The sequence below is a fragment of the Hibiscus syriacus genome, unplaced genomic scaffold, assembly GCF_006381635.1.
Source record: "Hibiscus syriacus cultivar Baekdansim isolate YM2019G1 unplaced genomic scaffold, ASM638163v2 tig00011824_pilon, whole genome shotgun sequence".
In the NCBI taxonomy this organism is placed as follows: domain Eukaryota; kingdom Viridiplantae; phylum Streptophyta; class Magnoliopsida; order Malvales; family Malvaceae; genus Hibiscus; species Hibiscus syriacus.
In genome coordinates this window covers 473,734-545,822 of record NW_024062258.1, presented here as the reverse complement: position 1 = coordinate 545,822, position 72,089 = coordinate 473,734, and the positions used below count along the sequence as shown (strand labels likewise).

The 72,089-nt window shown below is 33.2% G+C and overlaps 1 protein-coding gene, 1 long non-coding RNA gene and 2 pseudogenes across 2 annotated transcripts; 3 read left to right on the top strand and 1 right to left on the bottom strand.

The window, feature by feature from the left end:
* The window catches only part of LOC120204996, a 2,185-nt pseudogene extending 33 nt beyond the window's left edge, over nt 1-2,152 (bottom strand).
* A 22,126-nt stretch (nt 2,153-24,278) lies between these two features.
* Nucleotides 24,279-28,184, top strand: LOC120205004 (annotated as a pseudogene).
* A 19,646-nt stretch (nt 28,185-47,830) lies between these two features.
* On the top strand, nt 47,831-51,517 carry LOC120204995 (DExH-box ATP-dependent RNA helicase DExH17-like). The gene is made up of 8 exons (XM_039204963.1): nt 47,831-47,837; nt 48,340-48,371; nt 49,569-49,806; nt 50,525-50,737; nt 50,819-50,975; nt 51,078-51,129; nt 51,263-51,334; nt 51,449-51,517. Exons 1-8 carry the CDS (start codon nt 47,831-47,833, stop codon nt 51,515-51,517), a joined length of 840 nt encoding a protein of 279 aa, XP_039060894.1.
* A 202-nt stretch (nt 51,518-51,719) lies between these two features.
* LOC120204989 lies at nt 51,720-52,843 on the top strand. Its single transcript, XR_005523991.1, has 3 exons — nt 51,720-51,769; nt 51,961-51,978; nt 52,467-52,843. It is a non-coding gene; the product is annotated as an uncharacterized LOC120204989 (long non-coding RNA).
* Nucleotides 52,844-72,089: the final 19,246 nt, after the last annotated feature.

The following is a 72,089-nucleotide window of genomic DNA, read 5'->3' as shown; positions in this document are numbered from 1 at the left end:
GCAGCGGCCAACCTTTTCTTGAATTCATCTTTCCTATCTCTCCATTCCTTCTGAAATAATCGACGACAAGTATTGATAAAAAAACACAGGAAAACATCACGGTGCATGACTTTGATTCCTTGGTTTTACAATCTCAACAACAGTATTCTAATGTCAAACAACTTCAGATTCATTAGTATTCGCATGATTCTACGGTAAAGCAATATGCTGATCACCATAGATGATATCACAGAGTAACAGAATGACATAGGATTTAAATAGGTAAAGAAAACTATGTTAAAGCACTAAAAATCCAAGTGCCATTTTAATCAATGATAAACCGAGCTTGATAAAATAAGCATTTTAAAGGGCGTTTCATAACACTAGAGTCCTTAGTAGGGTGGACACCCTGTTATGGCATCGAACATTCGGAAGTAACATCACATGCAACCACAGAAATTAATCAATCATACTGAAGGGAGAAATGCAACTAGGAAGCTGAATAAAAATCAACCAAACCAAAAAGCCAAACTAAAACAAGAAAGGAATAAATTAATAAAAAAATTCAACAATCACTTACAGCAGCTTCAACATTTGCAGGAGATTCGTCATTAGGGCTGGAAAGCATTGATATTATACTCAATACAATACTTTCAACCTGCCACATTGTAAGGATCTAAATTTGTTAATGCACTATCATAGTGTCAAGATAAAAGGAGGGAAAGGAAAACAGTAAGGAGCAGGGTGTCCATATATTAAAGTAATTTAAGTTTGAGCAATTTGAAATCAATACTATAGCACTATGAATGTTATTAGCAGTTGAACAGGAAAAATAATAATAAAGTAAAAAAAAACTAAAAAGAAAATTCATGTAAAACAGAAACTTCACAAACATACTGTATGGACCGGCATCCAGCGCTCACTTGCAAGCCATAGCCATTTGGATCATCACCAGGAGGATGAAGAATAGAAATGCAAACACGCCCATCAGGATAAACTGCAAAGACACTAAAGATCGTATTAATTCTTGCATTAGACAAAGGCATAATATTATGAACAGACAAAGGTATACCATTAGGATGCCAAATCTCTGTTGTAAATTTCACTGTTGGAGGACTGTTTGGATAATTAGGCGGAAAGCTCATGATGGCATTGAAAAATCCTCCTTCACTGAAATTAGAATATTTATGTTCAAGAACATTAATGAATTAATATCATAAAGTTACAAGGTGTGCCATAAAGAACTCAATTCCATATCAAGATTACTTGAAGACAAAGTATTAAAAGAAAATAAGCAGTGGGAAAGTAAGACACATTAGAAAGGAACTTATTCTAGCGGTAAACACATATCATTCTTGAGAAGCGTTTGCAATTAAACAAATTCCAAACGCAGAAGAACGAAAATTTTTGCCCCTCATAACCAACAACCTCCATAGAGAAGCTAAGAACCTACCATTTATCATTCTCCATTGAACCAGGTCTTAATGATATACAGAAGCTTTCAGCAGCCCTTACCAATAGTCATTCCATATAAAAAGTGAAAATGAACAATTTGTTTCGTTGCTATTTCCGTGTGCAATCAATTCAAAAATCTAACTGAATGGCGATTGGCAACACAATCACTAGGTAAACTCAAAACCATATATTCCAAACCTTACAGCCACCTATAGCTCAAGCAAGATGATCAAATTTAGATCCCATAATTCCATTCGGATTCAATAGAAGACACTTAAATCAACTATGGCAATTAAAATCCAGCCAAGCAAATCTAATTTCAAAACCCTATCCCTATCAATAATTAATCTCCTTATCCAAAGTTACACACAAAATCCAAATCAAAGAATCCATAAGAAACAACTAATTTCAACAAAAGAAAAAGAAACTTTACCAGCAAAAAAAGAAAAAGGAAAAGAAACTCACTAAAGAGTATCAGGTGGTCCAATAATTGTAACACTCCATTCAAAGATATTGTTCTCATCAACCAATCCGGCAGAGAACCCATCAACCGGATTCTTACAAAGATCTAGCCAAAACACAAAAATCAGAACCCGTTTCAAAATTCACCCAAACCTCAAAAAGCAAATAGTATTAAGAATCATTAAATTTAAAATCGATCAAAGAAAAGGAGTACCTTGAGCTGTTTTTGAAGGAGGAGGCTGGCTTGAGATGCCATATAAACAATAGAGGGTTCTAGAGAGAGAGCTGAGAAAGCCCTGCGATTTGAAGAATAAGAAGAAGAAGAAGAAATTGGAGGAAATTAAAAGCCAACACTTCGTTGCTATTTATAGATGTGTTAAAAATCGATTTTCTTTGTGCTTCTCCTTTTGTGTCCAATAAATATTTAGAAAAAAATATCTAAATTTACTTTATTGAGATTAAAATTTAGGGTAAATTTGTATTTAGTACCTAAACTATTAATTATAGTCCGTTTTAGTATCTAAACTTTCATTTTGTTTTAAATCATATCTAAAGTTTATTTTTTGTTTTATTTTAGTACCCGCCGTTGAAAACCTTAGTTTTGTTTCATTTTAGTACCCATTCAAAATTTAATGTTGAGTTTTATAAAAATTGAAAGTTTAGGTACTAAAACGGACTAAAACGAATAGTTTAGGTAAACGAGTTAAGTTTTTAACGATAGAGTACAAAAATGGAATGAAAACTAAACGTTAGATATGTTTTTAAAAAACTGAAAGTTTAGTTACTAAAAACGGATTAAAATTGACAGTTTAGGTACTAAATACGTAGTTTACCCAAAAAATTTAAGGATGATTTAGTTGTATGTTTTTTTTATAGAAGTCGCTAATTTTATTGAAAAATAAATATCTCGAATTACAATAGAGATTTATAGTCATAATTGTAAAAATTAAGCATAATCAAGACATTTTTCTAAAATTATTAACATAAATTAGCAACTTAAGATCACATAAGGACCATACAATGAAAGATTATAAAAGCTAACCCAAACTCGAACATGATAGATACAAACAGATTTGATCGCAGTAGCAAACGAACCACAAAAGGAGATCAAACTATTAAAAGATCACTGACAAAACTGTAAATCAGAATCGAATGACGTGAAAAAAACTATCCCACAAATACATCAAGTATCCAAATCAAATCCAAGGGGTCCAATGTAGGGAAGATCAACATGATAATAGATAATCACCATCTTGATCAGTCGTGACGATGTCGAATCAACCCTTAAAAAGTACAAATGAAAACAACACCTAACGACAAAAAACACCAAAATATAGAGAAAAAAAGTGCCATAAAGACATATAAAATGTGTCATAAAGCCAAACTTATTGAAATTTTAAAATAAAAAAAATGTATTTTAAAAATAATAAAATGACAATATCGAAAATCAACGTCAAAGTTAGTGTGGTCGATAAACAAAGACATTTTGTTGTATTATTTTCAATGATTGGAGTTCAAATAATGTTTTAAATGTGTATGAGTTTATCTAGGTTAAAATAAAATAAATATTATTATGAGATTATATTAAAATATTTTAAAAATTACTATTATTAACAACAAAAATATTATTAAAAATATATATTATATAATTGAAATAAAACATTATTCAAACATCAATTTTGTACAACTATTTTTTAAACTATTTTTTAAATAGAGTTATCATAGATAATTTTTGAATAAATATGTTCAATTACCTATAAAATTATAATTTATAAAAAATTTAAAACCTTTTTAGGAATAATTTTAAAGCTTTGCATTTTAACTTAAAAAAATATATTTCAAAATCGACTATATGTTAGAAAAATTAAAACACTAATAACACTTAAAATCACCACTTTTTTTTTATACATAATTATCACATTTATTAATTTCTCATTTTATCTCGATAATTTTGTTATTTGTTGACTACACAAATAATTTTAAAAAGTCAAAAATTTCATAAAATATTATATAAAAAGATTGAAAGAATAAAATTACTATAAAAGGTTGAGATATTTTAAATGAAATAATTTCACTAAGATGTCTCTACCAATGTAAGTGTCTAATGAATGTTTAATAGTATAATAAGGATAATTAGTGCATAGAACTCACTAATAAGTCATGTGACCCCTATGAGTAGAATTATTGGTCTTTTGAGAGTTCAAGGTGTGTTTAACGAAGAGAACGAACCACTTCATCTGAATCAACCTTTTATAGTACATGATGAATCTTATAGTCTCAATGTTTTCTCATAAGAGAAATTATTGATATTTGGTCTATGGTCACTCATAATTGTGTGTAATTGTATACATGATAGACTATTCAGATAGTTGTGAATGTATGCTTAGTGAGACCAAACGACTATACTTACATCTATATGATGAATTAATAACTTGATGCTTGACCAGACAACCATACTTAAGTCTATATGACGAAATATTACTTTATGCTTAGAGAGATCAAGTGCCACCATTTTTGTTACTACTTGATAGCTTATGTGACACCAAGTACCATCATATCATATTACTTGATTGTTTAGTGATCTATGAGGTTATTACTGATTATTGATATTATTGATTGTTGTCTGATGCTAGGTGAAAAGAGATAATTTAGCGTTGTTGACATTATATCATGATTAAGTCATAAGAATAAGGACTAGGGTATACATGAGATTATTATTATCAAATGATTTTTAATTATTGATCATAAGCATGATATAATATTGGATGATAAAACATACATTTACTCATTATTCATTATTTATACTATTAGCACACCGTTGAGTTAATCGATTGACGGAATCGGCCAAGAGGGGGTGAATTGGCAATAAAAATTTTGGTGGAAGCTTTTGCAGAAAATTGAAAGAAATTGCATAGCGATTTAGAGTGGTTCGACTTTATCAACCAAAGTCTACGTCCACTACCTTAGCTATCCACACTAAGGATTTTCCAACAAATTCACTAATTTGTTCTTCTTTTGAGGCCAAAGAGATAACCTTACAACACCCTCAAGATATACCCCAATTCTTGAGAACACTCTTTTCTCAAAGAGAAATACAAATTTGCAAACTTACAAGAAAAACCTCACAAGGCAAATATGTTTGCACAATTCTAGAATAAAGAAAGAACACTCAAGAATAAATACAATTGAGCACAATAAGTGTTCTTGAAAGCAAAATGAATATTGAATGAAAAATAGGCTTGAAATGCTCAAACTTGAGGTTTGATGCTTTCTCTTCGATTCTCTCTTGATTCTAATTGCTTGATGTTTTTGTTATTGATCAATGGCTTCTAAGCTTGCTTAAATACACCTTGAATCACTTCTGAACGTTGGGGATGATTAGAGAAGATAATATAGCCGTTTTAGTGTGAAACAATTAATAAATAGCTTGGAGCGTGGGGGGAATCGGTACCCCCTATGGGGAATCGGTTCCCTAAGTGTAAAATTCAAATATTTCGACCGTTATACAAGGGGGGAATCGGTACCCCCTGGGGGGGAATCGGTTCCCTCCGAGCATACTAGAATTCTCGGAGCCAAACCATTCAGGGGGAATCGGTACCCCCATTGGGGGGAATATGTTCCCTCTGAGCAATTTGGAATTTTGGCTTTGAAATGGTTCGAAATACTTTGTAAAATTATTTGAGATTGTTTTAAGATTAAAACTTAATTTTACACTTGAGTAAGGATTAAAATGATCTTTGAAAGATTTGGAGTAATGCTTTGATATTCGAATAGTTATATCGAATATACTTAGAAAATCATTTGGAAAAATCTTAAAATTCATTTAACTTAATTTGTTATATCGAAATATCAAAATGTTTTCAACAATCTCCCCCTTTTTGATAGAACAAACATTTTAGTAATTTTAAGATTTTGAAATCAGTTTTGAAATTACACCCCCTTACTTAACCTCTTGCTCCCATTTATCATTTAAAACACATTTAACTTCTTCCCCTTTTTGTTAAATCAAAAACTTTTAAAGAATTTAAACAAGGTTTTGAAATCATTTAGCCAATTGATTATATATAATATAAGCTGCTAAGATCACAAGTAAGAGAAACGTTAGCCATTAGTTTCATAATCAATATTCATAATTAATGTGACATGGTAAAATTGGTCATATATCTAACATGAAGTAAATGATGCAATAATGAATAATTTAATCACACCAAATAGATATTTCTCACCATTCATAAATCCAAACAAATTCAAAATGAATCATCCACAATTCAACATTCCAAAATATTCAAATGTTAAAACATAAGTTTGGAGTTCAAAGCAAAACATAGAATCACATATCAGGATCAGGAGGAGGAAAACGAGCTCGCATAGCGGCCATTTCGTGAGTGAGGTCATTAATACGCGCGTTGGTTGCCTCATTGTTTGCACGCATCTCCCGAAGAATTTCTAATTGTTGAGCCCCCATTGTGGATAAGTGGGACTCTATATAGTAAAGCGCGAATCCATGGTAGCGTATCGGAAATCGAATGTCTCCATAAAGGATTGAAAATATGGAGGCATTTGATGCGTTTGTTGTGCTTGCTCCTCGGGCTGCTCAGGCTCATCTTCGGTTTCATTGATGTCTCGCATTAATTGCTCAAGCTTGAGATCTTCGTCAGCTTTGAGTGGAGCTTGTGAAGACTAGCTCCCAGAGTATTTTGCACAAGATCAAACCCATTCACCGTTTCCTTATCCTTAATCCATCCCGCTCTCGTTAAGGAAAGAAGGTTAATTTGTTTCTTAAGGGGAAAACGACATCTAGACCGACTCTAAGCCCAGCTTTGGAAACAGATACTCAAAATGAAACCGTAAACAAGAGATGAACAGAGTTTCTTGTTAGAAACAAGATTTACGGTTTCAACAATTTCAGCAAAATAATCTAAGGTAGGTTAATTTTAATATTGTTTTCGAAACAATGTAACCACCAAATATCTAAGGCTCTAAGAGTAGAATAATGACCTCCGTATGGTCGAAACCACCAAGAAATCATTAGATGAAGAAAACGTTCATGTAGGTCTAAGACACTCGTACTATCTCTCTTCTTTTATAACGAGATCCTAAAACTTGTTTTTTCATTTGAAATACCATCGTTATCTAATTCGAATGTATTGGCTATGTAAGCCAAGTGAATATATAAGAATTGTCCTAGGAGGTAGGAACGAATTCCTATGGTTTCGGTTTCAGTTTGGTTTTTAACACAAACGACATTAGAATAGAAAATATGCAGAAGTTGATGGTAAACAATGGGTTCAAGGTCAAAGAGTTTATCAAATTTCCACTCTTGTAAAAGAGGAAGATATTTAAAATTAATAGCTAACATAGCTTTATGAGAATACGTTCTTCACGGATTTTTGCAAGAGTCGAAATATTGATAATACCAAAAACGATGATTTCTAGGACCAGGATGATTGAAACACAAATTTTGGATAGTCAAATTGGGATTAATGGGATTAGGATTAGGAATTGTATTTTGAGGATTTGGAAGTGGATTTGGTTGACGGTGTGAGCGACTAGATGATGACCTATCACGTTTAGGATTGGACATGGTTTAGGAAATCGAAATAGAATGGATAACCTGCAATTTAAAACACATGTATGCAATTCAATCAATCCCAAAACTTAATTGAGTCCTCAATATTTCAAGGTTCTCTAAATCAATCCTAATGGGCAAAGTTTTTGAAAACTTTTGAAAAATACGGTTTTGAGAAACAATATATGTATAGTTTTCATAACAACAACATAATTTAATCAAAACACAATAATTTGAAAATTAACAATTTTTTTTAATTTCGAAAATTTTAAAAAAAAAATAGAAAATTCTTGTGTTTTTGATGAAATTAGTTGTAATATCTAGTTTCTAATCACTAAAAAATCAATGCCCGATCTAAAGTTCATCCTAGAACTAATTAAAACTAGTCCTATGTTCAAAATCAATTAAATAGTGAGTTTAGAAAATTTTACCTTGAATGATGATTGAGAGATTTGATGTTGTTTGCACGATTTTAATGAAGATTGCAAGTTTAGGAGATGATATTTGAAGTGAATTCTGATTAAAATCGATGATTTGAGGCAAGAATGGAGATAGGAAGAGAGTTTGGCGGCAAGGAAGAAATATTTTTGAGGATTTTGAAGGGTTATACCCATGTATAACCAGAACCCTAGGGGGTATCGATTCCCCTGTGGGGGGAATCAGTTCCCTCATGGGGGGATCGATTCCCTCTGCACCAAAATGCTAAAATCCGATTTTAAATACCCAAAATGCTAAATTAATTTCCTCTAGTGGTATTGGCAACTCATATATTGAAAATTAATCATGTTCAAACAATTAAATTAATCTTTAAACAATATTTGAACATAAAATTAATTTTTCATCAAGAATCATAAACTCCCCCTAACTAATAGCAATGAATGCAATCAAAAATTGCTATTATAAGCATTTTTCATTTATTCTTAAAAATGTTAAAATTATTTTTAAACACTAAGTGAAGATAGGTTGGTCAAACCTAATTCTCTCCTAAGTGTCCAAAATCTTTCCTTGTCTAAGGGTTTTGTAAAGATATCTGCTAATTGGTGCAAAGTATCAACAAATTCTAGAACTACATCTTCCTTAGTGACATGTTCTCTAATGAAGTGATGTCTTATTTCAATGTGCTTAGTTCTAGAGTGTTGGATGGGATTTTTAGTGAGACAAATAGCACTAGTATTGTCACACTTGATAGGAATGGTTCCTACTTCAATTCCATAATCAAAAAGTTGTTGTTTCATCCATAAAACTTGTGCACAACAGCTACTAGCTGAAATGTATTCGGCTTCAGTGGTAGATAATGCAACACAATTTTGTTTCTTTGAAAACCAAGAAATTAGCATATTTCCAAGGAATTGGCAAGTACCGGAGGTGTTTTTCCTATCTAATTTGCATCCTCCATAATCCGCATCAAAAAAAAGCATGCAAGCTAAAGCTAGAGTCTCTAGGATACCAAAGTCCTAAACTAGGAGTGTCCTTAAGGTATCTAAAGATTCTCTTAACAGCTAGTAAATGTGATTCCTTAGGACATGATTCAAATCTAGTACATAAGGAAACACTAAACATAATGTCCGGGTCTACTTGCAGTTAGATAAAGTAGAGATCCAATCATTGACCTATATAATTTAACATCTACACATTTACCTTCTTCATCTAAGTCAAGCTTTGTTGAAGAGCTCATTGGAGTGTCATGCGGTTTGCCATTTTCCAGTCCAAACTTCTTGAGCATATCTTTGACGTACTTAGCTTGATTGATGAATATGCCATCTTTTCTTTGCTTGATTTGGAGTCCCAAGAAAAATGAGAGCTCCCCCATCATGCTCATCTCAAACTCACTTTGCATTAGCTTAGAAAATTCTTGGCAAAGAACATCATTAGTATAACCAAATATTATATCATCAACATAAATTTGAACTACTAATAAATCTTTACCTTTATGCTTCAAAAACAATGTAGTGTCAACCTTCCCTTTTGAAAAACCTTTTTCAATTAAAAAATTTGACAATCTTTCATATCAAGCTCTAGGAGCTTGCTTTAAACCATAAAGAGCTTTTGTCAATTTTAAAACATGATCCGGAAAATTTGAATCTTCAAAACCTGGAGGTTGTTCCACATACACTTCTTCTTTTATAAAACCATTTAAAAATGCACTTTTAACATCCATTTGATATAATTTAAATTTATTGAAACATGCAAATGCTAATAACATTCTAATTGCTTCCATCCTAGCTACGGGAGCGTATGTTTCATCATAGTCTATGCCTTCTTCTTGAGTATAGCCTTGAGCAACAAGTCTAGCCTTGTTTCTCACTATATTACCACTCTCATCATGCTTATTCCTAAATACTCATCTAGTACCTACAGTAGATTTATTACTAGGCCTTTCAACTAATGTCCATACTTTTACTTCTCTCAAATTGATTTAATTCTTCTTGCATAGCCATAATCCAATGTTCATCATTTAATGCTTCTTTAATATTCTTAGGCTTTATGCATGAGATAAATGCAACATAATTACAAATATTTCTAAGAGAAGATCAAGTTGTTACCCCTTTGGATGGATCACCTATAATTTCACCATCCTTGACATAGTTGTACTCTCTTGGATAAGATACTTCCCTTTCTTTAATATTAGGATTCTCAAGAGGATCATGAGTTTCCTCATTTTTCATTTCTTCCTTTGATGATGGTTCTCCAACGTCATGTCTAACGTCATTTGTATTTATAACACCTACATCATCATTCACACAAGAATCCTTCCTCGGAAGGGGATTATCATCGAAAACAACATTTATAGACTCTTCTACAACTAAAGTTCTTTTATTAAATACACGATAAGCTTTAGAATTTAAGGAATAACCCAAAAAAATTCCTTCATCACTTTTAGCATCAAATTTGCCAAGGTTTTCTTTACCGTTGTTTAAAACAAAACATTTACATCCAAAATGATGAAAATAACTAATGTTAGGCTTTTTATTTTTAAAAATTTCATTTGGAGTTTTCTTTAAAATTGGCCTAATCATTACTCGATTTACAACATAACAAGCGGTATTTGTGGCTTCCGCCCAAAAATATTTTGGCAAATTATTTTCACAAAGCATGGTTCTAGCCATTTCTTCTAAAGTTCGATTTTTTCTCTCAACAACTCCATTTTGTTGAGGGGTTCTAGATGCTGAAAAATTATGGCTAATACTGTTAGAGTTACAAAATTCAGTAAATCCAAGATTTTCAAATTCAGTTCCATGATCACTCCTAACACTAGTTATAGAGTAACCTTTTTCATTTTGGATTACTTTTGAAAATGTGATGAATTGTTCTAATGCTTCATCTTTAGTACTTAAAAATAGAACCCAAGTATATCTATAATAGTCATCTACCAAGACAAATGCATATTGTTTTCCACCCAAGCTAGTAGTTCTAGTTGGCCCAAAAAGATCTAAATGGATCAATTGTAAAACTCTACTAGTTGATGCATCATTAATGGATTTAAAAGAAACTCGCTTTTGTTTTCCTTTAGCACAAGCATCACAAATTTTATCATTATCAAATTTAAGCTTAGGCAACCCTCTTACTAGATCTCCTTGAATTAACCGTTGCAAAACACTCATACTAGCATGTCCTAGTCTCCTATGCCATAACCAACTATCATGCTCATCCTTAGCAACTAGGCATAAATTAGTCATATCAAAAGAATCTAAATTGCATCATGTATATGTTTCCTATTCTATGACCAACAAGCATAATCCGATTAGATGCAATGTCAATGACTTTACAACCATTAATTTCAAATAAGACATTGAATCCTTTATCGCATAATTGACTAATACTCAATAAATTATGCTTTAATCCATTCACATATAAAACATTTTTAATTTGTATGGAAGAGGTATTACCTATTGTACCAATACCTTCAATGTGGCCTTTTGAATTATCTCCAAAAGTCACTTCTCCTCCATTTTTGGCGTTAAGCTCAATGAACCGGCTTTTGTCTCCGGTCATGTGTCTTGAGCATCCACTATCAAGGTACCATGAATTTGAATTTGTTTCCCGTGCCTTGTAGCAATGCTCCTTTCCCTATAAACATAGATTAATTTTTTATTTTTGGTACCCAAATTCTTTTGGGTCCATATTCATTAGTTTCCAAAATCCTAGTCCCCTTAGGTATCCATTTGTGTAGGATATCTTTATCTTAAGTAGTAATGAGTTCTTTAGGAACCCACATACTTCTAACGATTTTTCCATTAGAGGTTCTTTGGGGACCTCTATGATTGTAGTTTCTAAAACTGTTTCTAACAAAGTTGGATTTTGAATTTCCACCATTTTCAAAATGTTTTGTTCCAACTTTATCAAAAGAAATTTTAAGATCATCAATTTTCTTTTGATGATCATCATTGATCTTTGAAAGTAAATTTTGCAAATCTAAATTTTTCTTTTCAAACTCTTCTAGTTTGATTTGCAAATCTTTGATTTTACTTTCAAGATCATTGTTGGTTTTGGATATGAGTTTGTTTTCATTTTTCAATTTTGAAACATCATTTTTATATTTTAAAAATAATTTCTCATAATCCAAAGCCAACCCATTATATTCCTCTAATAACTCATCATATGATAAATCATCAAAATCGGATGAGTTAGAGGTTACCTTAGAATATTCCCCGAATGCAATCAAGCACAAGTTACCTACTTCTTGTTCCTCTTCATCGGAACTTTCTTCATCGCTCTATGTAGCCACATGAGCCTTGTACTTATTCTTTGATTGACCATTTTTCTTCAATTGTGGGCAATCATATCTGACATGCCCCGGCTTTTTGCATTCATAGCAAATGATTGGGTCCTTCTCTTTCGGTTCATTTTTGAGGACTTCATTTCGTTTGAATTTTCTTCCTCGATAAGGTCTCATCATTTTTCTGAACCGTTTGGCAAACAATGCCATTTCCTCGTCATCGTCATCGTCATTCGAATCACTCTCATCTTTTATGGATTTGAGAGCAACTCCAATGTTTTTCTTCTTCTCCTTCTCCTTTGGTGTCTCATCAATCTTGTTGAGGTCCACCTCATCTTCGAGCATCATTTCATGAGTGAGGAGTGACCCAATTAGCTCTTCAAGAGTTAAGGACGTTAAGTCCTTAGACTCAATGATTGCCGTCTTCTTTGATTACCACGATTTTGGGAGGGAGTAGACTAACTTCCTCACAAGCTTTTCATTTGAAATGATCTCTCCATATGATTTGAGACCATTAATAATCGTTGAAAATCTATCCGTCATAGCTTTGATATCTTCATTTGGTTTCATCCTGAAATTTTTATAGCTATGTGTTAGAATACTAATTTTAGATTTCTTTACCTCATCGGTACCTTCATGAGTGACTTGAAGTTTGTCCCATATTTCTTTGGCGGTTGTACACAATGAAACTCTTCCGTATTCATCTGGTCCAAGAGCACAAAAAATGATATGGATGGCTTTGGAATTGAGCTGGAACATTCTTGTCTCTCATTCACTCCACAACCTTGGATGAGTGAGAGGTTTGATGTATCCTTCTTCTACGGCATTCCATGCACCCATGTCACTTGCTTTAATGAATTACATCATTCTATTCTTCAAATAGGCATAGTTAGCTCCATTGAAGAAAGGAGGCTTGTTGACGGGCATCGAATCGAGACCGGAGTCGAAGTTTGAAGCGGAGGCCATTGATGACTTTGATTATCGATATAACTCTTCCCGAAACGACTCAAGAGGCGATTAAACCTTCAAATGAGTTAGGCTCTGATGTCAATTGTTGAGTTAATCGATTGACGGAATCGACCAAGAGGGGGTGAATTGGCAATAAAAATTTTGGTGGAAGCTTTTGCAGAAAATTGAAAGAAATTACACATCGATTTAGAGTGGTTCGACTTTATCAACCAAAGTCTACATCCACTACCTTAGCTATCCACACTAAGGATTTTTCAACAAATTCACTACTTTGTTCTTTCTTTTGAGGCCAAAGAGATAACCTTACAACACCCTCAAGAATATACCCCAATTCTTGAGAACACTCTTTTCTCAAAGAGAAATACAAATTTGCAAACTTACAAGAAAAAACCTCACAAGGCAAATATGTTTGTACAATTCTAGAATAAAGAAAGAACACTCAAGAATAAATACAATTGAGCACAATAAGTGTTCTTGAAAGCAAAATGAACATGGAATGAAAAATAGGCTAGAAATGCTCAAACTTGAGGTTTGATGCTTTCTCTTTGATTCTCTCTTGATTCTAATTGCTTGATGTTTCTTGTTATTGATCAATGGCTTCTAAGCTTGCTTAAATACACCTTGAATCACTTTTGAACGTTGGGGATGATTAGAGAAGATAATATAGCCGTTTTAGTGTGAAAACAATTAATAAAACAGCTTGGAGCGTGGGGGGAATCGGTTCCCTAAGTGTAAAATTCAAATATTTCGACCGTTATACAAGGGGGAATCGGTACCCCTGGGGGGGAATCGGTTCCCTCGAGCATACCGGAATTCTCAGAGCCAACCATTCAGGGGGGAATCGGTTCCCTCTGAGCAATCTAGAATTTTTGGCTTTGAAATGGTTCGAAATACTTTGTAAAATTATTTTGAGATTGTTTTAAGATTAAAACTTAATTTCACACTTGAGTAAGGATTAAAAATGATCTTTGAAAGATTTGGAGTAATGTTTTGATATTCGAATAGTTATATAGAATATACTTAGAAAATCATTTGGAAAAATTTTAAAATTCATTTAACTTAATTTGTTATATCGAAATATCAAAATGTTTGCAACATATGGAAATTGTATCGAATAAGCAATGGAAAATTTGTTAGGAATTTATTTTCCAAAGTATGCCTATGTTAGTAAGATTCTAACATTTGGTTTCAATTTGTATATGTTTGGTAAGGATTTTCATCTAGAGATTGAGTGCTTGAAATCAATATCAAATATTATTAAAGCTAAGGAGAAGCTTATGGATGAAATAAGAAATTCCAAGGAATGTTGCAAGCTAAGGAGACCAGTTGAGTGCAAATTTAATTTGTACTTATGTTGTCGAACAAACATTGGCTTGCGATGAGCCAGTGACGGAGTTACTATGGTAACGAGTGACTCCCAAAATTTTTTGTGATTTGTGATGCATGCATATATATGCATTTGGTGAGCTAATAAAATTAGTGAACAAGTTGAAAATGCAAATTGGTGAAATTTGCTTAGAATTTATGTTCTGGACAATAAGTTTAAAAAATTGCCATAAATTTTTATAAAATGATTAGAGTATGATTTTTATACCTTTGATTATTATACCAATATAGTTTTTTTTAGAACAAACGGAAACTTATTTTGAGGTATATACAAAAATTTGTGAATTTTTAACAAATGATAGATCAGAAAACGGGGTAGCAGATTCTGCTTAAAATGGATTCTGTCTGTCAACTTTGAAAATTTACCATAAATTGTAAAAATTGATCTAGGAGTACCCTAAATGAATAGATTCATATTTGATTCTAGTTTCCATTGGTATAAATGGAATAATTTTAAAGGTTTATATTAATACAAAATCAAATTTATTTAAAGGTAGCGCAAACTAACAGAATATGAAATTATGAAAAAAATTTAGATTTAACCGAATTAGAAGCAAATGATCAAGTTAAAGCTTAGTGAGGCTTATATTTTGAATTGTATATAAATTCAAAGTGAGTTCAATTCATACATAACATTATACATGGTTGTTTTATACATCATTGGGTAGGACATGCGATAAGTCTATCTTGTTTATATTGGCATGATATTTATGTCATATATCATATATTTGACATATTATAAATATGTCAAAGATTGAATATAAAATGAATTGATCATTGATCGTTACATATGATGTTTATCATGAACATATATGATATTTAACATGAATGATATTTCAGGTATGAAGTGCCCAACGTTAAATTATGATAATATACTTTGTCGTGGATAGATAAAATAAAATAGACTGTATGCCCAAGTAAGTCATTGAAGGACAAGGTGTAATTGGCATGCCATAGAGTCTAGCAGCTGCATAATCGGATAAGAATTAATGTGTAAGGACATTTAGTGTAGCACTACTATGTGTAAGGGACCTAAGTACATATGGTGGGCACGACCTTATGTGTATTATGGTGGGCATGACATTATGTGTATTAGCACTTCGGTGCATATTTGACTCGAATACCCAGGGTCTTTATAGATTTACGTTTGGGATATGGTTTATTGGCTAATAAATGATAAATAGACAAATAAGCTTACAATCTTATGGGATAAATTGCAAGTATATTGGTAAGAAACTTTATATCCAGTTATATCATGTTAATTTATTTTAACATGGTTAAAATACAAGTAAAGTGATCACTTTGCATTGAATATTATTACTCATTTATATTTAGATGTTGCATTACTTTGAATATTTATATGATTGCCTCGCTAAGTATACACTTAGCGTGTGATGATTTTCACGCGTAGGAAAAAGGAAGAAAAGAAGTAAGGAGCTGAGCTTGAAATCAATCACCAAGAAAATATTTACAGGTAACAATGATGACATCCTACTATGTTCAAAAAGTTATAGCTGGCATGTATACAAGAATGAAATGTTTGCAATTTCTTAATATAGTTAGTATTAAATATAATTAATAGTATGAAAAAAATATTATGATACCAAACTATGCTTAAATAAAATTAATTTGGGCATTAATCAAAGGTGGTGGACAATCGTATTTATTTTATGAAACATAATAGAACTATTTATCACTTATTGAAACTGGTTTTGAATTGTAACCAACAATATTATATTACGATTTTTCTCTGAATAATTATTTTATAATAATTGTCCATGCTATGAAACTTGAGATGTTTGAATGGAACAAAATTTTACTCAGTTCATTTAAAGAAATGTTTTTGAATTTCTGATGTGACATTTATAACTCGTATTGGTTCGCGTATATGAGTTATGGGTGTTACAGAGCTTTAGGAAACTTAGTAATATAGAACTACCAGATGAATGCAATGGGCCATCAGGTATAAGTAAAGCATGAATTTTCTTTAAAATACAGACATCTTCAGGTTCTACCGACGAGTTCAGATTTCATTAATCATTTCTTCAAGTAACAGTTAGGAAACAAAAAATCTGAAGGAAATATTCAGAGAGAGAAAGACTCATGAGATTGAGATGAAGATTCTAGTGTGTTACTTCCAAACCAAAATAAATGTAATCATAGTTTAAAAACAATAGTAGTTTATTTCAGTAAAACATGTTTTAAAATCACTGTAATACCCTCCACCCGAATACTCCATATGCAGTCCCCCATAACTGCATCCATAAGGACTTACCCTAAGCACACAGTAAATGAGCCACCCTAAGGGAGTACATTGGGGCCTATAGGCCTACCCAAGGGTTTCATTAGGTCCGTAAGGATTTACCAGCTTGATCAGAGCTGAACTTTCGTACTTCAGACTCCCACCCATATAGTATCTAGTAGAATTCAGATTGAACAATAACTTTAATATCAAAATCATTAACGTTGTAAAAATGAAAATGCAGTTATTTAAATCACATAAATGTCCTCCACCTGTATACCAAAATACAGTTCCCATACTAAGGAAGTGCATTGGGGCCTTAAAGACTACCTGAAGGTCACCTTAGGTCAGGAAGGAATTACCGGCTTGATCAGAGCTGAACCTTCATACTCTAACCTACCTAGATAGTGTCTTAATAAAACAATTTAAGTAGTAATCAGTAGTTCCATGATCCATACTTCAGGTATATTTCATTTTTTATAGAAAAACAAGAAACAAATAAATTATTATATCAATCAATAAAAACAATCGTAAATCAACTAGATATAAATTTATAATTTCAATACAAATAAAACGTCATATAGAATATAGGGAACAGACTAGAAGATTCAATTATTTTTCTGAGGTAATTGATTGTTATCTAGAAGAAAATATGTATAACTTATGCAAATTGGATAGAATTCATAATTGAGGTCCCTATAAAAAGGGTTCGTTCATTAGCAGATATAATCAACATTCAGAAATTGATATTTCAAAAATCATTTAAGATTCGAGTGTATTAAAAAGGTACTCAGGAACCTTTACATCAGAATTATTGAAGATATAAATATAACATGAGTGTTTCCATTATTCAAGCAAATATGGGTATTTCAGACATTTTAATTTATGATGGATTCTTAGTAAATTAATCCAATAAGGGTAAAATGGTAGTTTGCATTATTCTTAAATTATATCGAATTATCATGATTTTGAGTCAAATCGTACTAACTGGTATCTACCTTGTAAAACTTGTCAATAATTCGAACTGATATACTTCACGAATAATCACTTCTTAATATTGATTACACTAGTTGAACTGGTCACTTTCAAAATCACCACTGAACGGAACTAGAGGAGACGATCAGGTATTCGATGGTATTATATATTTATGTGATGTATCAATATCAAGAATACTCAGCATACTTGAGTTATGCTCTATAACCTTTAGGGATGATACAACATAAGTTTATTGGTGTTTCTAGAATTTATCCAAAGGTATTCACTTATTCCAAGTCTTTGGATATTTAGGTCTCTTCAAAACTTGAGGTTACTTCAGTCATCTTAGAGTTCAAGGTATTCTAATCTTTTTGGGGTTTAAGGGTATTTCAGTCATTTAAATATCAGAGGTTATTTTAGTTATTTTGCATCTCGATGACATTTCGATAATTCTTTTCAATCTAAAAATATGCACTTTTTCTGGTAATTGGTCAAGTATGTCATTTATGGGTTATTTTTCACCTTCAGGGGCAATCTTGGTCTTTAAAGAAATTAATAAGAATTTTGAATCTTAAGGTTAATTTATTTACTAGCTAATCCCTGAACTTAGAATTATTTCCGATCGATTTACCGATTTCTTTTGCGGGCCTTTGGGTCTTATACAGTGTTCTGCCTTTATTCTATATTCAGTTTGAGTCCAATGATAATTAAATACACCTAATTGACCAATCATTTTCATTCATGCATTTACCAATTATCAATGAGTTCCAAAAGCATACAAAAGGTATTAGAGTATTACCTTGATTTACTAGCCATATGAGTTAACCAATTAAACTCCATTTGATCATCCTCGAACTTTAATTCCACATCCCATAATGTCTCAAATACATGGAAAAACCCAATTACATCAAATCTATGACTTAATTGTGAAAATCAGAACGAATTGGAAGATCGAACGCTAAAACAATAACTTATCGGCTTCGAAATTGGCAAAATAGACCTCAAAAACGGGCTCAGAACATCAAGTATTTTTTTCAAAAATAGTAAACTACGCTACTAGAACTTCATTATCCCCAAATTCAATCTTACTAACTTTGATTTCGAGCTTTCAATTCTTCTCATAAACCAATACCACCTCTATTAAGAAATCGAATCCAATTAATTCCCCTCGCCATAAAAATAACTTGTTATAATCTAATTTAATAGTTCGAGGATCCAATTGGTAAAAATGAAAACTTGTGGAGCCACTATAATATTAAATTACTAAAATTAGGGACCAAATTGATCTTATTAAAACCACTAAGCCATAATCATAACAATTTGAAAACTAGAAGACAAGGTTAAGCTTCTATCAAACTTAGATGATTTACCTTATAATTATTCCTTTCTCACTTCATCAACAATTTCCAAAGCCATGTGTACTATGCTATTCCTTCATTTCATGCTTCATTTCTACGCAAATTCCATCATTTCTCATTTCATTATTTTTCAAGATGTGCTCTGAAGGTGAACAAAGAACCTTCATCGATGATAGTCGAACGTCGATGACCATCGTGTTGATCGTCATCTTCGGTAACAGTTCAAGGCATAAAATACATCGCTCAAACCGCCTCATGCTACTCGTCACAAATCCGACCTCCGATCATCCAAAAAATCATCGATCGTTGTAGATTTAGTGAAACCATTCAATTTTATTGAAGTAAAACACGTCGATCTGCCTCCGATGATCGTCCGATGGTGCCAAAACTGATTTATATTGTTCCTCAAGACCATTCTAACCTTTCCACCGCACATATCTTCCCACCAGCACCTAAATCATCAGAAATCGAGGGATTTACCCCGAAAACCTTTTTATTTCTCTCATTGTTTTATCTTCTGCAGTTGGGTTGTTGTTTCGATCATCATTTTTTTGTTTGGTTGCAAGTGACGACGTGGTGCACGAACAAAGTTGCATCTCCGGCTGATCGACATTGTCGAAGTGTTGTTTAAGTTATTACTATAGAGGAGAAGATTATTGATGATGCCACTGATTCGTTTGATTCACCATGGTTGTCGTTGATTCCTAATCGTTGATGGGTTCGATTCTTCTTAGAGTTAGGTGAACGAGATTAAAAATCGATCGTGTCCGATTTACTGTTCCAACTCTGAAAATATTGATGGGTCGGGTTAAAGCTTGTAACAGGTCAAATAAGCAAATCATAGGGTAACCAAATTTTTTCTCTTGTTCTTTGATATAAAACTAAACTTTGCATCAAAATATCTTATCAACTTGTGGTTCTAAACTTTTTGTTTTGAATAAATTAATAAAATTCACATCAAATAGAAGGTGAATTTTTGCCATGGATTTTAGAATCTCTTAACCTAAAGAATGGCAAATTTTTGCTTAAATCCCTTAATCTTTCCAAAATTTCCAATGAACCCACATTTAAATAGACATTTAATTTAAACTCCATATTTATATTAATAGAAAAACTAACCTCGTACTAGGATATGACACATTCAATCACTAAAATTAAAATAAAATTTAAATTAATTTATTTAAAAAATAATACCATAAATATAATAAAAAGTTTAATTAAAATTGATAAATAAAAATTAAACAACTTTAACTTAAATTTAAGTCGAAATTTTTTAATAAAAATCATTAATCTAACTCGAAGAAAAATGTATCAAAGAGTTACTCAAACTTTAGTGATAGATCCTTTAGTGCTTTTACCCTTTTTACTTTCCTCCATTTTTGGAAAGAGAAAATAACCTCAGTGACCAAAAATGCCTTATAATATACGATTTTAACCAACTTTTTTTGGATTTACCAAAATGACCAACTAAATCGCAATGCGATCGATAATTCGCAACGCGATCTCCGGTATCGCAAATCAGTTTCCAGATTCGCAACGCGATTCTGACTATCGCATTGCGATTTCCCAAATTCGCGTTGCGATTTTCCTAATTCGCAATGCGAATACTTAAATCACAATGAGATTACGTAAATCGCAATGCGAATTAGGAAAATCGCAATGCGATTACGTAAATCGCAATGCAAATTAGGAAAATCGCAATGCGATTACGTAAATCACATTGCGATTACGTATTCGCATTGCAATTTACGTAATCGCATTGCGATTTTCATAATTTGCATTGCGATTTACGTAACCGCATTGCGATTTACGTAACCGCATTGCGATTTATGTAACCGCATTGCGATTTACGTAACCGCATTGCGATTTACGTAACCGCATTGCGATTTTCCTAAATCGCAACGAGATTTTGACTATCGCAATACTGAATTTCAAATTCGCAACTCGATTTCTGAATTCGCAACAGGTTTTAATTTCGCAACACAAATGTTTTGGGTATATAAATACGCAGCAGCAGCAACTCATAACCTAAATCCCAAAATCGTAACTCATTCCATCTCCATCTATCACTCTCTCCGGCGATATCCGTTCCTATATCCAACGACATCCTTCCCCATCCGGCAACAAGTTTTAGTTTCGTAGCTCGTTTGTTTAGTAAATTAATTTACAATAATGAAATCATCTAATGTTGATCATGTTTGGATAGATTTGTGTTTTGGAGGGTCATGGGAGAATGTTCATGGTGTTTTACAATATATGCATTTAACCATGAATCTTCAACTAAAACTGTCATTAAAAAAGTTAACTTATGAAACTCTAATGTTACGTGTTGCAAATAAATTAAATTTAGAGCCCCTAAGTGGATTTAGGCTATCTTATCAAAAAAATGGTAAAGTTTATTTGTTAACCGACAATGAAGATATTGAACAATTCATTGCTTACATTAGTGTTTCAAGTGATGATGTTACATTGTATGTTGTTGAACCTAGAAGTAGTGAAGTTGGGTCAGTAGCGGGTAGTAATCAACTAAGTTTTTCAACCCCAGTTTATGGTGCTCAAAATTTAATGGTTCCACCACAATTTCATCACCAAGCAAATATTGTTTCACCATATTTCCAATACCAAACACAATCTCAAAACCCACAACCTTTCCCTAATCCAAATCCCAATCAACTTTCAGCACCAAATTCTGGTTTTCGTATTGACCAGTGGCATCATTCGTGCCATCAAAAAAACGCTGACTAGCTTGCCACCAATCAGTGGCAAGCTCAGCCTCCGTGGGTGTCAGTCTCATTAATGGAGTGTTAGCCTCCTAAAAATATAAAAACTTAAACAAAGTTAAACGTCTACTATTAATAACTTGTTTATATATGATAGTATTTGTGTTAACTTACATTATTTATTGTCGCATATGGTATTAAGTCTTCCCAATCCAACATACGTTTCCTCTTCCAGGAAATAGTCCTAGGAATATCATTTGAGGTTTTTAATGCATATGTCCGCATGCTGGGGAAAACCTCGAATATCCAAATCTACAAACAATATAATAACAAACATTAGTAATTGTTAAATAATTAATTATAATTTTGAAAATATTATATAGAAATTCTTACCTTAAAGGCCCAAACAAAGCCTGACAAAGTGTATTTCGACCCATCGCCCCGCAAACTTTTGCGGTCATCAAAGGCAGACGACAACTTAGTCCATGTAGCTTTTCATATATACGAACCCCACGGAAACAGATTCCATGCATTTAGGTCCTCTACCAATAATATTAGCTCCTGAGGAATAGGTTGTCTGGCCTCTCTGCCTAAAAAGCCGGCATACAAAAGTAGTAGAAGGCATACTCGGACAACATCGACGTCATTCATCCGAGTAAAACCATCTTTCTTATTAAACAATTTCTTCAGGTCGTCGACGTGTAAGTTCGGCTTCTCTATTGACTCATCAGGAAAAACCCTGGATAACCATGATGGGCGGGTGATATGACGAGTGTACCAGCCTACATCATCGTGTCCGAATCGTAGACCAATGATTAAGCAGAACTCCTTCCGCCCAAAACAAGTATACGCCGGTGGAAAATGAAACCATATCTCTTCCTCACCACGTTGTATAATGTCGGGTAGATCGCTAGTCATGGTCTGAAGCCACAAATGGGTCAAATTAGCATCTCCACCCGGATGATGTACTCTCAGCCATGGCCCGAAGCAGGTTTCCTCAAACAATTTTCTTTGTGCAGGTGAAAGCTTCGAAGCAATTGTAGTGGCTAGGCTAACTTTATTCCTTAATGTCAATGAAGCCAAAAAAAATTCTACAAAAACAATAAACATACCAAGTTAGATATACTAAAAACTACACTGTGAAGATATACCAAAAACAATAAACATAAATAGTAGTTTATTCTTGAAACTAAAATTTGCAACACTGTTTTGTCTTTTGGTTGAAATGAAAATCGCAACGAGAGAATGAAAATCGCAACGCGGAAATGACTATCGCAACGCGAAATGAAAATCGCAACGAGAGAATCGCAACGCGAAATGAAAATCGCAATGCGATTTTGGTTTCGCGTTGCGATTCTCTCATTGCGATTTTCATTTCGCGTTGCGATAGTCATTTCCGCGTTGCGATTTTTATTCTCGAAACTATTCTTCTTCTGCATTACTTCAACCAAAAGACAAAACAAAGACAAATACTAACTTCACAGGGTTAAATACTAAACAGTTTAGTAGTATTGGCAGCAATCGAATGAATTTAATAAGAAATCTAAATGAAATGGTTAATCTATTATTAAAATTATCAGTAAACTTATCATCAATTTCAATATGAAAAACCTAAAATAATGCAAAAATTTCAAAATAAAAATAATTAAAAAAACTAACCCTCGGATGTTGATTTTCCATTTCTGAATGATTGTGAGGGATTTCTGACCGTGAATGGTTGTGAGGAATTTCGCCGGCGATGGAGACGGAAATCTTCGGAGATGGGGACGGATTTCGCCGTAGAGAGTTAGAGATGGAGATGGACTGAGTGTTGTGATTTTAGGTTTGAGGTTATGAGTTGCGATTACTGTGGACGGTTCAGTTTCCGATATATTTAGAAAAAATTCGTGTTTGAAATTTGAAAAAAAAATATGCGTTAATACGAATGGCGCTATGTAAATCGCATTGCGATAGTCAGATTCGCATTGCGATTTACGTATTCGCATTGCGATTTTCCTAATTCGCATTGCGATTTACTTAATCGCGTTGCGATTTACGTATTCACATTGCGAATTATGAAAATCACAATTCGCATTGCGATTTAGTTAATCGCGTTGCGATTTACGTATTCGCATTGCGATCTACGTATTCGCATTGCGAATTAGGAAAATCGTAACGCGAATTTGGGAAATCGCAATGCGATAGTCAGAATCGCGTTGCGAATCTGGAAACTGATTTGCGATACCGGAGATCGCATTACGAATTATCGATCGCATTGTGATTTAGTTGGTCATTTTGATAAATCCAAAAAAAATTGATTAAAATTATATATTATAAGACATTTTTTGTCACTAGATTATTTCCTCTTTTGGAAAATCATTGCCAATCCTGAAACCCAAACCTTAATAACACAATTCCGATTTAAAAGTCAAGAAAAAGGGGGAGGGGGGGGGGGCGTCGCATTTCTTGATTTCCCAGATCAAAAGATACAGCGGCTGGGAAATGAATTGGATTTTCAGTTTCATCAAAGCGATTCTCAATTTTCGCAGTGGAAAGGGCGGCAAAGAAGAAGAAAATGTCAATTCCTCCATCATCACCGTGGACCCATCTTCACGAAATCGGCGAAGACTAAATCCTAATCCCCGGCCTCCCAAACGACGTTGCCGCCCTCATCCTTTCCTTCCTCCCGTACTACAACCACTGCCGCCTCAAGCCCACCTGCAAGCCCTGGTACGTCTTCCTCTCCCTCCGCCGTCACAACCGCCGCTCCCACCTCCTCTGCATCTTCCCGGAAGATCCCCACATTTCTTCCCCTTTCCTCTTCGACCCCGAACACCTCGCCTGGTGTTCCTTATCCCCCATGCCTTGCAACCCTCACGAGTACGGCCTCTGCAATTTCACTTCCATCTCTCTGGGCCCCCACATCTACGTCCTCGGCGGCTCCCTCCTTGACACCCTCTCTTTCTCTCTGGACCGCCCTTCTCCTTCTTCCTCGACTTTCCGTTATAACTTCGTTACTTCCTCCTGGGATCGCCTCGCGCCCATGATTTCCCCGCGCGGGAGCTTCGCTTGCGCTGCGATTCTCGGCTCCGATCAAATCATCGTCGCTGGGGGTGGGTCCAGGCACACCATGTTTAGGGCTGCTGGGAGTAGGATATGTTCGGTGGAGAGGTACGACGTGGAAAAAGATTAATGGGAATCATTGGACGGGTTGCCTCGGTTTCGAGCTGGTTGTGTGGGGTTTACAGTTAGTGGAGATGGCGAAGAGACGGAGTTTTGGGTGATGGGTGGGTATGGAGATTCGAGAACCGTCTCGGGTGTGTTCCCGGTCGACGAGTACTATAAGGATGCTTTGGTGATGGAGCTGAAGGAAAATGGTGATGGGAAGTGGAGGGAACTTGGGGATATGTGGGAAACAGGGGAGACGCCGAGGTTCAGCAAAATTGTTGTGGTTGAGGATGAAGAAGGGTGTTATCCTCCTGCTATTTTCATGCTTGATGATTATGATATTCTCAGGTAATTGTGCTCTTCTTTTTGTTTAATAACCACATTTATGTTAGTGTCATTGAATTCATTGCCTTTTTGGAAAAATTAGCTGTGTAATTCTGGCGTTGCAAATTTGTGTTTCTTTGAGAATATTAGATATAGGTTGTGGTTGGTTTACAGAATGTAAGATTATCGGTAGAAATAAAAGATTATGAGAGATTATAATTACTAGGAATGTTATATTTTGTGTTTAGTTGGTTTAGCAGAAATGTAAGATTACTGGTAAAATTTTATTTTAACGTCTGAACTTCACATAAAATTTTAATTATAGATTTTTTTAAAATTTAAAATAGTTTAAAGATAAACTTGTAATTTAACCTTTCTAGAATTTTTATTATTCAATGACAGAAACAAGATATTTTCGAATGAAAAAAAATTTAAAGACATTTTAGTCCAAAACGCCGGTAATTTAACAATATTTAAGAGAAATGGTAATAACATTTCCGGTAATATACTCAAAAAAATCTAATATTAATAATAAAATATTACTGAGAATAAGATTATCGAGCTAATCAAACGGGGAATGTGAATTCTATTTCCATGGTAATCACACATTTCCCGAATCAAACACGCCTATAATGTTAGAGGGTTACCGAGTACTTCAATGAGTTGACGGTTTTGCTAGGATCGAAGTTTAATGGATTATAAATCTACCATTAATAGGTTCAACCTAATCAGTTCAAAGATTGTGTATTTTTCTATCGTTAGACTAAGGCAGATAATAATTAGTCGAATATTTTAGAGTTTCCTGTTTGATTTTAAATTAGAATATAACGGGGTTTTGAAATTCTTCTAATCTTCTAATGACTACAAACTATAGTTTACAATTGTGATGCTTTTGCCATTATTTAGCAATAGTATCATGCAAAAATGAAGAAGAATAAAACTCTCTTGCCAACTTGACAGTTTATGATATGAATCACAGATTTTATCAATGTTATTAAAATTGACCGGCTGGTTCGACCGGTTGAACCGTGAACCGGTGGTCTGTCCGGGCCGGTTAACTCCCAAACCGGATGAGCACAAAACCAGTAAAGAACCGGAAGAACCGACTAAAAACCTGTAAAACCGGGGTGAATCGGCTGAAAACCGGCAAAATCGATTTGAATCGTCGGTTCACTTTTTTTCTTTAAACAAAAATTAAACCAAACGACGTCGTTTGTTCAACGAGCCGAGTCAAATTCGAGTATTGCTAGCTCGACTCGAACTTGAAAACTTTAAAAGTAAGCTCAACTTGACTCAAAAACTCACGAGCTAAAAATTATCAAGTTCAACTCGAACTCAAAATATTATATTAAAACTTGAAATCGAAAAGGCTCGAACTCAAAAAAAAAAATTAGAAGTTCGATTGAAGCCTAAAATTTGAGCTCAATTGAAGCGAAAGAATAGTTCGCTTTGTTCTCACCAAAAGTCTCCATGATTTTGAATGTCAAATTACCTATATTATTTATAGAAGTAAGTTGGGATTCTCTTTTATGTTTCTTAGCCATGTGAGATTGTTTTGTTCTCATATTTTCTTTTTAAACTTTTGGGATGCTCTTCTATGTTTCTTAGTCATGTGGGATTGTTTTTTTTTAAACAATTAAAGCAAATGACATCATTTGTTATGATTTTTTTAAGTCCCAATTTTATTTTTTTGATTATAGTTATATAGTTATATTTATTATTTAATATGTTTTACCTTAAATATTATGTTGTAGTTGATTTGAATCATTTTGTTTCACTTGATTTTATAGTTTTTAATTTATATATGTTATGACTTGTAATATTTTTATACCTTTTAATATTGTAAACTTAAAAAAGTGTTACATATATATTAATATTGCTTTGAATATTATGTAAAATTAAAAAAATATATTATTTTATATAAAATTCGGTTCCACCGCGGTCGAACCCGGTTAAACCAGTAAACCAATGAACCAGTACCTTCACCGGTTCAATGTCCGGTCCGGTTTTAAAAACATTGGATTTTATCTATGTATTTCTCGTTTATCGCTTGCCAAGTCTTGGTTACTTCAAAGAATGAGCTTACATTTCAGCATTTCTAGGACTCCGATTCAGATAGTTGTCTTATCTCTTGTTAGACCCATTTTGCCTAATTACTCCGACACTTGGATATGTGGATATGACCTCTAAGGATCCGTCAAATATATGTAAAAACTTAGACAAGTCTTACCATACCTGTGTTCGAGTAATGTAGGTTAATTCTCCTTTGGCTCATTCGCTCTTTTTAATTGGTTCCATTTTCTTATATGCTTGTATTAAACTGCTTGACTGTCTCTACTATGACTATCAACAAAAATGCATTTTCTCTAGAGACATTCTCTGCCTTTTTAGTTCCCCTTAAGGATTTAATGCGAGAATTAGAAGTTATTTGCGTTTTTATTTATTCCAAATTCTTATTCTAGCCTCTAGATCTTAGGTATGATGGCACGCTCATCATCTCTTTATGTATCTGCACAACATGGATTTAAATCGTTGGCAAAAGGAGTGCAGTGTACCAAGGAGAGCTGCTTGTAAGACTTCATTTGGTTTTATTGTTCTAAATGGGGAGTTACATGTACTGACAATTGTAAATGGAATTAATTCAACTGAAACTCGACGGTCAAGACAGCAGAAGAGGGCAGGGATATTGTTCATGCAGATATATCATCCTAGGAAGAAGACCTGGAGATTCCTCGTCACGAAGCTGCCATTCCGACAGCCTTTGGATTTAAGTACCACGGTTATGTGCCCGATTCGACTGTAGATGTAAGAACATCTTCCTGCTCGTTGCGGTTAGTCGTGCGTAATTAATCTGGCCATTCATATATATATTATTTCTGTTGATATTTCTGGTTCTCTATTTGTGTTACAGCTTGTATGACTTCTCTAAACAGATGTAAATTGCCTGGTGGATAAAAGAAACAATAGCTTGCGCAATTGAACCACTAACAATCCTGCTCTTGCATCTTATACATGTATTTTTATATTACCAAGTATTATGTATTCAATATTTTCTATTGTAGTATAAAGTTAAGGGTAAATTACACTCAAGTCCAATTAATTATGGGTGAATTCCATTTTAGCCACCGATCTATCAATTTCATCAATCAAACCACTTCAATTATTTAAGTGTTATCAATCAAGTCATTAGCTGTTAAGATTTAATGTAGGAGCTGATAGGACTGTTAAAAAGTTAGTATATCTATTTAGTTCCCATTACTTACACATTTTGTCAATTTAATAATAATTTTAATTCAAATAATAAAATTGAACCTCCAATTTAGCATAAAATTAATTAAGCTCTCGAACTAAATAAAAAATTCAATTAAACCTATTTCTCATATTAAACATATATTGGGACTACTGATTAATTTGGTTGGTCAAGTGACAACATTAATATATATGTACGTCCATTGAAAAAAATGTTTTTGAAATCAGACACTTCTTTGCACAATTACGTTTTTACAAAATTTTTGAAAACTATTTTTGTAGACATACCTTTTTAATTTAACAATAATGAATGAACTGATCCTATACTTATCTCTAATTATCCTCCCTAAAATCTAAAAGTATCTTCCTCATACATAGATTGATTAACTTGAATTGGGTACTAAGGGTAACTCCTCCCAAATCAGTTTACTTCATTCACAATCATCACGATTCGAACATCTAACCTTACTTATGGGATCTAGTGTCTCATCAAATTAGACTAACTAGTCCTTAGTAGACTTTAATGTTATTATTTTTTTATTAATCTTTTAATGTTATTATAGATTGTAGATTTAAATTTAATTTAAATAAATGAGATTCCTATTTAATCATTTGTCATAACGCAAACAATTATATAAAATTAATCGGGTTTATTTTGATTTTTTAAACTATACAATTAAAAAATTCGACAATAATATATATATATATATATATATATATATATATTAAAATAATATATAAAACTAAATCAAAATCAAAATTTGAATTTAAACATATGATTATATTATATATATATAACCAAAATTCACATTATATTTTATATTGAATTAAGGACGTGGCCATGATTTATTAATATTATTATCTAAAAATAAAACAATTATTTAATTTAAATTCTTTGCAAACCGCTGCGAAGGCGGGGAATATTTCTATAATCAAGTCAGTTCCTGCATATTGCTGGGCAATGCATCGCTGCTTCAGCTGCCGCCATAATCTCATATAAGTCAATCTGTCAAATGGAATAGTTTAAAGTTTGAAATCAAATCAATTTGTATGTTTTGAGTTATATTTTCTTTCTCCTCTCTTCGTTGATTAAATTTCCCTCTACTTGCAGAAACTGAATAACCCTCTTTCTCCCAAGGTAAACATTTTTGTTTTCTATCTGATTCCGATTTTTATGAAGTTATCAAGGCGCGAAACATTTTTATTTCCATTGTGTTTGGTATGATAAGGTCCAATAATAGCTGTCCTAAGTACCTTTAACAATAACTACCGACAATAGGTTATTCTTCTAGCTTTCTTTCAAGTTCTTTCCTCGATCCTTTAGAATTTTTCCATTTTTTTTTTGTTTTGTTTTGTTTGGAATCCGGTACCTGATGCAGAGCGCAGGGATCCACACCAATTAAATCGAAAATCTCAAGAAAAACGTTAGTATAAGCTTTTATTTTTTTTATTTTTTTCTTGCCTCAGATTACTAATAACAGAGTTTGCGAATGGATTCATATTCGTTGAAATCCGTGTTCCATTTACCAGAACCTTTCCGTTCAACTTTTAATTTCAGGTAAATTTACTATAACTTCAAATTTTCGCACGTTAAGGTTTTGACTATAACATTTTATGGATTTTGCTTGACGATGAAGGAATTTAGCACCCTACGTTGTTGAGATTCATATGGGATAATTGTTTCAACTAATTGCAGTATCATTCATTATGTTTACAATCATGATAAAGATGAGTTTACGATTTCAAGTTAAATCTCTTCCATGTAATTGATTATAAGCATAATTCGATATCAATTTTATCTATTTCCCTGAATGGCTGATGCAAATCCATAACTCCATATGGTGGTTTTTGTTGTGTTTCTGCAGGTACTTTAATTCACTGCAAAGTGAATGCTTCCCTGTTTGTTTCCTCTCCGATGTAAACATGGTTATTTCAGCTCCTACTGGAAGTGGGAAAATGGTACTATTTGAGCTCCTTCTGTAATACTCGTTCTAAATGGCTCCAAACAGTGAATTACTCATTTGTTGCACTGTAATACTCGTTCTAAATGGCTCTGTTGAGACATAAGTGATAACCGTCGTTTTGCTATCAAAATAATTTTAGCTTCTTAAATAAAAAGGAAAATGTAGTATAGATAAGCAGTGTCGATCCACAGGGACTATGGTTTTTTTGATTTAATAAAACTGATTATGAAAAGATAGGATTACAGGTAAAGTATAAAAGGTATAATAAAATAAATAATTATAAAAAAAGGAAAAATAATAAAATAATAAATATTAATAGTAATAAATATAAAAGGGGATTTTTAAAAGTTGTTTTTAAAATAAAAGATAAGAATTAAATAAAAGAAAATAATTAAATAAGCAAATTAAAGAGATTGAGATAAAGAGAAACTTATCGTGAAAGCAGCCTCAGACTTCGGCTTTGCCTCAAATTCCTTGGATCATCGAAATATATTTTTACTTCAATATTCATGTCGGCTTACAAGGACAATTCTTCGCTACCAACTCGGATTGTGTCGTTTCAACAACAACTGATTCCGATCTCAGTTTCCTCTTAGCAAACAATTTTGCCAAGTGTATTATCGGGAAGTAGAATATACTTCAATAAGCAAATCCTTCTTCAAATGTTAACCATAACAATATCCGAACCATTGTCGAAATCGTTTTGATTTGAAAAGTAAGCTCATAAAACAAAGAGAAAACTCCGAAGCCATTTAAATACCTTACAATTCTCACGTTTGGAATTGAGCATTCGCTTCGGTTTTTGGCTTGAGAGAAAATTAGCTAAGCATAACCAAAGTCATGCTTAGCCTAATTGAAAAGTATGCAAAAAATAGAGAGAAAGCTAGAGAGAAAAAGAAGATTTTATTCTCAGATGAGAGAGATATGTTTCTAGGCTTACCCTGAGAGAGTATTTATAGCCTTCAAATTCCTAAAAACAAGCTAAAACATCTTAAATCCTAATTAAACACTTAAAACTATTTAAACTAAAATACTTAAACAAATAATATTTAAAATAATATTCTAAATCATAATTAAAATACTAAAACATATTTAAACTAAAATACCTAAAACAAAGATAAAATATAAAAATAATATCCTAAAACTTAATTAAAATACTAAAACCTATTTAAACTAAAATACAAAGATAAAATATAATGTTTAAAATATTATCCTAAACTTAAGTTTAATTCAAATCCGAATTTCAGCCAATTTCCAGAATCTGGCGTCCTACACAGAAAATGAATCAAAACGAACAATTAAGCCACAAAAACCAATGATTAAGGAGTAATTTAAAAGAAAAATATTAACAAAATTAAGCACTTATCAAATTACTCCTCACTTATTCAATGCTTGTCCTCAAGCATTTATCAATCAATACATCCAAATCACAAGTTGTCATCTTCAATTTCAATTTATTCCTCAAACTTCCAATCGAACTAAGTCATGATATTTTTCGAATTCAAGTAACAATCAAGCAAAGGTACAACCAAGAAAATTTAAAGTAAGCAAGATATCTCAATTAATTGCCAACTTCAATGAAACATGACTCAATACCTCACAAAGATTTACACATATCCGCTCAAAGTGTTTGGGGTAAATGAAATTACTCAAACCAAAACTAACCAAAATATTACCATAGGCTTGGAATCCAATCAAGTCTCCACTACGAAAAATGAACATAATGCAATAATCAAAGGGTCTTTAAACTAGGTGTAACGGGGCTTAGGTTAGGGTAGGGAAAGGACGAAAAGAAAGGTTTTAAATACCGAAACAAGAGATCAAAATAATTAAGAACAATCCACGAATTAACATGAAGCGCAATGAAGAACAAAACAAGGAAAAAGAATAGATGAAAGACAATTGAAGCGATCGATTCTTCCTTTCTCTTTTTTTGTTTTTTTTCGAACAAAGGGTCTTTTTTTTCTTCTTCGTTTTTTTTTCTGTTCGAAACAGTGAACAACTTGTTTTTTTCGGTTTTTTTTGAAGCATTGAATTTTTTTTTCGCGGAACAACAATGATACAATATTTCAAGTCTCGGTAAGGGTGTGAAAAGAGAGGAAAAAATAAAAAGAAAGGCTTCGGGTTTAATTATGAGGTATAAAACAAAGAAAGGGAAATAGACTCAAATGTGGTTCACTAGTTATAAACGGGTAGGCTTTTTGGGAAGAGTGGGTTTATCCTAGGTGCCCCTATCACATTAAAACATTATATTCAACATGTAGTCTCGATATGTATTGTGATTACAAGTTCTAGAATATCCTAATTAGTTCGGCACACACAAGTCAAACAATGAGCAAGAAAGAAAATGTATGCTCATTAGGCTCAAATCTCTCAAGAAACGTTTATATGCATTGAGTCAAGTTCATCTCTATCAACAAAAGCATGAAATATCAATACTCATCAAAAACTTCACTAGCTATATCAATCACCAATCATGCAAATTAAATTCGATCAAAAACATGGTCATAATCCAAAAGGAATCAAGAGTATAAAGCGAAATTCAAGACTAGCAACTAACGATCGCAACATATCAACATCAGAATAACTCAATTTCAAACAATTAAACAAGTCAAGGTGTTGAAACATTTTAATATTTCGATATAACAAATTAAGTTAAATGGATTTTAAGATTTTCCAAATGATTTTCTAAGTATATTCGATATAACTATTCGAATATCAAAACATTACTCCAAATATTTCAAAAATCATTTTTAATCCTTACTTAAGTGTAAAATTAAGTTTTAATCATAAAACAATTTCAAAATAATTTTACAAAGTATTTCGAACCAATTCAAAGTCAAAAATTCCAGATTGCTCAGAGGGAACCGATTCCCCCCCATAGGAGGAACCGATTCCCCCTGAATGGTTTGGCTCCGAGATTTCCAGAATGCTCGGAGGGAACCGATTCCCCCCAAGGGGGTACCGATTCCCCCCTGTTCAACGGTCGAAATATTTGAATTTTACACTTAGGGAACCGATTCCCTATGAGAGGGAACCGATTCCCCCACGCTCCAAGCTGTTTTATTAAATGTTTTCACACTAAAACGGCTATAATATCTTCTCTAATTATCCCCAACGTTCAGAAGTGATCCAAGGTGTATTTAAGAAAGCTTAGAATCCATTGATCAATAACAAGAAATATCAAGAAACTAGAATCAAGAGAGAATCAAAGAGAAAGCATCAAACCTCAAGTTTGAGCATTTCAAGCCTATTTTCATTCAATATTCATTTTGCTTTCAAGAACACTTTTTGTGCTCAATTGTATTCATCTTTGAGTGTTCTTTTCTTTGTTCTAGAATTGTGCAAACATCTTACCTTGTGAGGTTTTCTTGTAAGTTTGCAAATTTGTAATCTTCTCTTTGAGAAAAGAGTGTTCTCAAGAGTTGGGGTATACTATTGAGGGAATTGTAAGGTTATCTCTTTGGCCTCAAAAGAAAGAACAAATTAGTGAATTTGTTGGAAAATCCTTAGTGTGGATAGCTAAGGTAGTGGACGTAGACTTTGTTTGAGAAAGTCGAACCACTGTAAATCGCTGTGCAATTACTTTCAATTTTCTGCAAAAGCTTCCACAAAATTTTTATTGCCAATTCACCCCCCTCTTGGCCAATTTCGTCATTCGATTAACTCAACAATTGGCATCAGAGCCTAACTCATTTGAAGGTTTTATCACCTCTTGAGTCGATTCGGGAAGAGTTATATCGATTATTAAAGTCATCAATGGCCTCCGCTTCAAACTTCGACTCCGGTCTCGATTCGATGCCCGTCAACAAGCCTCCTTTCTTCAATGGAGCTAACTACTCCTATTGGAAGAATAGAATGATTTACTTCATTCAAGCAAGTGACATGGGAGCATGGAATGCCGTAGAAGAAGGATACATTAAGCCTATCACTCATCCAAGGTTGTGGAGTGAAGGAGATACAAAAATGTTCCAGCTCAACTCCAAAGTCATCCATATTATCTTTTGTGCTCTTGGACCAGATGAATACGGAAGAGTTTCATCGTGTACAACCGCCAAAGAAATATGGGACAAGCTTCAAGTCACACATGAAGGTACCGATGAGGTAAAGAAATCAAAAATTAGTATTCTAACGCATAGCTATGAAAATTTCAGGATGAAACCAAATGAAGACATCAAAGCTATGACGGATAGATTTTCAACGATTGTCAATGGTCTCAAATCATATGGAGAGATCATCTCAAATGAAAAGCTTGTGAGGAAGTTAGTCTACTCCCTCCCAAAATCATGGCAATCAAAGAAGACGACAATCATCGAGTCTAAGGACCTATCGTCCTTAACTCTTGAAGAACTTATCGGTTCACTCCTCACTCATGAGATGATGCTTGAAGATGAGGTGGACCTTGATAAAGTTGAAGAGACACCAAAGGAGAAGGAGAAGAAGAAAAACATTGGAGTTGCTCTCAAATCCACAAAAGATGAGAGTGATTCTAATGATGATGATGATGATGAGGAAATGGCATTGTTTGCCAAACGGTTCAGAAAAATGATGAGACCTTACCAAGGAAGAAAATTCAAACGAAACGAAGGCCTCAAAAATGAACCAAAAGAGAAGGACCCAATCATTTGCTATGAATGCAAAAAGCCGGGGCATGTCAAATATGATTGCCCACAATTGAAGAAAAAGGGTCAATCAAAGAATAAGCACAAGGCTCATGTGGCTACATGGAGCGATGAAGAAGGTTCCGATGAAGAGGAACAAGAAGTAGCAAACTTGTGCTTGATGGCATTCGGGGAAGATTCTAAGGTAACCTCTAACTCATCCGATTTTGATGATTTATCTTATGATGAGTTATTTGAGGAGTACAATGGGTTGGCTTCGGATTATGAGAAATTGTTTTTAAAATATAAAAATGATGTTTCAAAATTGAAAAATGAAAACAAACTCATATCCAAAACCAACAACGATCTTGAAAGTAAAATCAAAAATTTGCAAATCAAACTAGAAGAGTTTGAAAAGAAAAATTTAGATTTGCAAAATTTACTTTCAAAGATCAATGATGATCATCAAAAGAAAATTGATGATCTTAAAACTTCTTTTGATAAAGTTGGAACAAAACATTTTGAAAAAGGTGGAAATTCAAAATCCAACTTTGTTAGAAAAAGTTTTAGAAACTACAATCATAGAGGTCCCCAAAGAACCTCTAATGGAAAAATCATTAGAAGCGTGTGGGTTCCTAAAGAACTCATTACTACTAAAGATAAAAATATCCTACACAAATGGATACCTAAGGGGACTAGGATTTTGGAAACTAATGAATATGGACCCAAAAGAATTTGGGTACCAAAAATCAAAAATTAATCTATGTTTGTAGGGAAAGGAGCATTGCTACAAGGCACGGGAAACAAATTCAAACTCATGGTACCTTGATAGTGGATGCTCAAGACATATGACCGGAGACAAAAGCCGGTTCATTGAGCTTAACGCCAAAAATGGAGGAGAAGTGACTTTTGGAGACAATTCAAAAGGTTACATTGAAGGTATTGGTACAATAGGTAATACCTCTTCCATACAAATTAAGAATGTTTTATATGTGAATGGATTAAAGCATAATCTATTGAGTATTAGTCAATTATGCGATAAAGGATTCAATGTCTTATTTGAAATTAATGGTTGTAAAGTCATTGACATTGCATCTAATCGGATTATGCTTGTTGGTCATAGAATAGGAAACATTTACATGGTGCATTTAGATTCTATTGATATGACTAATTTATGCCTAGTTGCTAAGGATGAGCATGATAGTTGGTTATGGCATAGGAGACTAGGTCATGCTAGTATGAGTGTTTTGCAACGGTTAATTCAAGGAGACTTAGTAAGAGGGTTGCCCAAGCTTAAATTTGATAATGATAAAATCTGTGATGCTTGTGCTAAAGGAAAACAAAAACGAGTTTCTTTTAAATCTATTAATGATGTATCAACTAGTAGAGTATTACAATTGATCCATTTAGATCTTTTTGGGCCAACTAGAACTACTAGCTTGGGAGGAAAACAATATGCATTTGTCTTGGTAGATGACTATTCTAGATACACTTGGGTTCTATTCTTAAGTACTAAAGATGAAGCATTAGAAAATTTCATCACATTTTCAAAAATAATCCAAAATGAAAAAGGTTACTCTATCACTAGTGTTAGAAGTGATCATGGAACTGAATTTGAAAATCTTGGATTTATTGAGTTTTGTAATTCTAATGGTATTAGCCACAATTTTTCAGCACCTAGAACCCCTCAACAAAATGGAGTTGTTGAGAGGAAAAATCGAACTTTAGAAGAAATGGCTAGAACCATGCTTTGTGAAAATAATTTGCCAAAATATTTTTGGGCGGAAGCCACAAATACCGCTTGTTATGTTGTAAATCGAGTAATGATTAGGCCAATTTTAAAGAAAACTCCATATGAAATTCTCAAAAATAAAAAGCCTAACATTAGCTATTTTCATCCTTTTGGATGTAAATGTTTTGTTTTAAACAACGGTAAAGAAAATCTTGGTAAATTTGATGCTAAAAGTGATGAAGGAATTTTTCTGGGTTATTCCTTAAATTCTAAAGCTTATCGTGTATTTAATAAAAGAACTTTAGTTGTAGAAGAGTCTATACATGTTTTTTCGATGATAATCCCCTTCCGAGGAAGGATTCTTCTGTTAATGATGATGTAGGTATTGTACAAGCAAATGACGTTAGACATGACGTTGGAGAATCATCATCAAAGGAAGAAACAAAAGATGAGGAAACTCATGATCCCCTCGAGAATCCAACCATTGAAGAAAGGGAAGTATCTTTTCCAAGAGAGTACAACTATGTCAAGGATGGTGAAATTATAGGTGATCCATCAAAAGGGGTAACTACTCGATCTTCTCTTAGAAATATCTGTAATTATGTTGCATTTATTTCATGCATAGAGCCTAAGAACATCAAAGAAGCATTAAAAGATGAACATTGGATTATGGCTATGCAAGAAGAATTAAATCAATTTGAGAGAAGTAAAGTATGGACATTAGTTGAAAGGCCTAGTAATAAATCTACTGTAGGTACTAGATGGGTTTTTAGAAATAAACTTGATGAAAGTGGTAATATAGTGAGGAACAAGGCTAGACTTGTTGCTCAAGGCTATACTCAAGAAGAAGGCATAGACTATGATGAAACATACGCTCCCGTAGCTAGGATGGAAGCAATTAGAATGTTATTAGCATTTGCATGTTTCAATGAATTTAAATTATATCAAATGGATGTTAAAAGTGCATTTTTAAATGGTTTTATAAAAGAAGAAGTGTACGTGGAACAACCTCCAGGTTTTGAAGATTCAAATTTTTCGGATCATGTTTTAAAATTGACAAAAGCTCTTTATGGTTTAAAACAAGCTCCTAGAGCTTGGTATGAAAGATTGTCAAATTTTTTAATTGAAAAAGGTTTTTTAAAAGGAAAGGTTGACACTACATTGTTTTTAAAGAGAAAAGGTAAAGATTTATTAGTAGTTCAAATTTATGTTGATGATATAATATTTGGTTCTACTAATGATGTTCTTTGTCAAGAATTTTCTAAGCTAATGCAAAGTGAGTTTGAGATGAGCATGATGGGGGAGCTCTCATTTTTCTTGGGACTCCAAATCAAGCAAAGAAAAGATGGCATCTTCATTAATCAAGCTAAGTACGTCAAAGATATGCTCAAGAAGTTTGGACTGGAAAATGGGAAACCTCATAAAACTCCAATGAGCTCTTCAACAAAGCTTGACTTAGATGAAGGAGGTAAATGTGTAGATGTTAAATTATATAGGTCAATGATTGGCTCTTTGCTTTATCTAACTGCAAGTAGACCGGACATTATGTTTAGTGTTTGCTTATGTGCTAGATTTCAATCATGTCCTAAGGAATCACATTTACTAGCTGTTAAGAGAATCTTTAGATACCTTAAGGACACTCCTAGTTTAGGACTTTGGTATCCTAGAGACTCTAGCTTTAGCTTGCATGCTTTTTCTGATGCGGATTATGGAGGATGCAAATTAGATAGGAAAAACACCTCCGGTACTTGCCAATTCCTTGGAAATATGCTAATTTCTTGGTTTTCAAAGAAACAAAATTGTGTTGCATTATCTACCACTGAAGCCGAATACATTTCAGCTAGTAGCTGTTGTGCACAAGTTTTATGGATGAAACAACAACTTTTTGATTATGGAATTGAAGTAGGAACCATTCCTATCAAGTGTGACAATACTAGTGCTATTTGTCTCACTAAAAATCCCATTCAATTGTTTGAACATAATTAATGTTTGATATATGAGTTGCCAATACCACTAGAAAAGATTAATTTAGCATTTTGTGCTTAAAAAATCGGATTTTAGCATTTTGGTGCAGAGGGAATCGATCCCCCCCCTGAGGGAACCGATTCCCCCTTTGAAGGGGAACCGATTCCCCCCCACAGGGGAATCGATACCCCCTGGGGTTCTGTTAAAATCAACAGAACACCCCCAAAATCCCAAACCCTCATTTTCTTCTCTCTTCCGCCGTTTTTCACCTCCTACCCCCTCAAATCTCCATTTTTGTCTCAAATCGACGATATTAATCGGAATTTACTTCAAATATCATCTTCTAAACCTGTTGAAATCATTAAAGTCGTGCAAACAACATCTAAATCCCCTCAATCTTCATCTTTCAAGGTAATTTTTCTAAACTCTCTATTTCATTATTTTGAACATAGGATTAGTTGTAATTAGTTCTAGGTTGAAATAGTGATCGGGCATTGCTTATTTAGGGATTAGAAACTAGATGTTACAACTAATTTCATCAAAAACACAAGAATTTTTCAAAATTTTTAAATTTTTGAAATAATAAAAAAAATGTTATTTTTCAAATTATTGTGTTTTGATTAAATTATGTTGTTGTTATGAAAAACTATACATATATTGTTTCTCAAAACCATATTTTTCAAAAGTTTTTCAAAAACTTTGCCCATTAGGATTGATTTAGAGAATCTTGAAATATTGAGGACTCATTTGAGTTTTGGGATTAATTGAATTGCATACATTTGTTTTAAAATTGCAGGTTATTCTATCTATTCCGATTTCCTTCACCATGTCAAATCCTAAACGTCCTAGGTCTTCATCTAGTCGTTCTAGTCGTCAACCAAATCCACCTCCAAATCCTCCTTCTATTCCAATTTCTAATCCCAATCCCACTGATCCTAACTTGACTATTCAAAATTCGTGTTTTAATCATCCCGGGTCTAGAAATCACCGATTTTGGTATTATCAATATTTCGATTCTTACAAAATCCGGGAAGAACGTATTCCTTCTCGTCAAGCTATGTTAGCTATCGATTTTAAATATCTTCCCATTTTACAAGAATGGAAATTTGATAAACTATTTGATCTTGAACCCATCGTTTACCATCAACTTGTTCGTATATTCTACTCTAATGCCGTATGTGTTAAAAACCAAGCTGAAACCGAAACCATAGGAATTCGTTCCTACCTCCTAGGACAATTCTTATATATTGACCCGACATATATAGCCAATACATTTGGATTAGATAATGATGGTATTTCGAATGAAAAACAAATTTTAGGTTCTCGTTATAAAAGAAGAGATAGTGCGAGTGTCTTAGACCTACATGAGCGTTTTCTTCATCTAATGATTTCTTGGTGGTTTCGACCATCCGGAGGTCGTTATTCTACTCTTAGAGCTTTGATCTTTGGTGGTTACATTGTTTCGAAAACCGTATTAAAATTAACCTACCTCAGATTATTTTTGCTGAAATTGTTGAAACCGTAAATCTTGTTCCTAACAAGAAACACTGTTCATCTCTAGTTTACGGTTGCTTTTTGAGTAATCTGTCCAAAGCTGGGCTTAGAGTCGGTCTAGATGCCGTTTTTCCTCTTAAGAAACAAATAAATCTTCTTTCCTTATCGAGAGCGGGATGGGTAAAGGACAAAGAAACCGGTGAATGGGTTCGATCTTCTACTCCGGGAGCTAGTTCTTCACAAGCTCCACCCGAAGCTGACGAAGATCCCGAGCTTGAGCAATTAATGCAAGATATCGATGAAGCCGAAGATGAGCCTGATCAGCCCGAGGAGCAAGCACAACAAACGCATCAAATGCCTCCATATTTTCAATCCTTTATGGAGACATTCGATTTCCGATACGCTACCATGGACTCGCGCTTTTCCTCTATAGAGTCTCATTTATCCACAATGGGAGCTCAACAATTAGAGATTCTTCGGGAGATGCGTGCAAACAATGAATCAACCAACGCTCGTATCAATGAACTCACACACGAGATGGCCGCTATGCGAGCCCGTTTTCCTCCTACCGATCCGGATGCTTGATTTTATGTTTAGCTTTAAAACTTTGAACAAAATGAATATTGTTTCAACATTTTGAATTGTTTGATTTTGTGGATTGTTGGATTTTGGATTTATGAATGGTGTGAACTTATATGTTTGGTGTTTTATTCATTTTTGCATCATTTACATTATCATTAGCAATATGACCAATTTTGCCATATCACATTATTTATGAATATTGATTTATGAAACTAATGGCTAACCTCTCTTTTGATTGTGATCTTAGCAGCTTAAGCTTATAATTAATAAATCAATTGGCTAAATGATTTTCAAAACCTTGTTTTACAATGTCTTTTTGATTTAACAAAAAGGGGGAGAAGAATAAGTGTTAAATGTTTTACATGATAAATTGAAGAAGTGTTAAAGTAAGGGGGAGTAATTTCAAAACTTGATTTCAAAAATCTTAAAATTACTAAAATGTTTTGTTATATCAAAAAGGGGGAGATTGTTGAAACATTTTAATATTTCGATATAACAAATTAAGTTAAATGGATTTTAAGATTTTCCAAATGATTTTCTAAGTATATTCGATATAACTATTCGAATATCAAAACATTACTCCAAATATTTCAAAAATCATTTTTAATCCTTACTTAAGTGTAAAATTAAGTTTTAATCATAAAACAATTTCAAAATAATTTTACAAAGTATTTCGAACCAATTCAAAGTCAAAAATTCCAGATTGCTCAAAGGGAACCGATTCCCCCCCATAGGAGGAACCGATTCCCCCTGAATGGTTTGGCTCCGAGATTTCCAGAATGCTCGGAGGGAACCGATTCCCCCCAAGGGGGTACCGATTCCCCCTGTTCAACGGTCGAAATATTTGAATTTTACACTTAGGGAACCGATTCCCTATGAGAGGGAACCGATTCCCCCCACGCTCCAAGCTGTTTTATTAAATATTTTCACACTAAAACGGCTATAATATCTTCTCTAATTATCCCCAACGTTCAGAAGTGGTCCAAGGTGTATTTAAGCAAGCTTAGAAGCCATTGATCAATAACAAGAAATATCAAGCAACTAGAATCAAGAGAGAATCAAAGAGAAAGCATCAAACCTCAAGTTTGAGCATTTCAAGCCTATTTTCATTCAATATTCATTTTTCTTTCAAGAACACTTTTTGTGCTCAATTGTATTCATCTTTGAGTGTTCTTTTCTTTGTTCTTGAATTGTGCAAACATCTTACCTTGTGAGGTTTTCTTGTAAGTTTGCAAATTTGTAATCTTCTCTTTGAGAAAAGAGTGTTCTCAAGAGTTGGGGTATACTCTTGAGGGAATTGTAAGGTTATCTCTTTGGCCTCAAAAGAAAGAACAAATTAGTGAATTTGTTGGAAAATCCTTAGTGTGGATAGCTAAGGTAGTGGACGTAGACTTTGTTTGAGAAAGTCGAACCACTGTAAATCGCTGTGCAATTACTTTCAATTTTCTGCAAAAGCTTCCACAAAATTTTTATTGCCAATTCACCCCCCTCTTGGCCAATTTCGTCATTCGATTAACTCAACACAAGGGAAAATTTGACACATATTTATCCTTCCCCCCTTACTTAATCCGTTTTGTCCCAAAACGTATATCAAATTTAAAAACAAAGATAGGGAAAAAGAATACTCCCCAATCTAGTGGTGACCGCAGCCACGTCGAAACGAGCTGTTTTAGAGTAGAATGTTCGATACTGCACTGTTTTGTTCGAACTTTTCCTCACAGTTCGAACCAAATCTGTTTTTTTTTCTGCACTGCATTGTTCGAAGCTCCTGTGTATTTTTCTGCACTGTTCGAAAGAAATCAGTTTTTTCTGCACTATTATGTTCGTATTTTCTGCACAGTTCGAACCAAGTCAGTTTTTCTGCACTGGTTTTTTCGTTAAATATTCGATCGGAATTCGGATCTGTTCAGAGAAAAATAGAATAAAATTAATTAAAATAAAATAAAATAAATAGAATGAAAATAAAGTTTGCTAAAAAATAAAACGAAAATAAAATGAAATTAAATAAAAAATAGAACGAAATGGGTTGTCTCCCATCAAGTGCTTTTATTTAACGTCGTTAGCTCGACGACCTGATTTTTCAAAGTGTGGGTTCCTCTAAATTGATTTCTTCTAGTAGACCAACCAGAATATTTTCATAGTACGACTTTAGACTTTGACCGTTAACTTTAAATCGAACTCCTGAGTTATCTTCAACTTCAACAGCACCGTGAGGAAATACTTGTGTTACTGTAAACGGTCCGAGCCATTTTGATTTGAGATTTCCTACAAAAAGTTTAAATTTAGAGTTAAATAATAAAACCTTTTGACCAACAGAAAAAGTTTTAAAAGAAATTCTACTATCATGAAATTCTTTATTTTCTTTAAATATCCGAGCATTATCATAGGCATTTCTTCGGATTTCCTCAAGTTCTTCAATGTGTAATTTTTGAGCTTCACCAATTGCATCCATGTCCATGTTACATTGTTTAACGACCCAATAAGCACGATGTTCTAACTCAACTGTTAAATGACATGGTTTATCGAAAACAAGTTGGTATGGTGACATCCCAATGGGACCTTTATAAGCAGTTCGATATGCCCAAAGTGCATCGGTTAATTTTAAACTCCAATCCTTTCTGTCTGGTTTAACAATTTTCTCAAGAATTGTTTTAATTTCCAAATTTGATACTTATTTCTGTCCATTTGTTTGCGGATGGTAAGCGGTAGAAATTCTTTGAGTTACTCCAAATTTCTTCATTAGCGACTTGATGACTCGGTTTATGAAATGTGTTCCTATGTCGCTTATTATAGCCTGTGGTGTGCCAAACCTGGAAAATATATTTTTCAAAAAATTAATTGTAGTTTTAGCATCATTATTTCGAGTGGTCTTAGCTTCCACCCATTTAGAAACATAATCTACAGCTAAAATAATACAAGTATTTCCAAATGACGAAGTAAAATGGCCCATATAATTGATTCCCCAAAAATAAAAAATTTCACAAACTTGTATAGAATTAAGTGACATTTCATTCCTACGGCTTAAATTACCTGTACGTTCTTTCACAAGTTTTACAAAACATATAAGAGTCCTGAAAGATGTTAGGCTAACAGAAACCGCATTCAAGAATTTTATGGGTTGTACGTTTTGGCCCAAAATGACCATCACAAGAGTAATAATGACAAAATTGTAAAATTGAATTTACCTCGCTTTCGGTAATACATCGTCGAATTATCTGATCCGAGCAGTGCTTCCATAAATAACGATCGTCCCAAATATAGTATCGAGATTCCCGCTTAATTCGATTGATTTCAGCTCTCGGTAAATCTAGTGGTAACTTACATGTGGCTAAATAATTAACCATGTCCGCAAACTATAGGGTTATGCTTTACGCCACCATCAGTTTTTCTTCAGGAAAATCTTCTCTAAGTGGTGGTTCGGATGTAGAAAGGGGAATTTGACTCAAGTGATCTGCTACCAGACTTTTCAAATCCTTTTTTATCTTTAATTTCCAAGTTAAACTCTTGTAAAAGAAAGATCCATCGGATAAGCCTCGATTTTGCCTCCTTTTTGCTCACCAAATACCTTATAGCTGTATGATTAGAAAAAACAGTAATTTTAGTGCCAAGCAAATAGGATCTAAATTTTTCTAAAGCAAAAATTATAGCAAAAAATTCTTTTTCCGTAGTCGAATAATTTTTTTGAGCGAGTCCAAAGTTCGGGATGCATAGGCTATGACATGTGGCTCTTTCCCTATTTTTTGGCCAAGAACGACTCCAACGCTAGTATCTGATGCGCCACACATAAGTTCAAAGGGATGATTCCAATCTGGCGGCTGAACAATTGGAGCTGAAATAAGTTTTTCCTTTAATGAATCGAAAGACTCTTTGCATTTTGAATTAAAGTCAAAGTCTTGATCCTTTTGAAGTAGATTGCATAATGGTTGTGCTATCTTTGAAAAGTCCTTAATAAAAATGAATTTCCCTTACAGTTGTGGGGTAAGGAAGTGAGCGTATAACATCTATTTTAGCTTTATCAACCGCAATCCTTTTTGAGGAAACAATATGACCTAAAATTAACCCTTTATCAACCATAAAATGACATTTTTCATAGTTTAAAACAAGGTTATATTCTAAGCATCTTTTAAGCACATTAGTTAAATTATCAAGACATTCATTAAAAGAATTACCAAAAACCGTGAAGTCATCCATAAAGACTTCGATGCCCTTCTCCACATAGTCGGAAAATATACTTAACATGCATCTTTGAAAAGTGGCCGGTGCGTTACAAAGACCAAAGGGCATTCTTCTATATGCAAATGTACCGAAGGGACAAGTAAAAGTCGTTTTTTCTTGATCCTCTGGCGCCACTGGGATTTGAAAAAAACCTGAAAAACCATCAAGGCAACAATAATGAGTTTTCCCAGCTAATCTTTCAATCATTTGATCTATAAAAGGAAGAGGAAAATGATCTTTTCGAGTAAGAGAGTTCAACTTCCTGTAATAAATACAAACTCGTCATCCATTTTGAATTCTTGTGGGCACTAACTCCCCTTCTTGATTTTCGACCACTGTGACTCCCGTTTTCTTGGGAACCACATGAATTAGACTTACCCAATTACTATATGATATCGGATAGATTACGTCAGCATCGAGGAGTTTCTAAATTTCTTTCTTTACTACTTCCATCATCGGTGGATTTAATCGACATTATCCTTCTCGTGATGACTTTGCTATTTCTTTGACTTTGATCTTGTGCATGCAAGTCGAGGGACTTAATCCTTTAATGTCGGAAATGGTCCATCTTATGGCTTCTTTGTGAGAGCGCAACACTGCTACCAAAGCTTCATCTTTTCTTTTGGATAATTTACTTGAGATGATCATAGAAAAAGTTTCATTTTCACTCAAAAAGGCATATTTCAAATGCTCGGGTAATTGTTTCAATTCTACCTCAGGTGCTTGCAAAACAGAAGGTAATATTTTAGTTTTAGAGGAAGATAAAGATAAATTAGAATTGATTAAATTAATATTTTCAAACTCCTTTTCTTCCTCTTCGTGGCAAAGTCAGGATCCTTAAAAAATCATAAGAAAAATTAGATTCAATATATTCATTAATTAAAGGATCTATAATATCAACATAATTAATTCTTTCAACATGATCAGGGTATTTCATTTCTTTGTAAACATCAAATTCAACGATCAAATTCCATTGTCAGTATACCACTTCTGACATCAATCTTTGTATGTTCGGTGCTTAGGAAGGGTCGGCCTAAAAGTACCTCGGAATAAGTATCTGACCTGTCATGTTCCATGTCAATGACATAGAAATCTTCAGGAAAAAATAATACATCAATCTTTACTAAGACGTTTTCCATTACTCTCACTGGATAGATAACAAATCGATCATCCAACTGTATGGTTATTCATGTTTCCTTCAAAGGTTCGTTAGCAATCATTTTATATATAGAAAATGGCATAACATTAATTGAAGCTCCTAAGTCACACATTGCACGTTTAATTTTAAAATCACCTATTTTGCAAGGTATAGCGAACACACCTTAATCCTTCATCTTTGGTGGGAGCTTTCGTTGAAAAATTACAGATACATGTTCTCCCAAATTTACCTTTTCGTGCCCCATTAATTTTCTCTTTGTAGTGCAAAGTTCATTTAAAACTCGAGCATACCTTATTACTTGTCGAATTACTTCAAGAAGAGGTATGTTGACTTGAACTTTTTGGAACACCTCTAAGATATCCTTTTTCTTTAGCTCTTTTATCACGCTTCATCAATCTTGATGGAAAGAGTGGTGGTGTGATTTCATGAGAAGAAAGAGAATGATGGGTGTTAGAGGTACCTTGTATTTCTGAAGGTGGCGTGTTCTCTTGTTCTTTCTAATGTGCGACTTTTTCTGCTGGAACTTCAGGTGAGATACTTTTCCACTTCGGAGTGTAATGGCACTAATATTCTTTCTCAGATTTAACTCCATTTGTGAAGGTAGTCTTCCTTGTGATTCCAATTTTCCCAGAGTTTGAGCTAGTCAGCTTACTTGGTTATCTAACTCTTGAAGATGTATTTCAGTTCGGCTTTGGAATTTTTCCTGGGATGCAATGAACTTTTATTGTGAAATTGCTAACTTTCCTATGAGTTCCTCCAATGATGGTCTTTGATTTGCCGCATAGCTGAAGTTTGGGTGGTCTCGCCATCCTGGATTATAAGTATTGTTGTATGGGTTGTATTGTCTTTGTGGAGGACCTGGAAAGTTCCCTACTGCATTGATTCCTGCATTGCCTCCTTCTTGTATCAGCGGGGAACAATCCGTCGGATGGTCTAGCTTTGTGCGTATCCCACATGCTCTTGTTGCTCCAGATTTTCCTGTAACAAGTGAATTAACTACTTCAGTTAATTTATCTAACTTATTTTCAAGGGAAAATATACTTATCTCGTGAACCCCTTGGCTGGGTTCACTTGAAAACTGTTTAGAGTTTGATGCCATGGTTGAATTCAATTCCCTTGCTGTTGTTGGGGTCATGATGACTAATGCTCCTCCACTGGCGACATCCACTATTTTCATCTCCATTGGTAAAAGGCCTTCATAAAAGTATTGAAGTAACGTTTGCTCACTTAATTCGTGTTACGGACAACGTGCTCAAAGTTTTTTAAATCGTTCCCAATAGTCATAAAGACTTTCTTCGGTCTTTTGTTGAATGTAAAGAATATTCCTTCGTAATTCACTTGCTTTAGCCGCTGGAAAGAACTTGTCAAGAAAAATTCGATTCATGTCAGCCATGAATTAATTGAATTTGGAGGTAAATAAAATAACCAATCTTTAGCCAAATCGGCTAAAGAGAAAGGGAAAGCTCTCAATTTAATTTGATCCTCAGTAATTCCCTGTGGTTTCATGCTAGTGCAAACCATGTTGAATTCCAACAAGTGTTTGTGCGGATCTTCAGTGGGAAAGTCATGGAAGGTGAGAAGAAGATGAATGAGTACTGTCTATAATTGAAACGGAGTCACACCACTAGGAAAATTAATGCATAATGGCGTTTGAGTGACATGAGCTGTGGCTAGCTCTCGGATCGTTTGTTCTTCTTTTGCCATCGGAATGTTGTATGCGTCTACTTCAAAGTCTGTCTTCGTATTTGATTGTGCTTCTGAACTCTGCTCTTGTTCTTCTTGTCTTTTTCTTTTCTCGAAGTATTTGTGTGTGGATTCTTCGTGCTCGTGCTTCGATCTCCAGATCTAGATCTACTAATTCACCTGGGTTTTTTCTGATCATAAATAAAAAACTAGAAAAATAAATCAATACTTGCCATTAGTCCCTGGCAACGACGCTAATTTGATAACCGTTGTTTTGCTATCAAAATAATTTCGACTTCTTAAGTATAAAGGAAAAGGTAGTATAGAGAAGCAGGGTCGATCCACAGGGACTATGGTTTTTGTGATTTAATAAAACTGTTTCTTGATTTTAGGAAATGATAGGATTCCAAGTAAAGTAGAAAAGGTATAATAAAATAAATAATTATAAAAAGGAAAAATAGTAAAATAATAAATAGTAATAGTAATAAATATAAAAGGGAGTTTTTAAAAGTTATTTTTAAAATAAAAGATAAGAATTAAATAAAAGAAAATAATTAAATAAACAAATTAAAAATATTGAGATAAAGAGAAACTTATTGTGAAAGCAGCCTCAGACTTCAGCTTTGCCTCAAATTCCTTGGATCATCGAAACATATTTTTACTTCAATATTCATGTCGGCTTACAAGGACAATTCTTCGCTAACTCGGATTGTGTCGTTTCAACAACAACTGATTCCGATCTCAGTTTCCTCTTAGCAAACAATTTTTCCAAGTATGTTCACGGGAAGTTGAATATACTTCAATAAGCAAATCCTTCTTCAAACGTTAACTATAACAATATCCAGACCAATGTCGAAATCGTTTTAATTTGAAAAGTAAACTCAGAAAACAAAGAGAAAAATCTGAAGCAATTTAAGTACCTCACAATTCTCACGTTTGGAATTGAGCCTTTGCTTCAATCTTCGGCTTGAGAGAAAATTAGCTAAGCATGACCAAAGTCATACATAGCATAATTGAAAAGTATGCAAAAAATAGAGAGAAAGCTAGAGAGAAAAAGAAGATTTTATTCTCAGATGAGAGATATATGTTTCTAGGCTTACCCTGAGAGGGTCTTTATAGCCTTCATATTACTAAAAACAAGTTAAAACATCTTAAATACTAATTAAAACACTTAAAACTATTTAAACTAAAATACCTAAAAAAATAATATTTAAAATAATATTCTAAATCCTAATTAAAATACTAAAACATATTTAAACTAAAATACCTAAAACAAAGATAAAATATAAAAATAATATCCTAAAACTTAATTAAAATACTAAAACCTATTTAAATTAAAATACAAATATAAAATATAATTTTTAAAATATTATCCTAAACTTGAGTTTAATTCAAATCTGAATTCCAGCCAATTTTGATTCCCAAAATAAAAAAAATTGCAGAATTCTGTCCTTTTTATGCAATTTCCAGAATCTAACGTCTTATACAGAAAATGTATCAAAACGAATAATTAAGACACAAAAAATCAATGATTAAGGAGTAATTTAAAAGCAAAATATTAACTAAATTAAGCTTATCAATAAGTTACATGATTTAATGATTTCATTTTTCTTTTAAATAGAAATTTGATGTTGTAACTCGTTATCGCATAAAGGATGGAGGCTTGAGTTTTTTCAGTGACATAGCACTTCTACTTATTGATGAAGTTCACCTGCTGCATGATCTTCGTGGGGCAGCTTTGGAAGCAATAGTTAGCAGAATAAAAATGCTTGCTCGCAAACCAGAAATGAAATCAAGTGCTGGGGCTTCTGTTCGGTTTTTAGCTGTGTCAGCCACTATTCCAAATATGGAGGACCTTGGTAAATTTTTTCTCTTATATGTATGAAAGAGTTAGTCTAGTTTAATTTGAAACTTGTCTTCAGAAGATGGAAAGTAATTTATGTTTTTTATAACATTCACATCGCATGCCAACAAGCACAGTTGAATGGCTCGAGGTCCCTGTCCAAGAATCAGGAGGTGATTTATTCATGGGTTTGCTGCATTATCTTCTCTTAGTTTTCTGTAGAGTTATATTTCCTTTATCTTCCTAATGTTTAACAGGTTAGGAGAAGAAATGAGACCTGTAAAGTTGACCACTAAAGTTTTCGGTACACGTTTTCTTTTTAGATGTTTCATCTTCAAAATTGTCTTTCCGAAGTTATTTCCCTCCGGTGTATTTCTTCCATAAAAGAAATACCTTCCTTGAAGGATATGCCTCGGCAAAAAATGACTTCCTATTTGAGAAGGCAAGTAATTGTATTTGATTATTAAGTCACACGCCTTTTTACTAGAATGATTTATAAGAACATATATCATTAGGCAAAAGTTTGCTTCATCTAACATTTGTTTTTTGGATAAGATAAATTAAACTAATATTAATCATTGTCTCTATGTGTCATCATCTAGCGCCTTCAAAATTATATTTTAGGTAAGATTCAACTTCTTGACTTATGTCTTATGTCTGCTTCTATTGCATACACAAATAATATTTTATGATAAAAGAGTATATATATAACTATTGGTAGGAACTGATTGCAGATATTCTGATGCAATATTCAAGAGGAAAATCTGCTCTAGTTTTTTGCTCAACAAGAAAAGGGGCACAAGAAGCAGCACAACGCCTCTCTCAGGTAGTAATGAACTTTGGTCATTCAAATCCATTTATTAAAAGTCATGAACAACGGGAAAGGCTAAGGGAGGCTTCCCTGTCATGCGGTGACAAACAGATGCAATCTTATATTCTTTATGGAGGTGAAGGGTGAAGGTATTCTGCAATAACACGTTATTTTGAAAAATTGCATGTCAAATTGATGTCACATACTATTTTTGCAGTTGGTTATCATAATGGCGGGCTTAGTCTTAAGGATCGTAATATCATTGAAGGCCTTTTTCTTAGTGCTGATGTCCAAGTTTTATGCACCACAAATACTCTTGCCCATGGAATCAACCTACCAGCTCATACAGTTGTAATAAAGTCAACACAACATTTGTATGTCAAATTGTTCTCCTCAAGGAAAATATTTATTATCTTTACCATAAGAGGAAAGAGCATGTATTGTATCTTATGCTTCAAAAGTTCCATTTTATTCAGCAACAAGGAAAAAGGCCTTTACATGGAATATGACCGATCAATGGTACTACAGGTGTGTTATCATATATTTATGTGCTGCTTCTATATTTTCATTTTATTCAGCAACAAGGAAAAAGATCTTTCCATGGAGTACCAATCAATATTTATTTGTATGGCTTTATTTACAACTGATTTTAGTTCTTCAGATGTGTGGGAGGGCATGTCGGGCACCATTTGATGATACAGGGATGGTTATAATCATGACTAGACGAGAAACAGTAATTTAAAGCTGTGTTTTGTTCCTCTTCCATTCATATTTCTTTTAGTTACTTTAATTTAGCCATGCTTGATTCCTGCTAAATTGTCTTTTATGATTTCATACGTGATCTCAGGTCCATTTATATGAGAATCTCCTGAATGGATGTGAAATGGTAGAATCACAGTATGTTCACGACTTCTAAAATCAATTTGTACTATCTTGATTTGATCTTCTGTTTTTCTTGAAGTGCTCGTGTTTGGCAGTTTATCTGACACGGTTATATGGATATACTTCAAATACATGAAAAGACCTAAAAAGAATTTAATATATCCATATTGGACAGTTATTGACACTCAAAGTTATAGTCATTAATGAAATATATTGTACTAAATTTTTCTCTAACAGATTGTTGCTTCTGAAGAAAAAACTTAATTCTTTTCCATGAGAAGATAACGTGCTAATGATATTACATTAATTTATGGTCAGTATTTGGATACTTTCATTCTGAGCATATTTCTTATTTACTCAAATATTTTAGTCAAATAGAAGTCGGGAAGACATTGGTGGGAAGCTTAATTCTAAATGATATCTGTGCTTCTTTCCTCTATATTAACGTTCTAACTTTATCTGATTCGGAAGCAGCAGAGTGGATGACTTTTTAAGGTATGCAAGCTTCTTTTCGAACTCCTTATTTTGTGAAGATCAGCCTAATGATATTTTGAAGTAGGTTTTTGCAAGACATTGCCATTTATGGTTTATGATTGTGTTCAAAGTATTTTACATTATATAAATTTGACCTGTTCATAATTCATGTACCATAAATTTTGATACATTTTAGTATTCGGGTTTTGTGCTATTGTTTTCATTCCGAGTTCAAAATTGCTAAGTTATGAATTGGATTTGTCGAATTAGAGTTCCGACTAGATGAAGATGGAAATAGATCCCCTCAAAACCATCGTTTTTTCGCAATAATTTCTTCCTAGTTCCAATAGATTTGTCAAAATTACAGAGCCGATTGGCATTTATACTTCATTGACCATATGAAAGAATTTGGCTCTATATGCTAAGTATAATTAGTTCAGAATGACTAATTAGCTACATATTTCCCTCTTACTACAGTTTGAGGCAGAGGTGTTTGGTTATGCTTGCAGCCCCTACAGCACGACAATCCTCGTGTCAAACCCCCTGGAAAAGATAACCATAAAGGCTGATCTTGTTTTTGAAGAATACAGCTAAGTTTCTAAAAGTCTTAAATCCAATGCACATAAATTACAGAGGCTTTGGACTCATTTTGAAACGTTATCCATGCAGTTGGCCTTGATCTCCATGAAAAACTTCTGCTATTTAAGGAGAGCGAATCAACTCCCTATCCTAAACTTGTAAAGAAACCAGCTCATTTTTTTGCTCCTCGGGAAGTTTATGTTATTGAAGATGACAAGGAAGCCAAACATCAATCTTGCCAAAAGACCTATCTATTTGATTGAATCTAAAATGGGAAGTTCTTCAATGTGAGAAACAGAATGTTCTTCTAGATATCAAGTGCCTCATTTCATTTTACTTCACCCTTTGATCTTGTCATATAATTCCTTTCTATTGCAGGCCCAGTTTCAACCTCTTGGATGAAGAACCTGGAGAAGGTATGGAATTAAGCTGTGATCTTCATCACGTATCTTGGTATCTTTTTCTCCATTTCACGCTGCATTTCCGCCTCAGATGCTGTAGGTGAGCTTGCTTCTGGAACTGAAGAAGATGACTGTAAAATCATCACCGATCAGTCGATATTCGACCATATACGAGAAAAAGGCCAGAGCTTCCCTCTCCTAACTCCATCAAACAATGCCTATTCTCCATTATCCGGAGGATTAATTCTCCCAAGAAAACGCTCTTCTAACTGAGTGCAAAGGAAAATCCGTCAACAGATTGTCCTTGATCCTTTGCCAGAATCCACTGAGCCAGAACAGATTACCGATCGCATCAATAACTACCTAACCAGAAAGTGTCATGTTATTGCCGGGAGCTCAATTACAATTGATATCACAGAGGATTCAGGTGCATTTTTTTATGAAAGTTTTGTATGTAAACTATCAGTCTATTTGTTCTAGTTTGGTGTTAAAATATTACTTATTCTGTTCAAGGTGATCTTCGACCTGAACCTAAAACGTTCTCGTTCGAAAGACTGACTGAAGAAACAATATTTGATCACATAAGGAAAAAATCCAAGAATTTTCCAGTAACCAATACGCCAAAGGTCATTGAGTACGATTGTTTCATTCGTGCCGAGGCACACAACTCAGAGAATCAACCAGGATTTGGCAGTGCTACATTATGTACATCTAAAGATGCAATGGTCATTTCAAAACTGGAACACAAGGAAGCCAATGTAGACCCAGGTGGCACCATCAGCACAAACGTGAAGAACATTACATTCAACGGAAGTTCCCCCGGAGCAAATGGTGAATCGGCATCGTCTATTAAAATGCTGTCGTTTGATATTTCAATGGTTAAGAACAACAGCAAGCATCCAGCGGATCTTGGAAGCTCCACCGAGGATGGTCGGAGCGACTCAAAAAGACAGCGGTGCTCCTTTACCTCCACAGGCCAAGCCAGGGAAGTGGATTTGTTTCTTGGTTTTCAAAGTGTTTTTTCATTTCTATGATTTTCTCCTTTAAATATGGTGAGTGGTTTTTACAAATTACTCACTTTCATCTGAAATTTTGCTGCATTTCATTGCTCTTTCTACGTTCATTTTCTTTAATAGGACTGAAATCTGTACCTGAAACTTTATTATTCAAGTCACATTTAATAGTGTTTTGGTTATTTCTTTTTCGTATCCATTTTGTTAAATCATTTCGTGTTAATGTAGTTAAGAATAGGCTAAAATTTGAACCATCGAGACGGTGGTTAAAAAAGTGTTATTTTCTTATGAGATTATGTATTTAAAAAATTACATCTATAACTTGTATATATTGTTAATAATATACTAAAATTCAGATTGATTTGTTTGTATGGCGTATGTGCGGATAAATTGGGCAAATAATCCACCCAATAGGGCACTCAAACTTTTAATTTGGGATCTACGACAATTGCAACAGTGCACATGGAACTCGTCATGTCGGCGTGACGAATAAATTTAATCATTAAAAAAAATATTTTTTTAAGAAATTTTTAAAAGAAAAGTAAAAATAATATTTTAATGCCCATGGAACTCGTCACGCCGGTGTGACGAGTTCAACGGAAAAAATATGTCTTCCCTTTAAGTTGTGCACATCATCTTCAATCTCTTACATAACAGACTCCTTATATCTTCAATCTCTTACACAACAAACTCCTTTCATTTAACCAAAAACATTTCAAACAATGAGTAACAAATTCTTCACAGTTGTCCATTATAATAGAAAATTTGTACAAACTGATGTTGGTGTTGTGTTTAAGTCACACATGCAACATCAATGTTTGTCTACAATTTTGCCAGACTTGATTCTGATTTTGTTGTCCAAGCACTAGTTCGACCACATGAGGGAGGTAATTCTACAACATAAACTAGTAATCTAAATAGAAAATGGTGTGATTGTGGTCGATTTCAAGCTTTTAGGTTCCCATGCGCTCACGCTGTTGCTACATGTATGCACATCAATGTTGACCCATACTTATATGTTGATGACTGTTATAGCTTGCACACTATGCGTAACATTTACAGTTGTGACTTCAAATACCTCCCAAATGAAGCATATTGGCCTACTTACACAATTTCTGAGGAATGATTGCCAAATCCTCAATTGCATAGGAAGTTACGGGGTCGACCTGAATCTAACCGAATTCATATCGATATGGATGATCCTCAAAGAGAGCCAGGTCAACTCAAACTTTGTGGCCACTGCAGAGGTGAAGGTCATAGTAGAAAACATTGTCCACATCTTCCAAAATATCGAGTTGGACGCTAAAATAGGCGTTACAAAATATTATGTACCGTAAAACCCCTAGTTCCAAACTATTAATAAAATTTGTTTTTTCTTTTTTCAAGGATCAAAAGTAACCTTTGGAAAACCCCTAGTTATTCAATGATTATCGGTATGACCTTTGTATTTTTTAAACAAATCTAGCCGTTAAAGACTGTTGGGCTGAACAGTATCGATACTCCTCTTTATGGTATCGAGACTACTGTGTAAACTAGTATCGATACCCCCATAAGTATCGGAACCTATTTTGCATTATGGAATTTGACCCGTTTGGAAAATACTGGTAGTATCGATACTCACTTGGTAGTATCGATACTTCTTTTACCTTTGGCATCGGTACCAAATGAACAATATCGGTATTGTTTTTTAAATGAAAATGGAAAAGACAGATTTGTAATTGAAAATTTAAAATTTTGATAACTATAACTTCCCATTTTAATGATAAATAAAATTTGAATTTTAATGAGACAATAATGAATTAATAAAGACAACATCGTACATAAACTAAAACCATACAAATCAATATTTGAATACATGACATTTTTTAATTTTTTTACATCTCTCTATAATTCGATCTTCCTTCGTCTTCTTCTTTTCAATTTCTATACTTCCCCTTTTAATTTTTTCTTCCCTCTCAACTAGTCGTTTGCTATGCCGCTTCGGTAAATCTTCATACTTCCTCTTCTTCTCCTATTTCATTTTTATTTTATTCTTATTATGCTCCTCAACTATGTACTTTATTTCCTCCTTTTCCCACTCTTCATCTGAAGAATAGTGTGAATCTAAATCATCGATCTCCGAGTCGGTGTTGTGAAACCCATAAACACCGTTAGCCAAATCAATCCCAAATTTTTCCCACGACCACAATTTTGATATTCTCATTTTTTTGTCACTTCTCATACATCATAATCTTCACCCTAAACCCCTATTTATACTAAATTAAAAAAATAGCCGTTATAACTCGTCACACCGAAGTGACGAGTTCTAGTTAATTTAAAATAAAATTTTGACCGTTCCACATCGGTCACCCAAACGGTCCAATATTTGAATTTATAACCATTGGAACTCGTCACACGGCGTGACGAGTTCCAAGTCGTTTTTTCAAATTTGTTAAAAAAATTATAGAAGTTTGATATTATTTTTAACTTTAATTTTTTTAATATTTTTTAAATTAAAATTTGTTAAAAATTTCTAAAAGTTTGAGATTATTTTTAACTTCAAAATTTTAAATTTTTTTATAATTTTAAAAAAGTACACTTTATTTAATTATAATTTAAAAAATAAATAAATTTATTACTTAACAATGAATTTTTTGATACAATTAAATATTGAGTACAAAAAACATAAATAAACAAATTTATTACTTATATTTGCGAAATTCTTGTCGATGTCGAGGCGTGCTGGAATGGTAACGATGTGGTGCTCGTCGATTTTGTCGTGGTCATCCACCTTCTTCATTTTCCTCTTCTTCCGATTCCGGTGTGTCGAACACTACTCCACCACTTTGATATACATCTTCGGGTGAAAAACATGGAGTACTCAAGATATTTGACGCCATCATTGATGTCATCGCCTCAAATTGAGATTGTCCGTGATGAAGAAGATGATCATATGAACCTATTTTTTCAGGTTCTAAGGAAAATTGTTGTGAAGGTGGCACTTGATCCCACCTACTTCCTTCCCACGCTGCTCGACTCTCTATCGATGGTTGGTATGCACTATATCCACCATAACTTTCTTGCGATGGATAATAATTGGCAGAAGCATAAGATGAAGATGTTGATGAATATGATGATTTTTCCATATTTTGCCTTCATTATTTCCCACGCGAACCACTCCTCTGGCATTGTCAAGTATGGTTTCCCATTTGCTTCATAATTTTGGAGGTAGGGAGAAACATTGAAATCAAAATCTTTGGGTTGCACCTCGAAATGATTAGGCAATCATAAATGTCTATTTTTCCATTGATATATGAATGCAACATGCTTCCTCGGTCAATTTTCGGTATGCTTCCCACGCCTCTATTTTATGCAAATCGTCAATGTCATATATAGACATTTCTATCGGTTGGTGAAACCCAAATTATCGCAAAACTCTATCGGAGGCATGGATCTTAACAATTACGAAATGTAGCAATGGTGTTATGGCACACCATGTCTCCGCTCCTTCAAAGAACATTGGCGGTAGACACCGTTGGATATTCGACTCATAATAAGGCATCGAATTAAATTGTCAGAAGTATTATGTTATTATAATTAAACAATTAATATTACAATTTCAAAGTTAATGTAAAAATACTAAAATTTACCGCATGTCTACGGGAGATATCATTCCTCATCCGAATATCTACTTTGGTTGCACCCGATAACTTTATATCGGTTATTCGGCGTCACCATATAAAAAAATTATGTTATTTATTGTCATTTTCAAAATATTTATATAAATATTATAAAATATCAAAACTTTAAATATATGAATTTACCTTGGTGTGAGAAGAAACTCCATAGGAGAAGATGTAATAGGCATCATAAACGGGAGATGATACCACACCCATGATTGGAGTAAAACTAAACATCCCACTACATCCACTTTTTTTCCTCTAACGACTACGATCGCCTTACATAGTTCACAATACAAAAATGCAAAAATTGTAGAACCCCAAACTATATTGGCGACATACAGTGAAATCCTCCATTACCGAAAGATATTAGGTGTGCACCAAATTACCCCATTTATCGGTAGCAAGATCCCTCCAATCAACGTCATAAGATATGCTCAAGTTGCATATATCACCTCTTGCTCCGTTGATTATTCATCTACTCTAAATTTTCTTTCCAACCACGTCATCCGTACCCGCAACCCATCAAAGACATCGACTGGAGCCTCCTTTCCCAATAAATTTGAAATAACATTATTTACCTTATAAGTGTTGCGAAGCACCAATGACATACCATTAATCGGAACGCAAAGTTGATACACGACATCTTCCAAAGTTATCGTCACTTCACCAAGGTTAATGAAACGTATGCATTTCGGGCCTCCAACGTTCAATCAACGCCGATATCAGTGCCTACATCACCTTAAATCTACGAAGAAACATCGCTCCATCTAATCCGGATTGTGAAAGATATATCACCATCCGCTCATATGGCTCTTCATTAATCATTCCTCGATGACAAATGGTTTGATCTTCTCGCTACAATTTGAAAATAAATTATTCAATATAATTATATAAATAATTATTATAAATACTATAATTTTGTCAAAACTAAAATGAAATAAAACAAATTAAATTTACCTTTGTCAACTCAATCGACGAAATATGAACATCATCAAGACGTAACATTTCTTTTCTTGAGGCCATTTCAACACAAAAGTTTTTGCTCTCAATAGAATGTTTGATTACAAGTGAAAAATTAATCCAACTCAAACCTCTATTTATATTACTCTACCCAACAGCTAGTTTTTTCAAATTGAAAATAGCCGTTGGAACTCGTCACACTAGCGTGACAAGTTCCATTGAAATTTTAAAAAAATTTCGACCGTTGAACAATGGTCAGTCCAACGATAAAAAACATCAAATTTATACCCAGTGGAACTTGTCACACCGGCGTGACGAGTTCCATTGGCATTAAAATATTATTTTTTTTACTTTTCTTTTAAAAATTTAATAAAATATTATTTTTTAGTAGGATTCGTCACGTTGGGGTGACGAATCCCTCAGTATATATTAAATTTATTCAGACTACGGGGCCCACCTGACACGACCCATTAAAAATTATATCCCATGGAACTCGTCATGTCAAATAATCCACTCGGTGGATTATTTGCCCAATTTGGCCCTTATGTGCTTTATCATAATTTTAAAAATACAATGCTAATATTTTTTTGGATAAATTACGTGTTTAATACTTAAACTATCCGTTTTGGTCTTTTTTAGTACTTAAATTTTAAATTTTTTAGAATCATATTTAATGTTTAGTTTTTGTTTCATTTTAGTACATCATCGTTAAAAACTTAACAACACTATAGTTTTTTTATTGATAAGTTTAGAATTTTGGAACTAAAGTTAATTTTTTTTAGTTTAACTACTCAACTTTCAAATTGTTCCTATTTTAATACTCTAATTTATTTTATTAATAATTTTTGTGACATGTCATTTTTTATTATTAATATATAATTAACAATAAAAAAAATAAATTTGAAAGTTATTTAATTAAGTTAAAAAAATAAACTCTGGTGACCAAAATAGAAGTAAGAAGATAGTTAAATGATGAATGATGCAATTTACCCAAAAAAAAGGTGCCATATGCAAATCACCCTTTAAGTTTCTAAAAGTAATGTACTAAAATGAAAAATAAACTAAACATTAGGTATGATTTTTTTTAAAAATTGAAAGTTTATGTAATAAAATGGACAAAACTGATAGTTTAGATACATACTAAACGCATAATTTACCTATAGTTTTTAAGTGATACTAAAATTATTATTAATATATATATATATGACATTCCAATCTAATACGTAGCTTTAGGCATGTAAACCATCCGAACGAACACGAACAGGGTATGTTCATGTCATTCATTTAACTTTAATCGAAAAAATGAATGAACACGAACTTAAACGAACACAAAATTTCTTGTTTGTGTTCGTTCATTAAGGAATGTAACTTGTTCGTGTTCATTCATGTTTGTTCATTTAAATGATAAACGAAATCAAATGAACGAACATAAATGAACTGATGTAAACGAACAAAATAAACAAACGTAAACGAACATAAAAGAACACAATAAATGAACATAAACGAACCTACACAAACATAACAAATAAACATAATCAAACACAATAAATTAATGTAAACAACAACAATAACCACATAAAATTCATTATTCATTAATATAACCTACAATTTCAGAGTTAAAATTATTTGGGTTTTAAAATATTAATAATTAGATCTTAATATTTTAAATGGGTATGAAGATTAGGTTGAATATAGATTAACGAACATACACGAACATAATTGAATGAACATAAACAAACATACACAGACATAAATGAACCAATGGATTAGCGAACGTTCACGAACGTAAATGAACGAACGAGACATTTGTTCGTGTTTGTTCATTTAATTAAATGAACATAAAATCTTGTTCATGCTTGTTCGTTTAATAAATAAACGAACATAAACGAACTTCTCGTGGAACGATTCACTGAACGTTCGATTCGTTTACAGGACTACATTGCTTTGCCCATGCATGGATACCAAGATTGTTTAATATTAGAAAACACATATAGAGGTTACTTGCAAAAGAAATAAAGAAGAAAAGCGACAACAAATCAATAATGAAAAAATTGAAAAATTTAATCACTTATACACCAATAATGACCCAAGAGTTGTGACCAATGAGTTGAGAGTATAAAGCATCCAAATAGGAAATTAGAACTGAAGATTATTTGACTAAACTATCATTACATTTATGTTCCGACTCCAAATGGCATGCATGCAAAAGCCAAATAATTAAGCTCCTCTACTATGTAAAAGAAAGAGAAACCCCCATCCGTTTTCAACGATAATACAGTAAAGATTCCATAATTAACCTATATTTCTTGCAAAAAATAAAAAGTGTATTAAATTGAATATATATATATATATACACATATATATATATATATATATATGATTTAGGTCTCGTTTAATTTGGGGTTCAAAATGGATTTTTAGCTAAAAATGTGTTTAGAAAACACTAATATATATATTGAAAATTGCGGTGGAAAAGTACGTTTAAAAAGCACTAATGTATATTGAAAAATGTTTTCTAAATACACTTTTAACTTAAAAAAATATGTTTTGACCGTAAAATCAATACCAAACGAGTAAAGTATTAAAAAATTATCATGAAAACGGTGGTTTCGTTTCTAAATAGCATGTATGCAAAAAGCAAATAATTAAACTCATCTGCTGTGTAAAAGAAAGAGAAACCCCCATCGGTTTTCAACGCTAATACAGTAAAGATTCCATAACTAACTTATATTTCTTGAAAAAAAATGTATTAAATTGTAAATATATGATTTAGGTCCTGCTTGGTGTAACGGTCAAAACAAGTTTTTTAGCTAAAAATTCGTTTAGAAAGCACTAATGTATATTGAAAATTGCGGCAGAAAAGTTTGTTTAGAAAGCACTAATGGGTTTTGAAAAATGCTTTCTAAACACACTGTTAGTTAAACATTCTGTTTTAACTGCAAAATCAATATCAGATGGGTAAAATATTAAAAATAATTATTATGAAAATGGTGGTTTCATTTCCAAATAGCATGCATGCAAAAAGCAAATAATTAAACACCTCGGCTATGTAAAAGAAAGAGAAACCCCCCATCGGTTTTCAACGCTAATACAGCAAATATTCCATAACTAATATTTCTTGAAAAAAATGTATTAAATTGTAAATATATGATTTAGGTCCTGTTTGGTGTAGCGGTCAAAACAGACTTTTTAGCTAAAAGTGCGTTTAGAAAACACTAATGTATATTTAAAAAATGTTTTCTAAATGCACTTGTATCTAAAAAATCTATTTTGACCGCAAAATCAATACCAAAAGGATAAAGTATTAAAAAAATTATCGTGAAAACGGTGGTTTCATTTCCAAATAACATGCATGCAAAAAGCAAATAATTAAACTCCTCTGCTATGTAAAAGAAAGAGAAAGATTCCATAACCAACTTATATTTCTTAAAAAAATGTATTAAATTGTAAATATATGATTTAGGTCCTGTTTGGTGTAGCGGTCAAAACAAACTTTTTAGTTAAAAGTGCGTTTAGAAATCACTAATGTATATTGAAAATTGCGGAAGAAAAGTGCGTTTAGAAAGCACTAATGGATATCGAAAAATGCTTTCTAAACACACTTTAAGCTAAAAAGTTCGTTTTGACCGTAAAATCAATGATAAACGCCTAAAAAATTTAAAAAAATTGTGGAAACAGTGATTTTAAATCAAAAGTTAGGATTTGTACTTCATGTTTTGAAGCAAATTATAATTTTAGCCTTACTAATGTATGAGCTCCACTCTATTATGTATTTACATTTTATTTTAATAATTTAATATTAACATTTTTAAAAATAATTTATTTATTAACAATTTATTTTAATTACTTAAAAGTAAATAGAATTTATGGTTTATATATTAAAAATTACTTTAATTTGCAAGCTTTAATGTTTTTTTTTCGTTATATTTTTTTGTCCAAAAAATATTTAAATTATTATTTCATAATACTTTTATATCCATATGTTAACAAGTATTGATAACATATTTTTTATTAATAAAATATATAATAATGTTATTAATGAGTTATCTTAAAATATATTTTTTATATTTTTATTATAGTTTAAGTTGATATATATATATATGATACTATTAAAAGTGTAAATATAATTTAAATTATATATTTTTAATTTACAATATAATATCTATGATGAACATTTTATCTTTCGAAAATCACTTTTTAATAAAAAACTCAAATAATTAAATTCTAAACTACAATCTTAAATAATATTTTTAAAATTCTTTTCTATTAAATTTTTAAAAGTTACTTGCCAAACTAGCCGTCAACCTTTACTAGCCAACATTCCACGTGATTTGAAAATGCTTAAATTAAAGCATGTACGCTTTATGTAATCGTAAAGTCAATTTTATTGAAAATGGAAATGTAAATTCAATGTGCAAAGTCAATATGTGGGAGGTTGAAGTTGAAAACAAAACCTGAAAATATAAGCCACTAGTCTCATCCAAGGCCGCCCTTCATTGGTATCAACAAAAAGGAAAATTATCATTGTAGTTTAAACTATCAAGCCAAAGGAACTTAAAAATTAATAGTATAATTTTATATTTTAAACGAATATGAATGAGATATAAATATCTTTAAAAATAAATGAATAAATACGAACATAACTTTATTTCTTTAAATCCGATTCATTTGCCCTCCTAATAGTCTTATTATTATAAATAATATATGAGTCAAGTATGTTTTGAGATTAATTGTATAATTTGACTTTGTTTTTACCTTGGTTCTCATGCATTCAAACATAAGCTAAAAGCTTCAACAAAAAGTAGACATTATTAATGTCGTAACCGGTTTTTGCCCGGGTACGAATTTTTATTGGCGGAAAAGTATGTGAATAAATGGTTTTTAATGAAACGTTTTGGAGTCGCCATCGGCCTTTTGGATTAGGTATGTCGAATACCTAAAAATCATCTTTTAAAAGAGTTTAAGAAAACATCATTTTAAAGATAAATTAGTATGCGTATAACCATAAATTCATTCTTTTTAGTAATAAAAAGAGATTCGTGGTCGGTTATGTTTGAGGAAGAATTAGCACCCCCACAACGCCCAAAATTGGTACCCGTTGATTAAAATTGTCTCTGGTAATAAAAATTTAAGAATTCGAATATAAATTTAATTTACGATCCTATTATTTCAGATTCAATCGCATAATTTCATTTAAAGAAAATGCTTAAGGAAAAATAGAAAATATTCCAATATTTCCAATCGAAGAGAAACTAATCCCTAAAATACTTTAGGACGAATATTTCTCTTTTCGACTGAAATAATAAGAATATGATAATTTATCCTGAGAATTTTAGATTGAAATAACTTGATTTGACTAAATAGGCATATTTGATTTTTCAAAGTTTAATAAATAGGGTTTTATTTATTTTAAAATATCAGAATATGACATCTAGTTACTTTAAGACCGTCATTTCTTTAATATTTAAAAATAAATAAATATTGTCCTTTAATCGGTCAAATTATACCTATGAGTCTAAAATGAAACAAAATAATAAAAATAATAATTAAAGCACTAAATTTAAAATATTGAACAATAAAGGGTAATAATAAAAATTAAACTAAAATTGCCATTAAACAGTGAATAAAATAAATAAAATTAAAACTATAGGGTTAAATTAAAAAGTAATAAAACTTTTGGTAAAAAATAAAAAATTATTAAAATATCAGGGATTAAATCATAAAATATCAAAATTAAAGGCCCTAATTCAAAATATTATGAAATCTAGTTATTGATATTGTAATTTAGCCTTAATCAATTATTCGTGATTAAAATAAAAATTATTAAAATATAAGGGACTAAATCTGATAATTGACCCTAAATATATAAAAATAATGGTAGATACTAAAATAAAATAAAATGCGAAGATAAAATTAAAATAAACGTAAACTTGATTTTAATGACTAAAATGAAAGTTTACAAAACTAAGAGGGACTGCAGACATGATTTTCCCATTAGGGAAATTACACAAACACCCTTCTCCAAAACGACGCCGTATGGGTGAGGGTATTTAAACCCAAATCCGACCCAAAAAGGGTCAAGCCCTCTCATTTTTCAAATTTCTCTATCTGTGTCTTCTCTCTAGGTTTCCCTCAACAGAGGGAAACCAATCACCGGCAGGCCGCCTTGCTCCGACGTCGATTGCCACCCTCGACCACCGCCCTCGGTGGCTAAAAAATGTCAAAGTACCCCAATTTAAAGATCTGAACGCCTTAAGGCCGAATCCGACCTCGGTTTCCCCTAGAAAGCCCCATAATTTCGTAGATCTGCGATTATACCTTCGATGTTTTGAATTCTTTGGCAACGCGTGAAGGCTCCGATGACCGGGCAGTTTCCTCGGTAAGCTTCTCTCATTTTCTTTTTCTCGATTTGCTGTTGAATGATGTGGTTAGCTGGGTTTTTGTGTGTTACTTGTTGATGTCTTCCTCGTTTTTTTGGTTTCTGTTTGTATCTTTGTTGTCTCTCGCCGTTCGATATTTGTTTTCTTTCTTCGTTCCTAGTTCCTTGTCTTGCATGTGATGGCTTTTATAAGCCATGTGGTACTGCTCTCGGACCAGTCCTAAGGGTGGCTTTCGGTGAGTCACCAAACTATAATGGTGACTCACCCTAGAGCTGCAACGTGTGAGACCATCTGGAGGTTTCTGGCAAGGCGTTGTCATCGTGGCAGCAGCTGGAGCGTGGACGTGAAGGCGACGGCCGAACATAGTCTTAGGGTTATGATACCATAGGGTTTCTTCTAGAAGAGATCTGGACCGTTAGATCTCTCCAGATCCAACGGCTGAGAAAATTGACGGCTGGAAGCTGAGATGAAAACCCTAGAAGGGTTTTGCTGGATCAGGTATGTTGGGCCGGGTCTGAACCGGGTTGAGCTTCAAGGTTGAAATTGTAATTGGGCCTCTGGGAATAATACAACTGGGCCTCTAGGTTGTAATTGGGCCTCCTGGTCCTTATAAAATAGGCCTGTAATATTTAATTGTAATTATTATTATTATTTTTTAATAATAATAATAATATAATAATAATAAAATGATAAATAAAAATAGGGCAAAAACATAGTGTATACAGCTGCCCTCATTTGCTCATTCTTGTGTTAGCAAAAATAGGGCAAAGAAGAAAATATAATAAGTTTTTGTCCAGTTGACTTCTCTTGATTAAGATGGAGTTGTTGAACCCTCAAGTCATGGATTCAAATATTTTCTGAAATCCATATTTTCAAAGCTTGAAAAGTAGGTAATTCTTTGCTTAAATCTTTTCTAATCTCTAGAATTCCTATAAAATATTCAATATCTGGAAAAAATGTTGATAGGGAAGCGGTGGCGGGTTAATGAACGTTGCTCTTGTTGAAGAATCAAACCTAGAAAGCTCTAGACTCGATGAAGAACAAAGGTGATGAATATGGGAAGGTGGCGGCAGTCGCTAGGATTGTTTAGGGTTTTTTTTATGTGCTGGAATCAAGACAACACGATAAGAATAAAATAAACAAAAGATAAATAAATGAAAGATGAAACAAGATAATAAAGAAATCAAAAGATCTCCCTTATGAAGGTGAACGGTAAAGATGATTGATGGTGCGGATGGATTTGTGGAAAAATAGATGGATAAGTGTCCTATCGAGCCCTCCTAGTCGCAATGAAAAGGCAAACACGATAAATGGCTCTAACCAACCCTCCTAGTCGCGATGAAAAGGCAAATTGGAGTGTGAAGATTAATCTCCCTCACAAGAACTTGAAAGAACTCAAGGAGAAGAAGCTTCGAAGGCACAAGGCAATCAGCACTTGCAAAAATGAACTCTCGTTGTATTATTAATCAAAGAAATCTGAATTACAAAGTTGAATGAAGCCTCCTTTATATAGGGACTGAGTTCTAAAGGTCCTAGATAACTAATGAATAAAATAATAATAAACTAAACATGTTTTAACTCTAATTCCTAATAAAATAATAATAACTAAAGATAATATTTTAACCCAACCTTAATTCCTAATAAAATAATAAATCTAATCCTAAAAGATAATACATCATCCTATATTAAGTTATATTACAAATAATCAATAAAAATATTGAAAATTCGTAATATTTACAAAATCCCGTATTAATCCCGTATAGGATTTTCTGCATGCACTGTCTTCAGTAAAATGGATATATATTGAGTTCCCGATATCGGATTGATACGATTCAAGAACCGTTGGAAAGATAAGGAAAAGAAGGTTGTATCTCCAGAAGACATGTCGACCAAATAAGATCAGGATCCCATTCAAAAAGTCGTCGCAAGTCTGCTGCTGTTCTGATCTTCTTTTCCAAAGCTTGGACGCGTGGATCATTTGGAAGAGTTATTACTTCTTCCTTTGATGTGAACCTTGTGATGCATGTATCATCCTCCCTTTCTTCAAAAAGATTCGACCTCGAATCTGAAACATTAAAGGGAGCAACATTAGAATAGTATAATAATTCATTCACATTATGCTTACCGAATAGATATGCTTTGAATCTTCGAGACTTTGTTCTTCTAATAGGTTCGAGTAGAAACATTAGTCCAAAGAAGCATGTATTATGGACTCTGGTGCATGTATCATTCCCCCACTCCTCAAAAGGATTCGTCCTCGAATCTGAAAATCCAAAAGAAAGAGAATTAGATGTGTTGAAATAAAAACTTGTGAAACATTTACCAGGATCAATGTGATGTGTCTTTATGCGTTTTAGTCGAGGTTTCTTCTTTGTAGGAACTAATTTCTTGTAGTCTTGAAATCCTCTTTTGCATACAAGTCTTGTAATCTGATGTTTTGGTTGAATTTCAACATGGCGCCGGTCACTGTTGGCTTTCTGTATGATTATTTCAGATAATTTCTCCATGGTTTTATTCGTGTGTGGCGAGAATGAGTGTTTAAAAACCATGTCAACTGGTTTGTTAACGTAATCCCTTAAGTCTCCTAAGTGTGGTTCATGAATTAATGATTCCCAGGAGGAGATTTGTGGACTGTATAACCTGTTTAGTTGGCAAGGAAACTCATATACAAGTTAAAGCTCATTAAAAGCACTTTTAAATGTATGGGTAGAAATATCAGAAATATCCGAGTTATCGTGATATACATCTTTGATATGTTCAATTCTCGGAATAGTAGTATGAGTTTGATAGGTAAGAGTATACCTCCGTGGTAGTGTATCGTCTACTGTGTTTTGCTTACCTCGGTATGTTACGCACTTAAAGGAGTTGTGTTTAGTATGGATGAGAACTTCATGAGCCTTACCTTTGGACTCTCGTAAATTGTGACTCTTCATTGGTATGGTATAGTGATTAAGGCTTTCAGGTGGTAACCCGTCAGGAGGGTCACCTAGCACTATTCGACAACTCTTGGCGATGGAAGATGGTGTGGGCCAGTCTCGTGTTGCTTTTACTTTCTCATTATTTACATGGATTCCCTGTGCACGAACTATAAAGCATGTGGAGTTGTTCAAGTCATGTTTCATCATTAAGATGACGTTACGACTAAGGCTTTCATGGATGTAGCCTTTTTGTAACAAATCTAACTCTTTGGTTTCTTCGAGATTGTATGTTTGACGAGGTATGATGGAACCTTGAATTAGATTGGTTTGGTGTTGTTTTCCTTTTTCCAGTGGTAATCCGTCAGGTGGATCACCTAATTCTTCTCTAAAAGCCTGTAACAAAGATGAAAACACAGTAGGCAAATCCTTGTTAATGTTAGAAATCGAAACAATTGATTCTCTAAAGCGAACAAGGATGAAAGGCTGTTTGTAAAGAATATTCTCTCTCAATTCTTTTGTGCTCACACATAGATTTTGAGCCACTCTTTTCTTCTCACAATTAGGTTCACTCACCTCCCATGGGTCATTATTCTTTTGGCTTTTGTGACTAGTGACCTCTTTTTCTTTTGCCTCTTTCTCAACTTTTTCTTTTTTTTGCTTTCCCTACCTCCTCACAAATTATCATTTGATCTTTAGGGACTGGAAGTGTGTCATTCTTTGCTGGTCGTTCTTTCTCCTTGTTAGGTTTTTCATATCTTGGCTTTATCAGAGAAGATGGAGTAGAAGATGAGGAAGGATTTGAAGGATTACCTTGGTAAGAGGATGAAGTACCTTGGTAATGTTCACTGATTCGAGATCTCCTTTGGATTTGTGCTTCGATTGTCATTGCTTTCTTTAGTGTATCTTCAAGGTTTTCGTACCCTTGTAGATCAAGAAGATCAGTGATGTTTGAGTTTAAGCCGACGAAGAATCTTGACACGGTGACTTCTTCTTTTTCGGTTATGTTAACCCTATTGAGTAAGGACTGCATCTCCTTGTAGTAATCTTCAACTGAACTTCTACCTTGTCGAAGTCGGTGTAGTCGTTGTTTAACTTCTCGTGTATAATGTGTCGGTAGGAATCGGTTTCTCATGGTTTGTTTGAGGTCGGTCCAAGAAGTGATTGTTGGAATTTGGAAGTTCTGGATCTTTTTCCTTGTTTGCATCCACCAAGTTCAAGCATATCCTTCAAATTGTATGGTGATGAGGTGAACTTGTTTAGCTTGGGGGCAGTCATGGTATGCGAACATGAGATCAACTTTTCCTTCCCATTCGATGTACCTGTCTGGATCGTTGTCTTCTTTGAAAGACGGGATCGTGAACTTTGGTTTTGTAAAGAGTTTGGGTGCTTGGAAACGTGGTTGTTCTTTCTCGAGTACCAAAAGTTCAGCATTGTTTGGTCTTGGATTCTGGTTTGGTAGATCCAGTTGTGGTTCTTGTCGTTCTCTCACGATTTCATCAAATCTTTCAACTTGAGTCGTGAGTCAGGCAAGTGTGGCTAAGATAGCCGTAAGTGTCTTGTTGTTAGTGTCGCCCATTCTGAAATCATAACACTCAAAAGAAAATTTTAAAGTAAAATAAAAATAAAAGAAAGAAAATTCAACAAAGCAAGAAACCTCACAAGTCACTCCAAGAAAGTAACAAAACGAGAGGCAAGTAAGCCAATCTTGTACTCTTTAAAACTCACTTTACCAAGTAGTCTTTCACAGTTCGTATCGGAGTTTGATTACTAGCAAAGGCGATAAGAAAAACCTAAAAGCTCTAAGAGGCCAAACAAAGGTTAGACTCCAAGAGAACGAGAATGCAAAGAAGGAAGAAGTATGCAAACTCTTTAGTCCTACTAACACAAAGAAGATAATCTGTTAGATAATGCAAAAGAACAATAACAAGGAAAAACAAAAGAACCTAAAGAACTAAGAGTCAAAGAAAAAGGGACCAAACAAGAAAACCTAGAAAACGCTGGATCAACTTGAGCAACGTTTTTGAGGGGGTTAACGGTGTCCAAAAATTCTGAAAAATTTCTTGAATGTCTTTCGATGCTTCAAGAAACCACCTGTAAAATTTCAGAACCAAATACCTTCAGTAGTATCCAGTAGACTCTGTTGAACGGTGAGTCATCAAACAATCTGTTTTTTTTGATCACTTTTTTCGAAGTTGTTCTTGATCTCCAAAAATTCTGATATTTTGTGTGAATGATCTCCAATATATGAAGTTTCAATCTGGAAATTTTCACCACGAAATTACTCCTGTAAAATTTTCAAGAAATTCGACAAGATTCTAAACCGAATCTGCCGATGAAACTTGAATGATGTATTTGAAGGCTCCAATGAACTCCGATTGGGGTGAAATTTGGACTGGGTATTACTCTTAGAATGAATATAATTTATAGATAAAATATGCCCTAAATACCTTCGTTTGCAATATTTTTGAAATTTTGGCTTTTTTGGCTTTTTTTGTCTTTTTTTTGTTTTGTTTTTGGAAAAAAAATAGCAAACTAACAAGAATGATTTAAATCTAAATTAAAATTAAATAAAAAGAACCTGAAACGCTGAATCGTTTGTGAACTAGCTCCGTTGGGGTACCTTAACGGTTTTGTGTGCAAGAACAAGCAAGATTGCTTGTTCTCTCCAAGAATCGGCCCAAATCTGATACCAATTGATAGGGAAGCGGTGGTGGGTTAATGAACGTTGCTCTTGTTGAAGAATCAAACCTAGAAAGCTCTAGACTCGATGAAGAACAAAGGTGATGAATATGGGAAGGTGGCGGCAGTCGCTAGGATTGTTTAGGGTTTCTTTTATGTGCTGGAATCAAGACAACACGATAAGAATAAAATAAACAAAAGATAAATAAATGAAAGATGAAATAAGATAATAAAGAAATCAAAAGATCTCCCTTATGAAGGTGAACGGTAAAGATGATTGATGGTGCGAATGGATTTGTGGAAAAATAGATGGATAAGTGTCCTATCGAGCCCTCCTAGTCGCAATGAAAAGGCAAACATGATAAATGGCTCTAACCAACCCTCCTAGTCGCGATGAAAAGGCAAATTGGAGTGTGAAGATTAATCTCCCTCACAAGAACTTGAAAGAACTCAAGGAGAAGAAGCTTCGAAGGCACAAGGCAATTAGCACTTGCAAAAACGAACTCTCGTTGTATTATTAATCAAAGAAATCTGAATTACAAAGTTGAATGAAGCCTCCTTTATATAGGGACTGAGTTCTAAAGGTCCTAGATAACTAATGAATAAAATAATAATAAACTAAACATGTTTTAACTCTAATTCCTAATAAAATAATAATAACTAAAGATAATATTTTAACCCAACCTTAATTCCTAATAAAATAATAAATCTAATCCTAAAAGATAATGCATCATCCTATATTAAGTTATATTACAAATAATCAATAAAAATATTGAAAATTCGTAATATTTACAAAATCCCGTATTAATCCCGTATAGGATTTTCTGCATGCACCGTCTTCAGTAAAATGGCTATATCTTGAGTTCCCGATATCGGATTGATGCGATTAAAGAACCGTTGGAAAGATAAGGAAAAGAAGGTTGTATCTCCAGAAGACATGTCGACCAAATAAGATCAGGATCCCATTCAAAAAGTCGTCGCAAGTCTGCTGTTGTTCTGATCTTCTTTTCCAAAGCTTGGACGAGTGGATCATTTGGAAGAGTTATTACTTCTTCCTTTGATGTGAACCTTGTGACGCATGTATCAAATGTAAAATTTATGCAAATAAATTTGTTTGAAGATGAATTATCTCAGGTGAGATAAAATTTGTTTTGAGAGACGTCGTTGATTCGAAATAACGTGAATCAAACAACGTAAATGTTGAAAACAATCTGCCCGAAGCTCATATGAATGGCCTGGAGGTCTTATCATCTTACTCGAAAGGCTTATAGATAACCCGAAGGATTTAAACATCAAGAAACCCTTATAAAATCAAGATTAGTTTCTTGGTTGTTAAGGAACCCCTTAAAAGGCTTAGCTTCCTTTAACAACTCTTTTGAGATAGTTAAGAAACCCCTGAAAGGCTTAGTTTCCAAAATCTCATTTGAAAACATCCTGCCCGAAGGAAAAGGCTTACAGATGACCCGAAGGATTTAAACATCAAGAAACCCTTGAAAATCAAGCTTAGTTTCTTGGTTGTTAAGGAACCCCTTAAAAGACT

Coding starts and splice junctions, on each gene's coding strand:
- LOC120204995 (XM_039204963.1), top strand. Junction 50,738..50,818: donor ATCTTATATTCTTTATGGAG/GTGAAGGGTGAA, acceptor CTATTTTTGCAG/TTGGTTATCATAATGGCGGG. Junction 50,976..51,077: donor ATAAAGTCAACACAACATTT/GTATGTCAAATT, acceptor CATTTTATTCAG/CAACAAGGAAAAAGGCCTTT.